The following is a 72,089-nucleotide window of genomic DNA, read 5'->3' on the forward strand; positions in this document are numbered from 1 at the left end:
TAGTCTATCAACTATGTAACATCTCTCTGTGTGTCTGTTTATCCATTTATGTATGCACCAACCTATCATCTCTCTACTATTCATTATCCTATCTATTTACACACACATACACACACACACACACACACACACACACACACACACACACACGAATAACTGCACTAATGCAACCTACTGCATTCATTTAGTTTTGCTCATACATCTGTTTTTAAGTCAGAACATCTTTTATTGGCTAAAGCATATGTTGCTGGAGAAAATTGCTTCTCTCCTTCCCTCTCTTCCTCCCTCCCCCCTCTTTCTTTCTCTCATTAACCATTAATTGGCTCTTTCCCCTATTCATATAAAGTGATGCCTCATCAAATTTCTCCCATCCACATTGACATGTCAACTAAGCCTAACTTTATTAAGGTCTTTTTAGGCAGGCTTATAGCTGAGATTCCATTGCCTACACTTCCCTCTCCTATGAAGATGAAACTTCAGATCAGGTATACTGGTCATCTGTCTCTTATGATCTTTCCATTCTCTATCGTGTGATATTTCCAAACATTAGATGTAGGGATTGTGTTGTAGACATATTATTTGTTATGGGAAACTCATGGGCATTTGTATTTACGCCTTTAGATACACAACACAACAGATAAATTTATGTATGTAGGTATGTATGTAACAATAACAATTAAAGAAGAAGCAATGCTTTTGAAGGGGAGTAGGGAGACAACGGAGTGACTGAAGTAGCTCGTGGATGGGAATTATATAAATAGAATATTCAGATATGAAATTTCCATTAAGTATATCATAAGTCCAGTTAGACAGCTGTTGATTTCATGAAAACAATAAGTGGTATCATTGCACCTTCAGGATTTTTTTTTTTTTTTTGCTATTGTGATCACTGGGGTGCCCTATTAGTGTTACAGCTGGGTAGGGCTATTGATTGTTTTTCACACTTGAACACTTGCATAGCTCCTTAGGATACTCTGTAAGACAGTCCTTAGGGAAGAAGCTTCTGGGTTAGTTACACCTTAATGCCAACAAGTTTGTGTACACTATGTTCACAGCAAGAGTTTCACCTTTAGGTTAGGATTCAGGTTGTAGCTCTTGCTACTGCTCCAGCTCCAAGGCTTCTGCCATGTTCCTTGGCACAATGATAATATACTAAATCTGTAAAACTGTAAGCAACACCCCCAGCTAAGAAAACACTTTCCCTTGTAATAGTTGTGTTGGTCATGGTGTCTCTTCACAGCAATAGAACCCTGACTAAGACAGCAGGTGAATATCAAAAGATAACTAAGAACCAGTTTAAAAACTCATCACAATAAATTGAGTAATCTATGACTTATTTGCAAATTAACACAGTTGTCAATGTCCTTCTATATTTAAGGGGGTTTACATATTTCTTTTAATTTTCCTAAAGCTGTATCATGTGTCTTGGTATATCCAACCTCAGTTTCAACTTTCCAAATAGCTCCCATTTTTGTCTCAACTGTATGCTTTTGTTATGTTTCTTTCTCACCCATTAAAACCAATTACTGTTTCTCATATATGTGCATCCATGGGCTTATCCACCTGGTTCTAGGTAAACTATACTAATTGCTGTTGCCCACATTGAAAAGTTAGCCTGCAACCCTCCCTCAATAATGTTGAACTGCAGCCATGTAATAGAACTAATTTTCTCAATAAACATTTGGCATTTCAATTAAATCCACAGAGCCAACCAGGATATAGAAGTGTAAACAATATAGTCTCCTGACTGTGGTCCTAGTTAGGGCTTCTAAGCAGGAGGCATGTAAGCTCAAACAATAAGTATATGCTTTCAGCTCTCATCTATTCTTCCCCTGACTCAGTCTTCCTGGTCCAAGAGAACCTTAATAGGAGAAGCCAGTATAGGTTTAAAGAGAAATCTGGCACTAGGGAAATGTCCAGAGATCTACAAGAATGTAAGCAATAGTGGAGAGGCTACTTTAAATGCCCTTCCCCTATAATGAGATTGATGACTACCTTATGTACCATCCTAGAGCCTTCATCCAGTAGATAATGGAAGCAGAAGCAGAGACCCACAGCTAAGCACTGAGTTAACTCCTAAAATCCAATTGTAGATAGGGAGGACTGATGAACAAAGGGGTCATGACCAGGCTGAAGAAATCCACAGAAACAGATGACCTGAAAAGGGGGAACTTGTGGACACTAGACTGACAGTTGGGAAACCAGCATTGGACCAAACCAAGCCCCCTGACCATGGGTGTCTGGAGGCCTGGGTAATTTATAGAGCCTCTGGTAGTGGAACAGTATTTATACTTAATTTATGAATGTTCTTTGGGAGCCTATTCCCTATACAGGGATACTCTCTCAGCCTCCATACATGGAGGAGGGCCTAGGCCCTGCCCCAAATGATGTAACAGACTTTGATAATTCCCCCTTGGAAGGACTCACCCTCCTTGGGGGGCAGAAGAGGGATGGAATGGGGGGCATGGAAGGATGGGAGGGAGAGGAAACTGGGATTGACATGTAAAATAAGATTGTTTCTAATTTAAATTTCAGAAAGAATCTGTGTTCAGCTATTGTTCTCAGCCTGGTTTCTACTGATGTGGATTTGTCTGGTTTGTCACTCACATTTCAACTTCTGTTTTTCCCCCTTTGAATTTGATTCAAGCTATAGAAGACTTAACAGACCATAGTGAGAAACTGGTATTTTCAAAGTATGAAAGAGAATTGACTCATCTCTTCCCAAAATGGCAATCTGGATTATTATTTTCTTCCCTAGAATTTAGGGAGTAGAGCCATGTGTTCTCTTGAATGGAAGTTTTGTGTTCTCTACTGGCTAAACTAGATGCAATATCTAGGGCAGGTTCTGATGAAGGAAAGGAAAGGTGATTGCCTTTAAATTTTCTGAGAAATTTGTTCCTTTCATACAAGAATTCTCATTGTAGTCAAACAAAAGGAAAAGGTTAACGTGAGAGGACTCTAAACACAGACATGAACTTGAAAGATCAATATTAAATTGGGAATTTCATACATGGTAGGATTCTTAGAGCTGAACTCACATATTTAGGCACATCAACACCATACAGATGCCTGAATATTTGAAAGTCTTTATGATCACTAGATTGCTACCTCGAGATTTTTTCCATCGGTAATCCCACATTTTTGACTTCTGGAACTTTCTAGCATCTAAATTTCAGCTTAATTCACTTTAACAAATTCCTCTAACCAGCAAACAACAAAACAAGCTTCCGTTTTGTACATTTTAGATTTTTTTTTAATTCTAAGGCAAAAGCAGTTATGGTACAATTCTTAGTCAGTGTTCTATTGCTGTATAGAAAGACCATGACAAGACACCACTCATAAGTGGAAGTATTGATATGGGGCTTTCTTAGAGTTTCAGAGGTTGGGTCATTTTTATCAGCATGGTGGATAGTATGTCCACTTGCAGGCATAGTGCTGGAGAAGGAGTGGAGAGTTCTGCATATTGATGTTCCAGTTGTAGATAGAAACAATGAGCCTGGCTTGAGCATTTGAAATGATGAATCACACTTCCAGTGACACACTTCCTCCAACAAGTCTACATGTACTCCTACAAGGCCACCCGCTAATCCCTTTCCAATACCATCACACCCTAATGATCAAGAAGTCAAATATATGAGCCTATGGGAGCTATTTCTATTCAAACCACTAAAATACTATTAATTATGTTATATATCTGTGTATATTTTTATCAATATATAAATATCAAACTATACTTAAATATATTGTATATTTAAGTGAATGAAAACAGCCATTAAATATATTAGTTATACAAATATAAATGTATTATATAAAATATATGATACAATAAATATGTGCATTGACTTTACATGAATATATGTAACATATTCAAACATAGTTACATCCTTGGTTATAAAACTCTCCTCTTTCCAACCACTTATTTACTGCTTACTCCTTTTCACATTCACAAAATTCTTTAATTATTATTGTTACATATATAAATATATATGTCATGTAAATGTATAACAGATACATGCTGAATCCATTTTGTGTTATTTGGGTGTATAAGACTTCAGAGATGACAACCTGATATTGGATAACCAATGAGAGATCACATCCCTAAGCCAGACAATTCTTCCACTCTCAGGGGTCTTATTTAACTATAATTCTTTGTATATATAATATCGTTTTAAATCAGTACCACACAACATAAAATTCTTGCAGTGTGAATGTTAATTATTAAACCCACCAATGAATGGCATAGGAGTAAGGACAATATATTCATGAGAACAGGTGAGGTGATCCCATGAGATGCATGCACTCATCTAACCACACACTTTCATGTTACCATGCCTAATGCTGTTATCATTTGCTCAAAGCATTGTACATGCCTCCTCTATAAGCGGCATCACGTGTTTACTGATGAATCCTAACTCCTTTATGTGTGTGTTTTAAATCATGGGTGCTGTTTGCATGGAGATACGTGGATCTGTAAGCATTCAAGTGTGTAAAGCCATCCATCACCCTGCACTCCAACATTGATAAAGGATCTGCCTGAACCTAACTGCAAGTTGGGATCTGAGATGTTGCTATGGTTACAAGTATAGTCTCCACCCTTCTCTATCTTGTGCTGGGATTGATGATACACAACTGATGCTTAAAGCCAATTTTGTGAGTGGTGACAATTGATTTTTATGTCTTGATATTCAATGTTGTAATACAATTATATCATTTTTCTTCCTCTAAATCCTCCCATATGTCCCCTATTGCTCTTTTTGAATTATCTGGTACAACATGTGTTATGTTATATTCATGAGCACAATTTTTAAATAATTCAACACTTAAATTTTATATAAACAACATTTTCAAAACTTGCTGTGCATATATATATATATATATATATATATATATATATATATTCAATTCCACTTTGTGAAACAATTCTACTATGATTTGTAATTAAGCCTGTTCAGTTGTCCAAATATGTGAATTTGCCATCTTGGGGACTCTGTATACTGTGTGTTCATTAGTATATTTTTTGGAATTTTATGAAAATAATCACACTGAAAAAAATACCTGTCATTCCTGGCAACTTTATAATTTTCAAGATGATAAATTTCAAAGTTCACAAACTATTCTCGTTCATGATGGAGTGATGAAGCAGCCCATTTCAGACCTACAAGAATCCTTTGCATGATGCACATTAGGTATTTTATTGAAAACATTTTTCAATGTGTGTGTAATTCATTTAATCAGACATGAAGCCAATAATTATTTTTCAGTAACAGGAAGTTGTACAGAAGTTCCAAAGAGACAACTATGAATACTTTGTGTTTGCATGCTTGAATCAACCTCAAAACTATATTCTGATGAGTCAATAATATAGAATAATTCCGTGTTTCTACTCCCAGTATCACTGCTCCAATTTAGGGCATGAATCTGTGAGGAATAACATGAAAGGAGAAAATTTTTAAATATTATTGGAATTTATTCATATTTTCTGTAAGGATTTTACATTGGTGAGATGATAAGAAGAATCTTTGTGATTTACCCTAATTTCAGATCAGTTTACAGAAACTGGCTTACCTGCCTCATACACATTTATAATATTTTCAGTAGGGATGTTGAGCTGGCGTGTCAGCTTTACATATTCCTCCCACATTTGTTCAGTAATATTTGTTCCCCTTGCTGCATTTCATGAAGGAAAAGTCAGAGTAAATGTTCATTATAGTCATACCTAAATGTCTGAATTCATCATATTATCATCCTGCTGCTTGATCCCACCCCCCTAATGATGATGCCAGTCAGACAAGTCATTCAGAAAAGTATTATCTGTACAATCTAACTTGAATTTCACACAATTATGACTTTTTCTTAAAAAAAAAAAAAACTATGAGTGAACACCTTCTTACACCAGTCATGGAATGAAATGCTGGTAAACATTTATGTTGCAATTAACAAACAGAAAAAGAAGGTTTTGCCTTTATGAATTTTTACATACCCAGTGCTGCTGTCAGCTTCTGGCTGTATCCCAAATCGTTAGTAAACGTGGCTTCAAATAGGATGGTGGTGTTTGAGGCCAAATGTATCACAATGTAAACATTACTTGGGACTGGGAAGAATTAATTTTTCCTTCATTAGTACATGATGCAGACTCTCAAGTATTCTCCTAGTTTCCTATTTACTTATTTGTTGTTTATTTTGAAAATTTAATGTTGTTACAAAAATTTTGCCACTTCTCTTTCTGCCAAGTAGTCATAGTGTATGACCCTCCACATATTCCTTTCAATCATTTCCCTTTTCCACTGATTACGTTTGCATGCTTATACTCATTTTATAAGTATATATTATATACAAATTATTAACTGTAAATTATATTATGTATTATATTATTAAAATAATAATGACTAATAAGATAAATGTAATATATACATTTATTCATAAACATAAATCTTTGAGTCCATTTAATGTTACTTATATGTATCTGATATTTATTTTTAATTTTAGCATTTTTTTAAAAAATTGGAAAAAAATTCTTTAATAAAAATCCCAATATTTCTTGGAAAATACAAAATGTAATACCATTTTTGCATTAAATTTTTGAGTGTGGGAAACTTTCCTTAACTCCTAGTATAAAATGCAAAAGTCACACATGTGTCTGTACTTGTCTAATTTAGCAAGACCTGTATTTATTTATTTCTTTATTTGTCATCTTGCGTATTTGGTAATTTATTTTTTAAGCACTTTGCAAGTTTCATATGTGCATTATTTACTCCAACTTCATGAAATGCAAATCATAGAGATTTTACTCACTCCTTGATGAGCCTCCATGTGGCCTTGGGTAATAATAGATTCTCGAGAAATGGCGATAGGAGTCATGAAGCATCCAGGTACCTAGAATGTTCTCAGTACCATTCATTTGGGGGCATATTACATTATTAAAATTATATGATATGGCTCTGTGGTGCAATGGATATTGCGTTCGACTTGTAGTGAGGAAATTTTCTAAAACTGGAGACAAAATGGACCAATTATATGCTAAATATTCTTATCATAAAGATTAGATTAGCGAGTCTGGGCTTTCCTCTGGCCCAAACTCCCCCCATCACCTACTCCTCACATATTCCTGGGCCTGCTCCTCCCATAGAGTGGACCCGCCCAGTCAGGGAGAACCACCCTGAGCCAGAAACACCTCACTCTTTGTTTCCCTGCTTTGGGAGAGTCTAGGCTTTCCTTTAGCCCCAACTCCCACATCACCTCTTCCTTTCTTCTTCCTGGGGCTGCCCCTAGAGTGGAGTGGATCCACCCAGACAGGAAGGCCCACCCTGAGTCTGAGTACACCTCACCCTTGACCCCCTCTGCCATCTGCCCACTGCTTGAGGTGAGTCTGGGTGCTGTCCCCCATCAACCACACCCTGGATCTTCCTGGGCCAACCCCTCAAGTAGAGTGGACATGCCCAGGGAGGGAGGTCCACCATGAGTCTGAAACACCTCACTCTTGGTTCAGCTTCTGTCCTCCACCCATTGCTTGAGGAGACTAGAGGAGAGGGAGAGATAAGCTGCGCCAACTGGTTGAAGAGATGGGAAGACAACAGAATAAGAACACACTCAACAACAGAAAGACTAATATGCTACCACCAGAATCTAGGGACTCTACACCAACAAGAAGTGAAAATCCCAATGCAGAGGAAGAAGAAGAGATGGACCTTACAAACTATCTTGTGAAGATAATAAAGATGCTTAAAGAGGAAACAAGAAAATCTCTTACAGAAATAGGAGGAAAAAAATACATGAAATTGAGGAAAGGACAAACCAAAAAATTCAAGAAATAAACAAATCTCTTAAAGAATCTAAAGAAAGCTAAGAAAAAACAACCAAAGGAAGGAAACAATTCAAACAGTTCAAGGCTTGAATGCTGAAATACAAACAATAAAGAAAACACAGAATTAGGGGAGGGGATGCTTGAAACAGAAAAGCTGATTAAAAGATCAGGAACCACAGATGCAAGTATAACCAATAAAATATAAGAGATAAAAAAGAGAGTCTCGGGTCAACCAAAGAAAGTCTCAGGTCTAAAAAATGCCTAACACAAATATCAAGGAAATATGAAAAGACAAAACATAAGAATAATAGGTATAGAAGAAGATGAAGAAATTCAGCTCAAAGGCACAGAAAATATATTCAACAAAATCATAGAAGAAAACTTACCGAACCTAAAGAAGGATATACCTATGAAAAAACAAGAAACTTACAGAACACCAAATAGACTGGACCACAAAAAGAATTTTCCTCGCCACATAATAATCAAAACACCAAACTTACAGAATAAAGAAAATATTAAAAGCAGAAAAAGAAAGGCCAAGTAACATAAAAAGGTAGACCTATCAGAATTACAACCGAATTCTCAATGGAAACTTTGAAAGCCAGAAGATTCTGGATAGATGGTCTAAAACACTAAGGGAACATGGATACCAGCCCAGACTACTGTATCCAGCAAAGCTTTCAATCACTATAGATGAAGAACAGAAGTTATTCCATGACAAAACCAGATTTGAGCAATACATATCCATAAATCAGCCCTCCAAAATGCACTGGAAGGAAATATCCAACCCAATGAAGATAACTACACTAAAAACCATAGGCAATAGATAATCCCACTTTACCAAACACCAAAATAAAAAGAATGGATATCCTCACATAATAACACCAACAACAACAAATATAAAACAAACAAGAATCAACCACCAATGGTCATTAATATCCCTCAATGTCAATGGTCTTAACTTGCCTATAAAAAGATACAGGCTAACAGAATGGAGAGGAAGACAGAATCCATCCATCTGATGCATACAAGAAACACATCTCCATGTCACAGACAGATGCTACCTCATAGTAAAGGGATGGGAAAATTTTTCCAATCAAATGGATCCAAGAAACAAGCTGGAGTTCCAACCCTAATATCTAACACAATAGACTTCAAACTAAAATCAGTCAAAAGAGATGAAGAAGGGTATTTCATATTCATCACAGGAAAAGTCCATAAAGATGAAGTATCAATTCTGAACATTTATGCCACAAATAAAATGTGCCCACATTCGTAAAAGAAATATTACTAAAGCTCAAATGACATATAAAACCTCACACACATACAGTAGAAGACTTCAACACCCCGCTCTCAAGGCTAGTCAGGAGCACCAGAGAGAAACTTAACAAAGAAACAAAGAACTAACAGAAGTCATGACCCATTTGGGATTAACAGACATCTATAGATCATTCCATGCAAACACACAAAAAAATATACCTTCTTTTTAGTACCACATGGAACATTCTCTAAATTCAACCACATACTCAACAACAAAGCAACCTCCACAGTAACAAAAAAAAATTGGAATAACCTCCTGCATCTTATCAGACCACCATGCACTGAAGTTAGAATTCAACAACACAAATTTCAGAAAAACTACAAACTCATGGAAATTGAATTATGCACAATTGCACCATTCCTGTGTCAACAAAGAAATAAAAAAAGGAAATTAAAGATTTCCTAGAATTTATTTAGAATGAAGACACAGCATACCCAAACTTATGGGACACTTTGAAAGCAGTGATAAGAGGAAAGTTTATAACACTAAGAGCACACATGAAGAAACTGGAGAATAATCACACTAGAGAATTAACAGTGCAAATGGAACCTCTAGAACAAAAAAGGAATCAAACTGACCCCAGAGGAGTAGTCGTCAGGAAATAATCAAACAGGAGGATGAAAACAATAAAGTAGAAACTAGGAAAACAAAACAAAGAATCAATGAAACACAAAGTTGGTTTTTTGAGAAAATCAACAGGATAGACAAACCTCTATCCAAACCAACCAAGAGGCAGAGAGAGAGAGAGAGCATGCTAATTAAAAAATCAGAAATGAAAAGAGGGACATAACAACAGACACTAAGGAAATCTAGAGAATCTTCAGGGCATACTTTGAAAACATGTACACCACAAAATTCTAAATCTAAAGGAAAAGGACAATTTTATTCATAGACAATACTTACCAAAATTACATCAAGACCAGATAAGCAATTTAAATAGACCTTTAAGACCTAATGAAATAGAAGCCATCATCAAGATTCTCCCAACCAAAAGAATCCCAGAGCCACGTGATTTCAGTGCAGAATTCTACCAGAAATTCAAGAAGAGTTAATACCAGTACTCCTAAAATTGTTCCACAAAATAACAGCAGGGACATTGCCAATTTCTTTTTACAATGCTACAATTAATTTGTTAGCCAAGCCATACAAAGACACAACTAAGAAATCGAGTTACAGACCAATATCCCTCATGAACATCAATGCAAAAATATTCAACAAAATACTGGCAAAACAAACCCAAGAACACATCAGAGAAATCATCCACCATGATCAAGGCTTCATCCCAGGGATGCAGGGATGGGTCAACATATGAAAATCCATCAATGCAATCCACCATATAAACAAACTGTAAAAGAAAAACTACATGATCATCTCACTAGATGCTGAAAAAGCATTTGACAATATACAGCAAACCAACAGCCAACATCAAACTAAATGGAGAGAAACTCAAGGCAATTCCTCGAAAATCAGGAACCAGACAAGGCTGTCTACTCTTCCATATCTCTTCAATGTTGTACTTGAATTTCTAGCTAAAGCAACAAGACAACAAAAGGATATCAATGGGATACAAATTGGAAATGAAGAAGTCAAACTTTCACTATTGGCAGATGGTATGTAGTTTACATTAGCGACCAGAAAAACTCTACCAGGGAACTCCTACAACTGATAGATACCTTCAGCAGAGTGGCAGGATACAACATTAACTCAAAAAATCAGTAGAACTACTATATACAGATGATAAATGCACTGAGAAAGAAGTTAGAGAAACATCACTCTTCACAATAGCAACTAACAACATAAAATATATTGGGGTAAGACTAATGAAACACAAAAAAGACCTGTATAGTAAGAACTTTGAGTCTTTAAAGAAAGAAATTAAAGAAGATACCAGAAAATGAAATATCCCCCATGATCTTGGATAGGTAGCATCAATATAGCAAAAATGGCAATCTTGCCAAAAGCAATCTACAGATTCAACAGAATTCCCATCAAATCCAAACACAATTCTTCAAAGACCTTGAAAGAACAGTACTCAAATTCATATGGAAAAAAACAGCATAGTCAAAACATCCCTGTTCAATAAACCAACTTATGGAGGCATTACCATCCCTGACTTCAAAATCTACTACAAAGCCATAGTCGTGAAAACAGCTTGATATTGGCACAAAGGTAGATAGGTTGACCAATGGAATTGAACTGAAAACACTGATATTAACCCACATACCCATGAACACCTGATTTTTGACAAAGAAGCTAAAGTTATACAATGAAAAAAAGAAAGCATCTTCGACAAATAGTGCTGGTATAACTGAATTCGGACATGTAGAAGACTTCAGATAGAACCATAACTATCACCATGAACAAAATTTAAATCCAAAAGGATGAAAGACCTCAACATTAAATTCAGCCACACTGAACCTCCTAGAAGAGAAGGTACATGGTACCCTCGAAGGAATTGGTACAGGAGATAGCTTCCTGAACATAATACCAATAGCACAGACACTGAGATCAACAATTAATAAATGGGACCTCCTTAAACTGAGAAGCTTCTGTTAGGCAAAGGACATAGTTGGTAAGACAAAACGACAGCCCACAAAATAGGAAAAGATCGTCACCAACCCCACATCTGACAGAGGGCTGATTTCCAAAATATACAATGAAATCAAGAAGCTAGCCACCAAAACACCAACTAATCCAATTAAAAAGTGGAGTGCAGAACTAAGTAGAGAATTCTCAACAGAGGAATATAAAATGGCTGAAAGACACTTAAGAAAGTACTCAAAATCCTTAGCCATCAGGGAAATGCAACTCAAAACAACTCTGAGTTGTTTTACTCCTGTCAGAATGGCTAATGTCAAAAACACCAATGACAGTCTATGCTGGAGAAGATGTGGAGAAAGAGGATATCTCCTCCCTTTCTGGTGGGAGTGCAAACTTGCACAGCCACTTTGGAAATCAATATGGCATTTTCTCAGGGAAAAATGAATCAATCAGTCTACCTCATGATCTGACAACTCCTCTCGTGGGCATATACCCAAAGAATGTACATGCATACAATAAGGACATCTGTTCAACTATGTTCATAGGAGCATTATTTGTAATAGTCCAAACCTAGAAGCAACCTAGTTGCCCTAACTGAAGAATGGATAGAGAAAATGTGGTACATTTACACAAGGGAGTACTACTCAGCAGAAAAAAAGCAATGGAATCTTGAAATTTGCAGGCAAATGGATGGAACTAAAAGAAACCATCCTGAGTGAGGTAACTCAGTCACCAAAAGACAATCATGGAATGTACTCACTCATATATGATTTTTAGACATAGAGCAAAAGATTACCAGCCTACAATCCACACTGTCAGAGTAGCTAGGAAACAAGGAGGACCCCAAGAGAATATTTCAAGTCCCTCCAAGAAGGGGAGGGGGATAAGAACCCCTGAGCAAATTGGAAGCATTATGGGGGGAAAGAAGGAGGTGTGAAGAGGAAAGGGGCATGGGGGAAGAGAACAAGAGGACTGAGATGGGAGGAATAGATGAGGGCAAGAAAGGAGATGCCTTGATACAGGGAGACAGTACAGGTTTGGAGAGAGATCTGGCACAGGGTTTATGTTAGGGGATCCACAGGGATGAACCCAAATAAGAATCTAGGCAGTGGTTGAGAGGCTACCTTTGATGCCCTTCCCCTATAATGAGACTGAAGACTACCTTTGCTACTATCCCTAGAGCCTTCATCCAGTAACTGATCAAAACACAAACAGGTACCTACAGCTAAGCACTGAATAGTTCTCCTGGAATCTAGTTGCAGAGAGGGAGGAGGGATGAACCACAGAGCTAATGCTATGCTGGAGAAACCCACAGAAACACTTGCCCTGACCTAGTGACAACATAGAGAGTCTAGTTGTAAAGCTGGGGAATCACCATTGGACCAAACCAAGCCCTCTGAATGTGGGTGCCAGCTAGGAGGTCAAGACAGCCTGTGGGACCTCTAACAGTGGACCCAATGTTTATCCCTAGAGCACAAGTGAACTTTGGGAGCCCATTTCCTATGGAGAAATTCTATTGCAGCCCAGATACAGTAAGAAGGACCTAGGCCCTCCTCCCAGTGATATGACAGGCTTTGATGGTCCCCTATGGAGGGCCTCACTATCCCTAGGGAATGAGGTGGGGGAATGGGTTGGTGGGGTTGGGAGGAAACATGGGGGGATGGGAAGGCCAAGGAATGAGGGGAGATTTATTTAAATATGAGAGCCTCTAAAATAAAAAAGATTAGATTAGTTACAGAAAATATAAATAACTCCACCAATTCTCTACCAGAGATACTCACATTCATTATAGCAATCAAAAAACTGAAATTTTTCAGCCCAAACCTTGTGTACTTGGCATTTCCCATTTGTCCTAAACACAATATAACAAATAATAATCACTCTTTATTTAAAGAATCATCCCATGTATGTTTCTGACACAGTAGAATAAACTTGTTAAAAGTGATGCATGTTTACTGTCATGTGCCTGTTTTCTGTCATGGTATTCCATGGTTTTTAAATATTTTCATTGGGTGTGAACCAACTTTCTGTGCACACTGGGATGTGTGGATGAAAATGGGCCTTAGACCGGTAATTGAAAGGATTTCCCACATCACAAAAGTGACACCAGTAATCTTATTGATGCAATGGTAGATATGCAAATATCAGGATAGTTTTCAAGAAGAGGATCATTTTACATGGTCAAGTTATAAGCATGGCTTTTATAATACTTACTATCTCAAATTTTCCTTTACTTATATTTACATTTATTAATATGTTACTTAAGCAAACATTGTTTACTTTCCATGATGTGTTCTTTATTCCCCGAGTTCATATTTTTGATATTTTAATAGAAGGAAAAATTAAAATATCAACATGAATACTAAAGTTTTATGATATTTAGACACAGTGACACTGAATTCCAGATACCCTTGAATTACATCCACATTATCTTCCCATTTCTGAAATACATGGGGAATGCCAGGCACTGGTGGCACACACCCTTAATCCCAGCACTCAGGAGGCAGAGGCAGGTAGATCTAAGTGAGTTCAAGACCAGCCTAGTCTACAAGAGCTAGTTCCAGGACAGCCTTCAAAGCCACAGAGAAATCCTGTCTTGAAAAACCATCCTTCGAATCCCATTTCAAAAACTATTATTTACTTCTACTCGAATAAAATTTTCTTACCTAACATAGTATGTCATGCTCATGGATGTGTAATTCTGAAAATAATTCACTTCACGCATCAGCATCCTAAATTCACTATTTTCATCTGTCACACTCCCAAGTTTGGGTGCTAGGTATATGGTATTAAATTTCCCTGAAAGCTAAAAAAGAATATAAATTAGAATCAATCAGAGGATATGGGTTCAAGTCCCAGCACCCCATATTGGCTCACAATATGCTTAGGAATATTCATGACATTTGTGGGTGCTGCATATACAAAATACAATATGTAGACCAAACACCCAAACACATAAAATAAAAAATTACAATTAGCAAAATCTTGAAGGTAAAAAAATACAAAAAATAGTTAAGGTATAGATTTTCAACTTAAAAAAGACAGTATTTTTGTATTGTCATATAAAAACTTATAACAAATATATTGTAATAACATTAATATATATTTCTCTTCATTAAAATGCCTGACATATTATTTGAAAACATATATACATTTACTTAATAAAGGATAATAGTTTTATATCACACAAAACATGAATAAGGAAAGTGAATAAATTATAGATTATAGGTTCCTATTATAAAGTAACTTCAAAGCACAGAAATAATCTAAAAGGAAACATAATAAAATCCCCATACAAATTGCTTCTCATGCATGTATGGAAAATAAAACATCTTTGTATGCCAAGATATGAGTACCAAGTTTCCACAGAGAAATCACTCTGATCAGAGAAAGAAGGAGTTAAAACTGGCCCTGTTAAAATAACTTAGGCTCTGGTTTCTACATCTTCACTGCAATGTTTGGGAACCCATGATCAAGGACACACATTAACTCAAACACACACATACACACCACATGGAAACATCAAAAAATCAACTATTTATATTGAAAACATAAATGGATTATAATTCATATCAATATTTATCCCACACATTGACCACAGTAGGATGACCCTAAAACATGGAGAGATCCATGTCTCAAATACATCTTACACAATTTGTTTGTCAGGCAGCCATTCGATTGTTTTAAATTTTCTGTTATGTTTAACACAAATCATCCCTGATTTCCTGTAGCACAGTAAATTATTTTATGAAATGGTGCTCTAATTTTTAAATATGAACATATGGTCAATTAAGATAAAGTAGATAGAAAATTAAGAAAAGGAAACATGACAATTTTCTGTTTTATGAGACAGGGTTTCTCTGTGTAGCTTTGGCTGTCCTGGAACTCACTCTGTAGATGGGGCTGGCCTCAAACCCACAAGATCTGCCTACCTCTACCTTCCTAAGTGTTGCAATTAAAGCTTGTGCCATCACCGCCTGTCAGAAAAAATGCTATTAGGCAATTTAAGAAGCTCAAAAGATTATAACCTTAATACTAAAACAAATGATTTTTGAGGCGTGGGACTATACTACATTATACAAAGTGAGGGGACCAGTATTTTCATAGAATCACATTGATTGTCAAGTCAAAAATTATCAAATTAACCACAGTCATTTTTGCCCCTGCATAACATCCTGAAAGCCCATCCTCTTACCGGTAAGGGTTTCTTGGTGGCAGACACCCAACAGGCTAAAGCAGAGAGAAGAAGAACCTTCATTTTCTAGAATTTTCTCTTTCTTCAGGAGTGGAAATCCAGAGTTTCTCAACAGTCAGTGAAGTGATGAACTGAAGATGCATTCAAAGCATTTCAGTTAGCAAGATGTGGGGTGAGCCCCCTTTTAATGAACCTTTTATTTAATTGTTTGTTTTGGATTGTCAGAACAGTCTGCTGGTCAGTATTTGCATGTTTTCTGTATTGCTTCATTTAAATCCATGGCATAACAGGTCAGTGGAATATAATGTTCCTGAATATGAAAAGGAAAACAATTCAGTAACGTCCTGCTCCACTAAACTCCAATCCTATGATCTTTGCCAACTTTTTGGTAACATTATACACATGAAAGAACACAGTTGGCATTAAATGTCTCAAGAGTGGCAACACTGACTGATCAATATCCTGATTTATAAATGACAAAGATAAAGGAGCTACCTGTTAATTCCAAGTTTAATATGAATAATTGAATATATTGATATGAGCAAAATTATATTCCAACTCCAAAAGACATTCTTGATTATAAGAAGTTTAATTTGAATATCAATAGCTAAGATTAAGGTTAAAAATGAGTCCCACAAATGCATTTGTATGCATTTTATTGTGAACACTAAAACCCTCAGATATGGAGACAATTTATTGAGTTCTTGCCAGAGGATAATTTCTCTCACATTTTTTGAGACAGGGTTTCTCCGTATTGCCTTGGAGGTTGTCCTGTAACTCACTCTGTAGAACAAGGTAGCCTCAAATTCATGGATATCCACCTCACTCTGCCTCACATGTGCTGTGATTAAAGGCGTGAAATCACACCAGGTAATTTCTCTCACCTTGTATATCAGTATTGTATTTCTAGTGCACCTAGAAAAGTGTACCAGAACTCAAGATATATACTAGTGAACCACCATGTGGCTGCTGGAAATTGAACTCAACACATTTAGAAAGTTGGTAATTAATAAATGGGACCTCATGAAACTGAGAAGCTTTGGTATGGCAAAGGACACAGTCAACAAAACAAAGTAGCAGCCCACAGAATGGAAAAAGATCTTCAGTAACCCTGAATCTGACAGAGGGCTGAATTCCAAAATATACAAAGAACTCAAAAAACTAATCACCAAAATACCAAATAATACAATTTAAAAATAGGGTACAGAACTACAGATTTCTCAGTGGAGGAATCTAAAATATCTGAAAGACACTTACAAAAGTGATAGACATCCTTAACCATCAGAGAAATGCAAAACAAATCAACTAAGAGATACCATCTTTTTTTGTCCAGAATTTTTTATAATTTTAAATTTTTATTTAAATTAGAAACAATCTTATTTTACATATCAATGCCAGTTCCATCTCCTCCCATTCTCCCATGGCCCCCACTGATCCCCCCATCACATCCCCAATCCACTCCCCCACTCCCCAGGCAGGGTGAGACCTTCCATGGGAGATCATCAAAGTCTGTCAAGTCATTTGGGGCAGGGCCTATGCCCTCCCCTTCAAATCTCCCCCCCCCGGCGTGTATCTTGGATAAGAGAGTATACTTTCATGGGGAATGGACTCCTGAAATCTGTTCCTGCATTAGGGATACATCCTGGTTCCACTGCCAGAGGCCCCATAGACTGCCCCGTAATCTTAGTTGACACCTACACTCAGGGGGGCTGGTTTGATCCTATGTTGGTTCCCCAACTGTCAGAGTGAGGTCCATGAGTTCCCACTTGCTCAGGTCAGCTGTTTCTTTGGGTTTTCCCAGCATGGTCTTGACCCCTTTGTTAGTCACTCCTCTCTCTGTCTACAACTGGATTTCAGGAGTTTGGCTCAGTGCTTAGCTCTAGGTCTCTGCTTCTGCTTCCTTAAACTACTGGATGAAGGCTCTAGGATGGCATTTAAGGTAGTCAACATTCTCATTATAGGGGAGGGCATTTAACATAGCCTCTGCACTATTGCTTAGAATCCTAGTTGGTGTCATCTTTGTAGATCTCTGTACAATTCCCTAGTGACAGATTTATCTTTAAACCTATAATCACTCCCTCTATTGGTGTCTCTTTTCTTGCACTCCTCTATTCATCCCCCAACTCAATCTTCAGGATCCCTCATGTCCCCCTCCTTCCCTCCTTTGTTCCCTCCCTCCTCTACTCCACCCATGCTCCCAATTTGTTCAGCAGCTTATGTCCCTTTCCTCTTCACCATATGACCATGTATCTCTCTCTTAGTGTTCTCCTTATTTCCTAGCTTTTATGGAGATGTGGATTGTAGACTGATTTTTGATCTATGTCTTATATCCATATATGAGTGAGTACATATGATGTTTGTTTTATGTGATGGGGTTACCTCACTTAGGATAGTTTCTTCTAGTTCCATCCATGTGCCTTAGAGCTTCAAAATTTCATTGGTTTGTTTTTGTTTTGTTTTTTTTTTCTTTTTTCCACTGAGTAGTACTCCATGTGTAAAAGTACAATGTTTTCTCTATCCCTTCCTCAGATGAGGGCCATCTAGGCTGCTTCCAGATTCTGGCTATTGCAAATAATTCTGCTATAAACATCGTTGAACAGATGTCCTTGTTGTGTGAATGTGCTTCCTTAGTGTGGATCCTAATTGTGGATTCTGAGGTAGACTGATTCCCGTTTTCCTGAGAAACCTCCAAACTGTTACCAAAGTGGCTAAACAAGTCTCCACTTTTAGAGAAGGGTCCATGTGTCACTGAGAAGAAGGTATATTCTTTTGTGTTTGGATGTAATGTTCTATAGATGTCTGTTAATCCTAATTGGGTCATAATTTCTGTTAGTTCTTTTCTTTGTTAAGTTTCTGTCTGGTGGCCCTATCTATTGGTGAGGGTGGGGTGATGAAGTTTCACACTATAACTGTGTGAGATTTTATGTGTGTTTTGAGCTTTAGTAATGTTTCTTTTATGAATGTGGGTGCCTTCATATTTGGGACATAGATATTCAGAATTGAGACTTCATCTTGATGGATTTTTCCTGTGATGAATATGAAATGCTCTTATTCATCTCTTTTGATTGATTTTAGTTTGAAGTCTAATTTTTTAGATATTAGGATTGCTACCCCAACTTGTTTCTTGGATCCATTTGATTGGAAAATCTTATCCCAACACTTTACTTTGAGGTAACATCTGTGTTTGACTTTGTGATTTGTTTCTTTTATGCAGCAGAATAATGGATTCTGTTTTCATATCCATTGTTTTAGCCTTTGTCTTTTATAGGCAAGTCAAGACCATTGACGTTGAGGAATATTAATGACCGTTGATTTTTGATTCTTGTTTGTTTTGGATTTGTTGGTGGTGGTGAATTAGTTGTGTGAGGATTTCCCTCCATTTTTTCATTTGGTGTGGTAAAGTGTGATTATCTTTTGCCTATGTTTTGTGTGTGTGTGTGTGTGTGTGTGTGTGTGTGTGTGTGTGTGTGTGTGTGTAGTTATCCTTGTTGGTTTGGAGTTTTCCTTCCAGTACTTTCTGTAATGCTGGAATAGTGCATATGTATTGTTTAAATCTGTTTTTGTCATGGAATACCTTGTTTTCTCCATCTATAGTGACTGAAAGCTTTGCTGGGTAGAGTAGTCTGGCTGGCATCCATGTTCCTTTAGCATTTGTAGAACAGCTATCCAGGACCTTCTGGCTTTCAACGTTTCCATTGAGAAGTCGGGTGTAATTCAGGTAGATCTGCCTTTATATGTTACTTGGCCTTTTTCTTTTGCTGCTCATAGTATTTTTTCTTTAGTCTGTAAGTTTGGTGTTTTGATGATTATGTGGCAAGGGGACTTCTCTTTGTGGTGCAGTCTATTTGGTGTTCTGTAAGCTTCTTGTACTTTCATAGACATATCCTTCTGTAAGTTGGGGAAGTTTTCTTCTATGACTTTATTGAATATGTTTTCTGTGCCTTTGAGCTGAATTTCTTCACCTTCTTCTATACCTATTATTCTTAGGTTTGGCCTTTTCAAGGTGTTCCACATTCCTGGATATTTGGTACTAGGGAATTTTTGGACTTGAGATTTTCTTTGGTTTATGACTGTATTTTCTCTAGTGAGTTTTCAACACCTAAGATTTTCTCTTCAATCTCTTGTGTTCTATTGGTTATAATTTTTTGGAGGCTGTCCTGGAACTAGCTTTTGTAGACCAGGGTGGTCTCGAACTCACAGAGATCTGCCTGCTTTTGCCTCCGGAGTGCTGGAATTAAAGGTATGCACCACCAATGCCCGGTTCTATTTGTTATACTTACATCTGTAGTTCCTGATTGTTTACCCAGCTTTTCTATTTCCAGCATCCCCTCATTCTGTTTTTTCTTTATTGTTTCTATTTGAGCATTCAAGCCTTGAACTGTTTGAATGTTTCCTTCCTTTGTTTGGTTGTTTTTTCTTGGCTTTCTTTTTTTCCATTCATTTATTTAGCTCATAAATAAAGTCATGCACAATTATGATACACAATACAGTATGTTCACAATAGCATGGCTAAATTTAACCAATTAACATGTTATATCACACATATTCATCATTTTTGTTTTGAGAACACTTAAAGTATACTATCTCACAACTTTTAAAACATAGCATATTGTTATCAACCATATTTATCATGCTCTCAGTAGACCTCAAGACTTCAGAGAGTCCATGCCTCTTGTCCAACTGCAGTTTTATATCCTTAAACCAATTGTTTCCCCATTGTTAAAAGATCCACATTGAAGCCTAATAGCCACAATTCTGCTCTCTGTTCCAATAAGTTCATCATTTCTAGGTTACACATAAAATTGAAATTGTGTGACATTTGTCTTCCAGTGTGTCACTTTTTTTGGCAAGCATATAACATTACTACTTACTAAAGATGAAATCAAATTTGCATGCACAGGTGAGCACTCACTGAAAAACCTTGGATTCATCACATATTTGAGTTTCAATTAGCATATATATGTATGTGTATATATTTATATAAAGAGAGCAATAATGGCAATATGTTATGCATCAATAGCAGCAACAGCTTTTCTAGGTTCTGCAGTCATTTGAACAAAATTGTAGAGACATCCATTACACTCCATTTTTAAAAAAGCAAAGAAAAAAACAAAAACAAAATAAAAAACAAACAACAACAACAAAGTAAAAACAAAATCCCAGAAAACAGCACAGTTCTGTTACTCTTGTGGTTCTTGGCACCTTTTTTTTTTTTAATTAGCTTCTCAATCATCATCTGGAAGGAAACCATTCTGAGCAACATCATTAAAAACAGCTCTGATAAAGCAAAAATACCAATGACAGTTTATGCTGGAGAGGATGCGGAGAAAGAGGAACACTCCTCCACTGCTGGTGGGAGTGCCAACTTGTACAGCCACTGTGGAAATCAGTATGGCGACTCCTCAAGAAAATGGGAATGAGTCTACCACAAGATCCAGCAATTCCACTCCTAGGCATATACCCAAAAGAATCACATTCATAGAACAAGGACATCTGTTCAACCATGTTCATAGCAGCATTATTTGTAATAGCCAGAAACTGGAAGCAGCCTAGATGCCCCTCAACCGAAGAATGGATAGAGAAATTGTGGTACATTTACACAATGGAGTACTACTCAGCAGAAAAAAACAATGGAATCTTGAAATTTGCAGGAAAATGGATGGAACTCGAAGAAACTATTCTGAGCGAGGTAACCCAATCACAAAAGACAAACATGATATGTACTCACTCATATGTGGACCTGCTTTATGATACATAGTAGTGACCATGTTTTCTTGGCTTTCTTTAGGTTCTTTAAGAGATTTGTTTATTTCTTGAATTTTTTGGTTTATCTTTTCCTCCATTTTGTGTACTTTTTGCTGGGTTTTTTCTTTTATTTCTTTAAGGGATTTTCTCAGTTGCTCTTTAAGGATCTCTATCATCTTCATAAAATAGTTTTAAGGGCTTTCTGCTCTGCTTCATCAGCATTGGGCTCTTCAGGTCTTGCTGGAGTCCCTAGATTCTGGTGGTGTCATACTGGTCTTTCTACTGGTGAGTGTGTTGTATTCCTATCCCTTATTTGAGTGGGTACAATATGGGGTCTCTCCCTCTCCTGCAGTCTGCTGGTAGTGTAGGGGGGCCAAGACTCAAGTGGAGGGTAGGAAGGCAGAGGGTGGATGGTGGAGGGTGAATGGAGGCCAAGAGTGAAGTTTGGACAGAATCAAGCTGGTCTGTCTTGCTGGGGCGTGTCCACTCTATACATGGAGCAGGCCCAAGGTGGAGGGGATGGCAGGAGTTGGGCCCCAAGCAGAGCCCACATTCACCTTAAGCAGACAGTAGAGGGCAGAGGGTGGGCCAAGACTAAGGTGTGGCCAAATTCAGGGTGGTCTATCCTGCCAGGGCAGGTCCACTCTGGACCTGCATGGAGCAAGCCCAGGTAGATCCAAGCAGGATGGGGTAGTGTTAGTTAGGACCCAAGTAGAGCCCATACTTAACTCAAGCCTGAATGCATTCTTATACTTTACATATCTCTTCCTCTAGTGAGTTCAGGTGAGGTCTCTCTTCCTCCAATTAGTATAGTTGAGTCCTTTTGCTTAAGTAGTTGTTCTTTCTCTCCCAGTGGGGGTGGGGCCAAGGCTCCAATGGTGGAAGATACAGTGCTAGATAGTTTTTGGTGTGGGGAGGCTTCCCCCAAGTCTCTTGGGCTTTAGGAGGCAGGGTTGGGGACTACCCTGCCCAGAATGATTTCGTCCTAGAGATTAGGGGCCTCCATCCAGAAACCCAGGCATTCACCTCTCCAAGTGGGGGAGGGATCAATGCTCCAATGGCAACAGATGCAGGAAGGGATGGTTTGGGGTATGGTGAGACTGGCCCTTCAATGAGCAGGGGTGGGCAGCGTAATGTGCCCCAGACAATTGGGGCCTAGAGGATCAGTTCCCCAAATTTTAACTTCATTAAATATATTGTCTTCACTTTACAAATATTAGGTTGAGTATAATGTAGCTGGTGGGGCTGAGGGAGAATCAAATTGGGTATTTCTAAGGGTCATCACGATTCGACACATCCTAACTGGATCCATGCTCAGTCTCTCATTATCTTAACAGCCACCTCTTCTGCCTTTTGTTCTATGCACTGAAGGGAACATAGAGAGCCTGATCAAAGAAACATGGGCTTAAGAAAATGAACAAGGAACTCAATGTTCCAAAGAAGAATGGTCAGCACTTGGTGTCCACAGGTAATGCCATTGTGCATCACACAACAAACAAATGCATATGAAAATATTCAAAATAATCATTGACTGAGTCTGTTATTATTATTCAAAATCACTGGAAATATTAAAGAATTCAAATGAGATTTTTGTTTGTGTTTATTTCTCCCTCTCTTAAAACTCTCTTTCAGGGAAACCTGTGATCAATAAAGACCATATGATTGAGTGCAAACAGGGCTAGAAAGCCTACTCACGTTTTAATTTGCTAAAACTTTTTTTTTAGTCTATTAACGTTATTTGTTTAAAGGAAGAATTCTATTTATAATTCTACTCATATATATAATTAAAGCTATCAAATCTATGATTGATGTTAACCTTAATCTTTATAACATTGGGCAAAGTAGAGATTTCTTTTATCTTGGATGAAATGGGAATGAATTTTGTGAAACTATTGACAGTTAAAAATGAGTAATCTTTGTGGAAGTACAGAGTGTATCTTTCATTTGGAAGTGATGTAATGTAGTTAAACTTTCAAAAAGTCTTCCACACTACAACCTTTCACATTCTTCATTTTTGTGGTAGATAATCTGTATATGTTCCTGTAGGCAGAGACCCTGGATACCTGTACCACTGACCAAGCCCATTTGGGCGGGGTCACGGGTTCTTAGAAAGGTAGGATAAAGAGGCAGGAGAGGAGGCACTCCTTCTCTCTTGCAGTTCAGGCCAAGTCTGGGAGGCATCTGGGTCTGGAATTCTCAGAATGCCAAATCCAGTTATTGGCTCCTCATGTAATCAACCTTTCTTAATAAACTACCAGTTAATAACCTATCCTGTGTTTGATCTTGTTCCCTTTCAGCTAGTGTCAAAGTGAGGATTCACCCCCATGCGCCACACCCGTTTCCCCCATCAGAGCTGCTCCTCTGGTCCAGCCGACCCATCCTGCCCTTCTTCCACCGCCGCTTTGTAGCCACCCTGCTTGAGCCACTCGCTGCTGCTGCAAAAGACTCTTCCAGGAAGGAGAGCTGGCTTCAGCTACACACGGTCTCAAGGTCTTCCCTATCTGGCTACAGCCTCCCACCACCGCGTATCCGAGCGAAGCTGCAGCGCCACCTTCCTACGCGAACTGCGCACCCACTACCAAACGTGGCAGGCTCCAGCCACAGGCAGTATCAAAGTATCCAAAGTATCACAGTCTCAGGGTGGCAGCTGCACAACTCCTCTGCCTCCGTTCAGCCCGCCCAGCAGACAGCCAGTCCCTGGAGACGGTTGTCTCAATCCACCCAGCGACTGCAGCTCCCTTAGCCGACTGGTGCCCTGCTGGTTTCCAACCCCGTTTTAACAAAATCCCATCCCTTCCATCTATTCTAACTCGGTCTGAAAGTCATTCAGAATATTTTTCAGATTGTTTTGCGAAAAGAATCAACCATCTGGAGCTGACTCTGTTTTGCGGTACACCTCTACCACCTGCTGGCCACACTACAGCTGGGAGTCCTGGGAAATCAATATAGGTAAGCCTTGTACACTAGCAGACAGTCTTACGATGCAGACCATTAGAAATTTTTTTGCTTCCTGTGTGAATGGGACATTAGAGGAGGTTTATAATTATATATATATATATATATATATATATATATATATATATATATATATATGATATTAACGATCAGCTTTATGGTCAATGTAATATTCCTAAGGAGAGGATTTAAAAATAAAGCAAAGAACAAGGAACTTGTGCACTTGTGCAGACTAGTGATAACTTAGGAAGGGTAACTCAGGATATGAGGGACAACCAGGAGGTGAAGATCTTTAAAATGGAAGACAAAGAATGCTTACAAATAAAGGTTGAGGATATTGAATCTGGCCATGCTACATTAGCGACACAAATGGAACAGAATCATGGCCAAATAGAAAACAGAATTTGTTCTAGGTCTGCGGCTTTAATGACCAAAATAGGGAAAAATCAAGACAACATTAACAGAGTAGCAGAGACAACTAGTTCCATGTCTGATGTCTCTAATAGTATAAACCAAAAGCTGGAGTCTCAAATTGGGTTCCTGGAAGGCGATTTACATGCCATTCAGATACTATCTAAGGATGAGGATATTAAATGTTTAGAAACATTCGTAAATGAACAACACAAAAAATTACCGATTCTATGAAATCCTTAGAGATTTTTATGATCCAGGAAGTTCAAACGCTCAGGGAAACAATGGCAAACAGATTACAGGCCTTAGACAACCTTCAATCTGATACTTTGGAATCTGATAATCCTCAAATAAATATAACAGGCCATTAAAGAGGGTTAAAATCACCCACACCAATTAGACTTTGGGAAGACCTTCCTAAGGTTGTTATGCCCACTCCAATGTTTCTCCCAGCAACTATGTCCGAAAAACCGCCATCAAAGAAGCACCCAAATGGCTATGTCACATATCAGTGGGGACCGATACAGCTAAAACACCTAAAAAGAGAATCTCATACTCAAAGAAATAGGTTTGATAGATTTTGTGTCCATAATAGATGTAGTATTGTACAGGTTTCTGATTCACACCACTGTCAGATTTGTGGATCAACTGGGATCCCTTTGAAGATTTTTAAGAGATATTTTTTTCTATATTGTCATTTATCTTCTCCGTGTGTGCTTTCAGAATCTTCTTGGAATTGAAATATATGTGAATGTTATTGTTTTAATATAATTAATCAGTTATGAATTTTATGTGTATAGGTATCTGTTCTGTATATAAACATGTGAACCATGTGTATGTGCTTCAAGCCCTTAGAGAACAAAAGAGTGCATAAATAATCTTGGTATCAGATTTCCAGGTATTTGTGCATCATCATATTTTGTGCTGGGAATTGAACCCAGGTAACAATATCACACTGACAGTTTGTTTTTTTTTTTACCTCAAACTTTTCTGGAGATGATGATCTAATTACCATTTTAATATAGGATCCTCATTGTGGAGTAATGCACTGAAGAAAGGATCTTACATAATGCTCTGTGGTGATTTGAATAAGAATGGCTCCCATATGCTCATATATTTAAATGCTTAGGCACAATGCTTAATCACTATTGAAAGGATTAGAAGTATTGCTTGTTGAAGAATGTATGACACTGGGGTGGGCTTTAAGTTTTCAGAAGCCCATGTGAAGTTCAGCGTCTCTGTCTGTATCATTCTGTCTCTGCCTGTATCATTATGTCTCTCTCTCTCTCTCTCTCTCTCTCTCTCTCTCTCTCTCTCTCTCTCTCTCTCACTCTGCCTGAAAATCCAGATGTAGAATATTAAGCAACTTCTCTAGCACCAGGTCTGCTAGTGAGCTACCATGTTTCTCACCAAGATGAAAATGAACTAAATCTTTGAAACCGTAATAAAGCCACCAATTAAATGCTTTATTTTATGAGAATTTCCATGGGTATGGTGTCTCTTCACAGCAACAAAACAGTAACTAAAACTCTTTCCCAGGCTGTTTTGTTGAATTTATATTCCCCATATCTCCATTTTCAGAGCCACCTAAATACCTTCATCACACTGCTTACCCACTCTGTAAGTTTATTCAGAAATTCTTAAGAGCATCGAATTCATTCTGGGCATTCACAAACTGGATATAAATGAGGACACTAGGGCATTTTATTTTAGGAAGCAAGCAACACAGTGAAGTATTTAACAAAGATATTTGGAGAACACTGCACTCTTCAATCTCCATTTCACTAATTGGAGCAGGAAAATTAAAAAAGTTTCCTGAAAAACACAATGGAGGTTTGTTAATTGTACTGACTATAAATGTCAATTTCAGTTCACTTGTTCTTCAAACTGATCTCATCTGTAAATATCACAGTTCTAACAGCAATAATTCACTGCCAATAAAGATATGTGGAAAAGTTCAATCATGGTCCTGTGGTGCACAATGGCTTTATTATTTTCATGGCAAGTAATAGCAAGAAAAAAAAATAGAAAAGAAAGTGTTACCAATATGGACTTGGCTTTTTGGCCTAACACACACACACACACACACACACACACACACACACACACACACACACACACACACTGATGAAAGTGCAGCCAGTAGTGCAAAGTATAAATGAACTTAAAAACCCTGAGCATCCATGAAGACCATCCTCTCTATGCAGCATATTTCACAATGTCCAGTGCAATATGGAATTCAAGGAACAGGCATTAATGGTCTTACATTCTTGAAACCATGCAGTTCTAACAATTTTTTTAATTATCTGTGTCTGGGGAGCAATACTTTTGAGTATTGGTATCTTTATATTACATCTTCATGTACACTGAATTATTACATCATAATATGGGTGAGGTCAAAATATTAGGTGTTTACACAACTTAATAATAAATGACTGTCTTCCATGAGCTGTTTGAAGGGCATGGAATGTGTGTTTCCCATGTTATAAATGGGAAATATTTCATGCACTTTGACCTCAATGGTTTTTATCTTTGACTTAAGGAATTTAATCATGATGGGAGCCATGTTGTGGACAGGATAGCCTTGTTGAAGAAAAGTTTGAAAATACCATATGACAAATAAATCATTTCATATAGTACAGGAATTAATTAATTCCTAATTTTGAACAATTTCTTTTCAACATGTAGAGATATCCGAGGATGTCAAAATTCCATGCTCATTTTATATCTGTAAGAATCCAAAATATGATTAATTTGACTATTTGATAGTAATAGTACTTTCTCTGTTTACACAATCACTTACATATTAATGCCATTTATTTTTAACATTAATAAGAGTATATAATTGTTTTATTTGAGCAGATAAATGAAGTATAGAAATATATTCATATATGTTTCACATTTAATGACCTCTCATATCAACCATCAATCAAGAAAATGCCCCACAGTCTCTCCCATAGGCCAATGTGATGGAGAATTCTAATTTGAAGTTCCCACTTCTCAGATGACTTCAATTAGACATAAACCAGGATGTGCATCATTGGATAAGTTTTGCTACTAATGTCATTTTTGTAGCTCACAAGGTTCACAGCTTGAAAAACTCATGGGAAAAATATGAGACATCCATATTTTAAGAGTTTAAATGGAATTATTTTCTGTAGGACAACAACACCCCCAATGGAAACTACATGTCAACAAATTTAAAACTGAGTGACAGGAGTGATAGGCTTTGTTCTCAGTGGACAAAGTCTGTTCGTAATAATTAAGACACTCCCAAAGGCCAGTTCCATGTACATAACACTTCAGTGGGACTCTATTTACAAACAATTCTGGGTTGGTACAAGTTGACAGTTAAAACTAACTATAATTTGTCTGTATGTATGTCTGTCTGTCTATATGTCAACGATCAGTCAATCATCTATGGAACATCTTTCTGTGTGTCTAGCTATTTGTCTATCTATCCATCTATCCCTTTTTCTATTCCATACCTATCATCTATCTGTCATCTCTTGTTCTATCTATCTATCTACCTGCACACACACACACACATGCACACGTGCACACACAAAAAATAAATAAATTCATAAATGCCACCTACTGAGTCCATTTAGTGTTGCTCATATATCTCTTTTTAAGACTCACCACATTTTATTAAATTAACAGTGATGGGAGTCATTGCTGGGGAACAGTAATTTTCTCTTTCTCTTTCTCTATCCTTCATCAAACACTAATTGGTGATCTCACTTCTTTATTTAATGTAAAGTCTTATGAAATTCCCCCCATCCAAATTGACATGTCAACTAGGCCTGACATTATGAAAGTCTTGTTTAGGTAACCATGTTGTTGAGACTTCATTGGTGCAACTTCTCTGTCATATGAAAAAAAATGCATCCTCTGAGCAGGTGTCCTGGTCATTTCTCTCCTATGATCATTCTCCTCTCTATTCTGTGGGATTTCTTATGCCTTAGATGCAGTGATTGTGTTGTAAACATATTGTTTGGGATAAGACTCCTATGGTCACTTGTATTTATACATTTAGTCATACACACACACACACAGACACACACACACACAGACACACACACTAATATATATTTCTGCATGAATGTATGAGAGAATTACAATTATAGAAGAGGTTATGAACTTGAGGGGGAGTAGGGAGATTGAGGAGGAACTGAAGTGGGTTGTGGATGGGAATCATGTAAATAGATTACTCACTTATAAAATTCCCATTAAATAGATTATAAATCCAGTTGGACAGCTGTTGGTTTCCCAAAATATAAATGGTAGTATTGTACAGTTAAGTTTTATTTTTTGCCATTGTGATCATTGTGGTATCTCATTAACTTTAGAGCTGGGTGGGACTCAATTTTTTTTGTCTCACTTGAAGAATTTCATAGTACCTTAGGATACTAGGTGAGCCAGTCCTTAGGGAAGAAGCTTCTGGGTTGGTTCTGTGTAAAATGTGTTCTCAGCAAGAGGTTTACCTTTAAGTTCATAACCTAGGAATGGGAATGTAGCTCTTGGATACTGTAGGTAGAAGTTTCTGTCCTGCCCAGTCCCTCAGCCATTTAGTCCCAAATAAACACAGGGAAGCTTATATAAATTATAAACTGTTTTGCCAGTGGTTCAGGCTTCTTATTGGCTAGCTCTCTCTTCATTATTAGCCCATGTCTACTAAACTATGTATTGCCTTGAGGCTGTGCCTTACACATAATGGTCTGGCACATTTCTCCTTCTATGGCAGCATGGTGCCTCTCTGACATCACCTTTGCTTTCCTCTTCCCAGAATTCTCCCAGTCTGGTAGCCTTGCCTATACTACCTGCCTGGCTACATCCTGGCTATCCATTAGTTGAAACAGCTTTATTCATCAACCAATAAGAGAAACCTATATATACAGCATACAAAAGAACATTCCCCATCATCTCCTCTATTCTGTCTAAATAAAAGGGAAGGTTTAACTTTAACATAGTAAAATTATATATAACAAAATAGTTATCAAGCAAGAACTATCACTAACAATATTTAGTCCATAAACATTTGGTAAAATTTAAGGAAAATATTTTATCATCTAATCTTATCTTTGTGAGTCTAAAGTTTTATTTGTAACTTATCTTTTGTCATAACTTACGAAAAACATAACTATCTGTCTTCAATTCCATCAAAAACCTCACAAGCACAATATACAAACTCTATAATTGACAGAGACATCTCACTGCCTGGTCAGTCACCCAAAGTTTCTCTATAACATTGGGGACTCCTTCTTCAGTCATAGTGTCTGGCAAAGTTTTTAATGAAGTAAGAAATTTGAAAATTGGTTCTTTTTTGTAATGACAATGTTTGTCAGTTGCTTACTTCTGTAAAGAAGGGACCCTGAAGAACCTTGCTGTCCCTTGGCAAGTTAAGCAGTCACTTTCTTTTGTAACCTGCTTGTCCTGTTTAGACAGTGTGATTATTGTCAGCATTTGAGGTAGGGGCAGTTATTTGTCCAATGGGCCAGTTTTGCCACATTGAAGGCACACTACATAATGAGTTTATTCAATGCCATCTTCCTCTCTGATGTAATTGGTGTTCCCAGGAGCAGTTGTGTCTCATTGTCATGAAAAACCCTATTAAGCCATTTTAAATGTCATATTCTGTAAATTTATGGAAGGTTTTGAAGAATACCTATGTATTTGAAATATATCTCTGTACATCTAGAAAAAACCTAAGTTTTAACTATAATATTTAATTTAACTATTATATTATATTAACTAACATAATTTTTAAATTATACATTATATTTTTAAATGAGGTACATGAACAGAATACCTAAACAAGAGTAGAAATATACATATTACAAAACTAACCTTAAATTTGTATCAATAAACTCAAATCCATACCAAATCAAAGTAATTATTTCTATATCATATTCCCTTTTTTCTTTAGAAAGAGATTGACTGTAATCACTAAACATTTGTAATCAACTCCATTTAAATGAAAAGAAACATTGATAAACAATATTTGGAAATGTGGGCATAGTTCTATACAAACTGCTTCCTGATATTTGTGAGCACTGTCAATCCCATGGGAATTCTGATACATCCTAGAAACCTGTGTAAATACAGTTGGCAGTCCTGGAACTCACTCTGTTCACCAGTCTGGCCATGAAATCATAGAGATCTGCTGGCCTATGCCTCTGGGGTGCTGAGATTAAAGGTATGGGCTACCATATCCAGCTACTCTATTTCTTTTCTATGGACTTTCTCTACCCTTTGTTTTTTCTCTCCCAAGCCTACATATATTTTTAAACACACTGTAAAACATTTAGAGGTTTTTTTTTAATATTTCTTTAATGTATATATCTTTTTCTGACCTCATGTATCTTTAACAATATATCATGGCTAGTAGTAAAGTGGAGGTTGGCTGCGGTGTTCAGGACCTTTTTTAAGCTTTTGTAAGGTTTTACTGGAAATTCTTGACAAACATTTGGGCACCATTTGTGGACAGAAGTTTCTGTCCCACCTGGTCCATCAGCCATTTAGTCCCAAATAAACACAGAGAGGCTTATATAAATTATAAACTATTTGGCCAATGGATCAGGCTTCTTATTGGCTAGCTCTCTCTTAATTATTAACCCATTTCTATTCAACTATGTATTGCCAAAAGGCTATGGCTTACCCATAATTCATGTAAACCTTTGACGGCTGCATGGTGTCTCTATGGCAATAAATCTCTGTTTTCCTCTTCCCAGAATTTTCCTAGTCTGGTAGTTCTGCCTATACTTCCTGCCTAGCTACATCCCCCCCTTTGCATTGGCTGAAACAGCTTTATTCATCTATCAATAAGAAGCATATATTCACAGCACAAAGAAGGACATCCCCCAACAGGCTCCAGCTCCTGGCATGTAGCCATGCTCCCGCCATCATGATAGCTGACTAAACTCTAAAACTGTAAACATACCTCCAATTAAATACTTTCTCTTATAGTAGTTGCCTTGGTCATTGTGTCTCTTAACAGAAATACAGCAGTGACAAACAAGTGAACATAAAAAGATAATTAAGAACCAGTTAGAAAATCTCATTACAATAAATTGAGGAATCTATGAGGAATTTGCAAACTTCTACAGAGTTAGCAATGTCTTTTATAAAAGGGAGACTAGATATCTATATTTATGTAGATAGATAGACAGACAGACAGACAGACAGATAGATAGATAGATAGATTCAATTTTCATGAAGCTATATAGTCTGTCTTGGTCATGTCCACCCTAACCCTCTCCTTCCAGCTTTCCAAATATCTCCAATCTTCATCTCAACTTCGTGTTTTGTTTTGTTTTGTTCTCACCCACTAAATCCACTTAGTATGTGTCATATATGTGCATATGTAGGGTCATCATCCACCTGGCTATAGGCAACCTATAGCAATGGCTGTTGGCCTCAATGAAAAGTTAACCGCATCCCTCTTCCCCTCATTAATTTTGAACTAGAGATATGTCATAATACTAATCTCCTCAGTAAACATTTGCCAAGGCAACCTTAAGCCAAAGAGCCAGCCAGGATACAGGAGTGTAAACAATGGAGCCTCCTGAATGTTGAGCTAGTCAGGGCTTCCAAGCAGGAGGAATAGCAAGTCCAAGCAATGAGAAGATTCTGCTTTCAGCTGATGTTTATAGTGATGTGGGTTTGTCACTCAAATTAGAGCTGCCAAGGTTCTGTTCTGGTCTAATGTGATGGAAGACAAATACTGCACCTGTGATGTGGTGAGAAATTCTGCACATTCATTTATATTGCTTACTTCTGAATAAATTAAATGCAGAACTACATTTAATTTTAATCAGGAATATCTACATATGCCCATGTCTACCCAATAATAACCCAATTTCATCTCTGTCTTGTCTTTCCTTCAGATTTGATTCAAGGTATAAAAAGAGTTAACAGATCATAGTGAGAAACTGGGATTTTTCAAAGTACTAAAGGATATTAACTCATCTGTTTCCAAAATATAAATCTGGGTTATTTCCTTTTGTGATATTTAGAGAATAGAGCCATTTGTTGCTTATGAATAGGAGATTTGTTTTCTCTACTGGCCAAACTATCTACAGTGTTATAGGGCCAGTGTCGCTGAAGAAAAGGAAAGGTGATTGCATTTACTTTTTCTGAGAAATTTGTTTCATTCATAAGCAAAGAGAAGGGAAACAGTGAGGTAAGAGGACAAAAACATAGCCACAGACTTTCATGGTGAATATTAAATTAGGGGTTTTATATATAAAAGGAAGGATTCTTAGAGCTACACTCAGATATTTAGGCACATCCATACACTACAGCTATCTGGACATTTTAATGCCTTCAAGGTCACAAGATTGCTACCTCAAAAATTGTTTCACTTGTGATACACATTTTTGATTTCTTGAATTTTGGAGACTCTCCATTTCAGCTTAATTCACTTTGACAACTTCCTCTAACTAACAAACTATAAAAACCCTTTCCTCCTTTTGTTTTATTAGCATCTTTTAATTCTAAGGAGAAACACTTGTGGCACATGTTTTATTCAATGTTTTATTGCTGTGAAGACCATGACCATACCAAATCTCATAAAGTAAAGCATTTAATTGGGACTTGCTTGCAGTTTCAGAGGTTTAGTCTATTATCAGCATGGTGGGAAGCATGGTCACTTGCAGGCATATTGCTGGAGCAAGAGCTGAGAATTGTACATCCTGTTAATCAGGCAGCAACTAGAGACACAGCATGGCTTGCACATTTGGAACCCCAAAACACCCCCTCAGTGACATACTTCCTCCAACAAGGTCACATGTACCAACTTTCTAATCCCTCTCATGCAGCATCAATCCCTAATTCATGAGCCTTTTGAGGGCCATTCCTAATCAAACCACCACAGTACCATTATATGTCATATATACATATATAACATATTTAATATATTTGTTAACATATAAATATCAAACTATAAATATACTATATATTTTACATAAATAATAATCTGTTATTTAGACAAATATAAATGTATTGTGTAAAATATAAGATGTAACATAAAATACATATATAAAATATAAGTATGCTTTATAAAATTATATAATATATTCAAATAGTTACATCATTGTACACCACGCTCTTCTCTTTCTAACCTCTCATACTCTCCTAAACACCTTTTTCAAATTCACATACTTCTTTAATTATTACTGCTACATATATAATCATATGTCTGTTTAAAAATATAAAACATACATGCTGAGTTTGTTTCATGTTATTTGTGTATATATGATTTCAGGTCTGATCTTCTGGTACCAGGTAACCACTGAGAGATCTCATCCCTTATGCCTTCCACTCTCAGGGCTCTTTATTTGCCTGAAGTATCTTGTATATTGAAATACTATTTTAAATCAAAACCAGTATGGAAAAAATCTTGAAGTGTCAGTGCACATTATTACTTCATGAATGAGTGACACAGGAGTAGGGATGATGCTTCTATTCCTGACAATGGGTAGAGGGGACTCCATGAGATCCCCTTTCAAGCACCCATTTTCTAGTAACCACAGCTAATGCATGTTGTCATTTTCCCTCAACAAAAATAATGTGTTTCTAATAACAACTCAAAACAACAAAGCACTGTGGTGTATGGGTTTTTTATTTATTTATTAAAACATTAATTTGTATTCTAATGAGAAAGAAACAAAAAGTGTGTGAATTTGGGTAGGTGGAGAGGTGGGAAGGATCTGGGAAGAGTTTTGGGAGGGGACACTGTAAAAAGAATATATTTCATTTAAAAAAAACCTATTTGCAATGACATTTTTCAAAAAAGTGATGAAATTGTCAGAATTTCCTCATAGCGATGGGTATGCCTCCTCCGTAAACAGCATCACCTATGTAGTGATGACACCCTGACTCCGGTATGTGTGTGCATTAAACCATGTCTGTTGTTTGCATGCATATATATGTATCTGCAAACATTTAAGTGGGTTAGAGGTTGATTCTTTCATGACCCTACACCCTATTCATAAGACACAATCTCCCTGCACCTGATGGTGACTCTGAGCTGTGGGCTCTGAGCTGTGGTCTCTGAGCCATGGCCATGGTTACAAGCATGGTCGCCACCATTCTCTATCTAGTGACAGGATGGATGTCAGACAACTGAAGCTTCAAGCCTTTATAGTGAGTGTGGACAATAGTTTTTTCTTTTATTTTCAATAGTATAATATAATTATATTGTTTTCCCTCCCCCCACATCCCCCCACATGTCCTGCTCTTTTTCAATTGATTGGTGTGCATGCATTTATGTGTGAGCATATTTTGTGAAACAATTTCTCAATTTAGTAATAAAAATATTATTTTCAATAAAAACTGTTATATGAATATATATATATATATATCAATGTATATGCTTGATTGCCTTTTGTAAAACAACTCTACCATGATTTGTAATAAAGTCACTTCAGACTTATACATATGAGAGTCCATCATCTCAGGGACACTGTATATCGTGGACTCATTTCACATACCTTTGGAAATTTTCTGAAAAATAAATAACACAAAAAATACCTGATATCCCTGGGAATTTATAAATTTCTGGCTGCTACATTTTGAAATTCACAAACTATTCCCGCTCATGATGGAGTGATGAAGGCAGACACTATTTCAGCTCTTGGTAGAATCCACTGCATGATGCACATTAGGTACTTTATTGAAAACAATCTTGAAATATGTGAAATCAATGCATTCGATTATACATGAAGTCAGTAATGATTTTTGATAACAGAAGCTCCTGAGTGACAGCTACAAATTGTGTTTACATAACTGAATCAACCTCAAAATTATATTTCAATGAGTCAAGAATACCGTATAATACCATGTTTCTACTCACGGGATCAATGTTCCCATTTAGGGCATGCATCTGTGAGGTGCAACAGAAAAGGACAAAATTTAAAAATATTATTGGATGTCCTTCATGTTTTCCGAAATGATTTTTACATTGCTGAGATGAAAAGAAGAATCTTTGTGATTTGTTCTAATTTCATATCTGCTTACAGAAACTGGCTTACCTGCTTCATATACATTTATAATATTTTCAATAGGGATGTTGAGCTGACGCATCAGCTTTACATAGTCTTTCCACATTTTTTCAATGATATTTGTTCCCCTTGCTGCGTTTCATAGAGGAAACAAGAGGAGAGGTGTTCATTATAATCATACTTAAAATCTGAATTCAACAAATTGTCATCAGTTGGTAAACCCTGCTACCTCACCCCACCCTCCATAATGATGATGCCAGTCAGACAAATAACTCTGAAGTCAGGTCAAACATTCTTTATGTGGAAAAGTAAATAAATAAATTTCCATCCCATTATATATAAGATTATGTTTTAAAAATCAAGAATATTAAATTATTTTCCTGTACAATTCAACAAATTCAACAAAATTTCACAAAACACATAAGTGAACACCTTCCTACATCCATGAATCATGCCACAAAATGCAGGGATGCAAATATGTTGCAAGTAAAAAACAGAAAAAAAGTTTTCTTCCATGTGAGATTTACATACCCAGCGCTGCAGTCAGCCTCTGCATGTTCCCCAAATCATTAAGAAAGTAGGCTATAAGTAGGTTGGTGGTATTCGAGAAAAAAGGTATTGAAATATAAAATTCACTTGGGCCTGGGAAGAAATAATTTATCCTTCATTAGTACATGATAGATTCCCCGATTTACTTTTTTATTGTTTATTTTGGGATTATAATATAGTTATATCATTTCACCAATTCCCTTTCCTCTTTACAATTGTAGTGTATAACTCTCAACAACCTCTTTCAAAGTCATGCCTTTTTTTCACTGATTGTCATCATATGCTTATTTATATTCATTATATAATTATATAAATAAATTGTATCATGTATTATATGCAATAATAACTCATAAGATAAATTTAATATATATTTATTCAAAAGTATAACTCTTAGACTCTGTATGTTACTTTATGTAGCTGTTATTTATTTTTAATTCTATTATTTCTAAAACATGATTATCAAACAATTCTTTCATAATAATCCAACTATTGTTAGGAAACTGCAAATACATTGCCATTTTTGTATTAAAATATTGAGTCAGGGAACCATCCCCTTAACTTTCATCATAAAATAAAAATTCATAAACATGCCTATACTTGACCAATTTTAATGAGTAAAACGAATATTCATTTATTTGGGTTTTTGTTTGTTTTCAAACCACATAATAACATTCATCAGTGCATTTTTTTCTTCATGGTATAGAATGTTGATAATGAAAATTTTACTCACGTCTTCTTCTGCCCCCCTCTGGCTGAGGGTAATAGTATATTTGCGGGAAAACACGATTGGCATCACGCAACAGCCAGGTTCCAATGATGTTCTTAGAGCCCCTATTTTTGCAATCTACAACAGTGAAATTCCCTATAACATGGGCCACAATGGAACAGTTATACACAAAAGATGCTCCTGATAACGATTGAATTGGTTATAGAAAACATAAATAACCTCATGAGTACTCAGAGATACTCACATTTTCTAAAGCAAATCTTATATCTGGGTTTATCTGCCCAAACTGTGTGTAGCTGGCACTTCCCATTTTTCCTAAGCACAACATAGAAAAATATCACTCATTATTTAACATTTATCATCCCATGTGTTTTTCTACCTCTAGAAGAATAAACTTGCTGAAAGTGAGAAATGGTCATGGTCATGTCCCTGTCTTCTGTCTTGCTATTCTAGGATTTATAAATATTTTCCTTAGTAGAGTTTTTAATTGGTGATTCCCTTTGAGTGTGGACCAATTTTCTGTACATATGGGATGTGTACATGAAATGGGCTTCAGGCCCGTAATTGCCAGGACTTCCCACTACACAAAAGTGAAGCCAGTGAATACACCGATGCTATCTGGATGGTTATCAAAAGGCTTTTTTCATGGTGAAGGTATGAACACTGTTTTTTTTTTTAATATATACTATCTCAGATTTTCCTTTACTTTTATTCACCTTTATTTGAGTCAGACATGCTGCTGTTGCACCACAAGGCTAGCCCATATCACATTTATCAATATTTTACTTTCAGTAAATATTGATTTCTTTCCACAGCGTATTTTTTTACTCCCTGAGTTTGTATTTTCACTATTTTAATAGAAAGAAAAATTAAAGCATCAAGCTATGAATGCCAAATTTTAATAGTTTTAGATGCAGTCACTCTCAAATCCAGCCTTCCTTGAATTATTAGTATAGCCACATTATCTGCACATTTCTGAAATATATTCGAAACGCTTTGAGTCCCATTTCAATAAATCATTTCTTCTACTTGAATGAACTTTTGTTACCTAATATAGAAGGTCAAGCTCATGAGCGTGTAATCCTTAAAATACTTTACTTCACGCATCAATATCCTCTTGTCACTGTTTTCTTCCACCACACTCACATATTTGGATGCTAGACAGATGGTGTTAAAATACCCTGAAAACTAAAAATTAATATGAATAAATTTATTAGCCAGAGGACCTGGTTTTGGGACCCAGCACTCACATGTTGGCACACAACCTCCTGTAACTTCATTTCAGAGGGATATCTTATGGCCTTTATGAGTGCTGCAAATACATAATGCAACATGAAGACCAAACACCCACACACATAAAGTGACAAAATTAGTAAAATTTTAAGATAGAACAATGGTTAGAAAAACTAAGTAAATTATAGATTTTCAATTAAAGAAATAGAATTTTTATATTGTGATATAAAATTTTATCACGTATACAATGTGATAACAGCATTGTGTATTTCTACTTCTACATTAAAAGTGTGAGACATATTATTTGAAAACATATATACATTTACTTAATAAAAGATAGTAGTTTCATATCATGGGAAATATGATTGAGGAAAAAGTATTAAACATAGACTACAGGTTCTATTATAAAGCAACTTCAATGCAAATAAAGAATCTAAAAGAAAACAATAAAATCTACATACAAAATGCATCCAATGCTTTTAGAGATGATAAAATGTCTTTGCATGACAAAGCAATAGGATTGATTTTCCATGGAGAAATCGCTGTTATCCAAGGAGGAAGGAGTTAAAATTAAAACTATGCCTTTGAGTGGATTTGCTTCTGATTTGGACACATATGATAGAGTTTGTGAACCCGGGATCATGGACACTAACACACACACACACACACACACACACACACACACACACACACACACACGCATGCATATTTCAAAAAATAATCAAGTATTTTTGTGGAATACATAACTGGATTATAATTCATGTCAATATTTTCCACATTATCCATAGCAGGATGACTATAAAATATACAGAGATCCATGCCTCAAATACATCGTATGCAATGTTTTCCATGTAGGTATTAGACTGTTTTATATTTTCTGTTATAGTTATCAAAATTCATCCCTGAATTCTTATAGGACAGTAAAATATTTTATTCAACCATGTATTAAGTTGAAACTGTGAACATATGTTTAATTTTGCTAATGTGTATATAAAAATTAAGAAAAAGCATGTCATTTTTTAAAAGGTGATTTTTCACACCGTTTACACATGAAAAATGAAATCAGGCAATATAGGAAGGGCAAATGAGGTAATTATAACCTTAAAACTAAAACAAATAATTTTGAAGACATGAGACTATATTAAATACAAAAAAGTGGGGGGGGGGAAGCACCAATACTTTCATAGAATCACATTGACTGTCAAGTCAAAAAGTGACAAATTCACCACAGCCACTTTTGCCCCTGCATAACCCCATGAAAGTCCATCCTTGTACCAGTAAGGGTTCCTCGGTGGCAGACACCAAACAGGCTAGAGCAGTGAGCAGAAGAACCTTCATCTTCTAGAAGATACTGTTTCTTCTGGAGCAAAGACCAGAGTTTTTCGCTTGTCAGTGAAATGATGAACTGAAGATGAGTGCAAAGGCTTTTAGATTGCACAATGTGTAAAAGCCCGCTTTCACTCAGTGTTTTATTTAGTTCTTTGTTTGTTTTTAATTTTCAGAAGTCTGATTGCCAAAATTTGCATGTGTCTAGCAGTGCTTTGTTTAAACACATGGGGTAAGAATTCAATGGAGAATAATGTTCCTGAGTATGTCAAGGAGAACAACACAGGAACTTTATTCTCCACTGACTTCTAATCCTGTGATTATAACAAGCTAGTTTGGTGACATTGTATGCATGAAAGAACACAGACAGCATGAAATTTCTCAAGAACAGCAAGGACAACTGGTCATATTTCCTGATTTATACATGACCAAGATCTAAGATATGTTAATTCCCATTTTAATATTAAAAAATTCAATAAATAGGTCTCACTAAAATTATTTTCCAGGTCCAAAAAAATTTCTTGCTTATAAAAAGTATAAATTGAGTATTAATATATCAGATTCAGGTTTAATGAGTCCCACAGATGACTCTGTATTCACCTCGTTATGAGCACTGGAATGTTCAGATATGGACATGATTTTTTTAATTCTTGTCAGCAGATAATTTCTCCTACTTTGTATATAAGTAATCCTCAGACACATGGCTTTACTCATTTAAACCTCTGTGTGTAAGCAATTTTGTTTTACTCTACTCACCTTCCAAATAAATATTTTAAAAATATGTCAGACATAAAGGGTGTGTGTGTATTTGAGATTATATTGTTCCTGATGTATGATACTTATGTAGTTAATTGAGCTCAATGTCATATTTTGTTATATTGCATGAAAACCCTCAAGTACTGCTGTGTTGCATATTCCATGGAGGAAGTTTATACACACTGATAATAAAATATAGTTTATGCATCATGATGATGCTTGAAAACATATGAGTGAGTATATCTCTGTACCAGTGCAACTCATGCAAATAATGGTGAAAACGCTATTCTTCTATGAAACATAGAAAAATTTTTCTCATATAAAATTGAATATACAGAGTATTAAGAAACCCTGCTTAAAATAAGATTGTGTTTTTGATGCAGAATAAATTATAGTATCAACAAGGAAGAAACCATTTTTCCTTGAATCAACTGAAGTATGGATTCTAATATCGGAGATTTCTCATTTTTAGCACACTACTTCAAACAAATGATAATAGCCAATAAATTGCTATTGAACCTGGCAACATATTGTTATTTTTTTATAAAGTTAACACTTAGAGAACATCTTCTTCTATCTGATATAAAATATATGTGTGATGTATCTTCCCACATTTGCCAGACCACAACAAAACTTTTGTAGAGACTCCTTTAAAATATACAATGAGTCAATATTTATGTGAACATGAAATGGGGAAAGCTCCCTAGAAATTACATTGATTTGGGAAACTGAACAATTTCTTTTAATATTCACAATAGCAAAAGTTTAATATTTAATTTTAATATAATATTTGATAATCTGTTAAATATTTTATTTAATAATGATAAATGTATTTTAATATATTACATTAAAAGATGAATCACAGTTTTCATTTCCAGGAACATGTACATTGAATAGGATTAAACATATTTAATATAAAATTATTTCAGATCTTGCTTATTAACTCTCAAGGATAATACTGATGGAAATCACAGTAGAAGTTTTGGTATTAGAAGACACAGTATTAATTCACCATATAATTGCTGTATGATTTTAATGAAATTCCTACTGTAACATTTCAAATAATTCAAATTTCAGGACAACACTTGACAAAAGTGCATTCTTTTTTTTATTTTATTTGAGTTACAAACACGATTGAATTACATGACAATCCCAGTTCCCTTCTCTCTCCCCTTCTCCCCTACCATCCCCCCCAACTAAAACCCTACCTATCACATATCCTTTCTTCTAATCTACACCTGGCTCAACCTTTCTGCTCCCTCATGACCTCTGCATCCTTCCTTTTCTTCCCTTCTCATTCTTGTAGCTCCCTCTGCCCTCTTCCCATGCTCTCAATTTGCTCAGGGGATCGTGTCCCTTTCCCCTTCTCCAGGGGACAAAGTTTGACACTTTTAGGGTTCTCCTTGTTTACTAGTTTCTCTGGGAGCGTGTATTGTAGGCTGGTAATCCTTTACTCTATGTTTAAAATCCACATATGAGTGAGTGAATCTTGAAATTTGCAGGAAAATGGATGGAACTCAAAGAAACCATTCTGAGGGAGGTAACCCAATCACAAAAAGCTCATTCTTTATATTTGGTAAGTTATAACATACACAACCTAGATGTCACTCAACAAAAGAATGCACTTTTGTTCTTAAAAAATTTTTATTTTATATTATGTAGGACAAAATTTACAGTGAATTATGAATAGTATTTAGAATTGTGGTATTATTTTATTCAGTCTCCAACATTATAGGTTAGTTTTATCAGATATGCCCAGTTTTTTCTTTTTTTCATCATCTTTATTTAAATTAGAAACTAGATTGTTTTACATGTCAATCCCAGTTCCCTCTCCCTCCCCTCATTCCCTGCCCCACCCCCAACTAACACCCTACCTATCCCATACCCTTTCTGCTCCCCAGAGAGGGTGAGGCCTTCCATGGGGCATCTTCAGAGTCTGGCATATCCTTTAGAATAGGGCCTAGGCCCTCCCCCATGTATCTAGGCTCAGGGAGTATCCCTCTATGGGGCTCCTTGTAGTAGATCAGTACTTATCCCTAGCATAGGAATGCCCAGTTTTGTATGATGTAATTATTTGTGTTTTATATGCACTGGTGTTTTACCTGCACATATTTCCATGTGAGGGTGTTGGAGACAGAGGAACTGGAGTTATATACAGTGGTAAACTGTTATATGAATGCTGAGACTTGCGTCCTCTGGCAGAGCAGCTACTTTTTTTGCTTTTTTTTTTTTTTCCGAGACAGGGTTTCTCTGTGTAGCTTTGGAGCCTATCCTGGCACTCGCTCTGGAGACCAGGCTGGCCTCGAACTCACAGAGATCCGCCTGCCTCTGCCTCCAGAGTGCCGGGATTAAAGGCGTGCGTGCGCCACCAACGCCCGGCTTGCTTTTCTTAACTATTAAGCTATCTTTCCATCCCTTAGTTCCAGTTTTTTTTTTCCTTCAGGAATTGGCATTTATTATCAAAGTCATATTGGATGTCAACAAGGTGCTACAACTACAAAAATAAATGCACGTGTTGCAATCTCAATATAGTTCAATGGAGTCCTACTCATTAAAAAATAATTCAAATTACCCCCAAAAAACAACTATATATTTTAAAAATCTTTGTACATGCATCCAACAAGTTAAAATGGTTAACTAGAAAAAAATACAAATTCAGAGATCTGGTATTGACATTTAAAATGGGTAACCACTTAAGCATTTCTATCGATTCAAACATCAGTCTCTCAGTCAGTCAGCTTCATACCAATTGCCATTTGGCATGCTCTATCAGCCACTTCTGGAGACCCAAACTTAACCACACCCCACCACTTGGACTTTCTATTCTCCATCTTGATGCTGGCATACACCACATGACCACATTCTTTGAATTTGTCCTTTATCATCTTCCATGTAAAATCAAATGGGAGATTTCTTACAAATATCTAGCAGGCCTTCCTGGCTACTCCAGGTGCAAGGCCTCTAGTTCTGCCAAAGGAACCCGTGAAGCTTCCTTAAGTTGCCCTGCTCCATCTCAGTGGCTCTGTCAAAGCTAGCACCTCCAGCGCCACCCATGGCCAGGCTGATTCTCTCAATGCCAGCGCCTAAAGTGGAATGTAATGGAGTCAGAACTAGATTGACCACAGATAGTTTATTAAGAAAATACTCACAGGTGACAGAGCCAGTCCTGTTCAGCCAGGCCGGAGAGTGAAAAGAGGGCCACATGCACTCGTCCCTGATATTTAAAGCCTTCCTATGTCTTTCTGACCACGCCATCTTGGTGTGGTCAGCATTTCTCCCTACAAGCGCCCAATGACATGCCCATAACAGGGCCTATACACTCCAGACTGTTGGAGCCCAATTGTTGCAAGTCGACAGGCTCCATACTATTGGCTTCTAGGTCTTCCAGGCTGGTGCCTGTATGATCTATCACAGGCCCTATGTGCTCCAGACTGGCACCCATGCCAGTTTATGCTCTAATAAAGCCACCAGATATCAATTTGCAAAGCCAGACACACTAGATAGCTATAGAAAATAGATATTTGTGGCATATGTTTTTAATCCCAGGACTCAGGAGAAAAGGAGATGAATGTTTGATTCCAAAACCACCCTGGGTTACTGGAGAGTAAATCAGAACTCATACCTTTGATGCCAGGATTTGAGAGGTATAAAAGGTAGAGGCATTCAGTCCAAGAGTTAGTCTCAAACCACACTGAGGAGAGAGCATGGCAGTCTGAGTGAATCTGAGGAGCAGTTAGGTTGGGAGCAGTCTTAGGATTGCCCTTTTGGTCTGAGCATTGGTAGAGTTAAGAGCAAGTGGCTGCCTGTTTTGCTTTTCTGATCTTCAGCTTGAAGCTTGAACCCCAATTATCTGTCTCTGGGTCATTTATTAATTGTGTTATAATTAATGTGTTATAACCCATATGCCCAATAGTATGTGCTCTCTACACCAGAGTCCATGTGCTTAATATTTTGGCCCATTCAGTCAGTGGGTGCAGCCACGCTGGCACCCAAGTGCTCCATGCCAGAGCCAATTCACTACATGGTCTGATTCATGCTCAATACTGGAGACCATGTGCTCAAGACATACTTGGTAGATATGCTCAACTGAGCCCATGCAGTCCATGGCCAGGCCCATATGCTCAATCTCAGAGTCTACTTGATCCATGCACAGCCTAGGCTTGCACTCATGTGCTTCATGCCAGCACCACCAATGAGGTCAATACCAGGGTCCATCCTCTCAATCCCTGGGACACTGCCTCCAGCTCCACCTCCTCCCTGCTTTGAAATGATCTCATCTCATCAGTGCATTACTGAGGATTTCATTTATTTGGTCCATGTTCATCCCAGACCCAAATTGCCTCATGTTTCCTAGACTACCTTCCATGCCTCCGATTTTATTTATTCCAAATCCTATGCCTTCCATTCCCATTCCTGAAGGCCCTAGGTTTCCCATTCCAATGCCTTTGTTCAGGTGGTTGACATCAATAGGCTTCCTTCCAGGTCGAAACCCATGCCAATACCAACATTCTATGCTATGGTCATTCAGGATGGAAAACTCTCCATTTGGTAAGGCCCTCTCCTCCATTTTGATGTGCATTGGTCTATCAAACAACAGATAGTTATTAAACACAGATATACTTTGCACAGCTTCAGTTGATTGTGCAAAAGTCACAGTGCCTATTCCATGACATTTCCCATCTTTGTCATTCAGAATTTCATCTCAGAGCACCACACCAGCTATACTAAATACTTCCTCAGTTTCCTAAAGCCAACTTTACAATCCAGATGGACTACAAATACCATGCTTCCAAGTCTTCCAGCCTGTAATGCATGGATTTATATGTGGCTCAAAGAGATTGCTTCCTCTTCTTATGTTTTTCTCCTTCCTCTTCTCATTCTGAATAGGTTGTTCTCCTTCACCTTTTGGACCTAGAGCTCCATTGCTGCATGGCACACAGGACACACAGCTCTCTTCCTCCATTTTGGGCTCTGTCACTGCCATTTGGGCCACCACCTCAATCCCTGCCTCCATCAACTGAACTGACAAATCAGAAAGGGTCTTCCTGAACTGAGGAAATTCTGACAGCCTGAGCTATTTTTAAGAGTATGAGTAGGGGGAATGTTGACCATCATTGTTATGAAGTCATTGCCCCAAACTGTTCTCATTTGATCTAACGTGCTTATGTGATTCTATTCAGGATGTTTTGGGTACAGGGTCCATTAGTGTCTCTCTTTGTGTGCATAGTAGGACTTTTGACTGTTGAACTGGCCTCTAACCAGTAATAGCAAAGGGTTCTCACTTTTAACAGTTACACCAATGGCTTCTTTAACACAGGAATAGTTGAAGGTGCAGTTTGAAAGAAGTAACACTCTTTACAGGGAGGTCTTGAACACCATTTATTTGATATTTAAAATCTCATATTTTGCTTATTCTGGCTTAACTATTTCTCAGCATGTGTTATGACTACTTCTAAGAAATATAAATATAAGGTATTCAGCTACAGGTGGGCTGGAAGGGCAGTGTGACCTCTTGTATTTCCTCAGATATTAGGTATATACACTCTCACTCAATTTTCCTCATTTCGGAGACTGTTTCTCTACCTACTCTGTACCTACTAGAACATTGAATACTTATTTTTTCCCATTTTCCTCTTGACAATAGATACCTTTTCATATTTTGTAAGGTGTCACATTGTACTATCAAGGTTCAAATATCAGTGGATGCTCAATGTTAATAGACAGTCCCAAGCTATATGCAACATTACTTTGGATTGCATCTCTTGTGTATCAGAATTATATCATGGTCACAATTTGCTTACCAGCATTTTCGTTACACATAGAGAATTACATTCTATGAATTTCTGGATTCACATTAATAAACAAAACTATTTTTTAAATTAGTAATTGACTTTCCTTTGCAATATAAGCCTATCTTAAAATGCAAATTTCCCATGGAGTATATATGTATATATACATGCAATAAGTGTGTAACAGCAATTAATATAAAAGGGACTGAAATTGAAAGTGCACAAAGAGGATATATGGGAGGGTTTGACAAAGGAAAGGGAAAAGGAAATCATGTGATCATGTTATAATTTCAAGAAATAAGACAAATAATTAGAACAGAAACAAAGAAAATCTGCTTTCCATTTTGTTTTTCATAATTTATTCTCATGTGTCAGATCCTCTGGAGCTAGAGTTACAGATGATTATGCACTAACCAGTGGGAGCTGGGATTTGAACCAAGGTCCTCTGCAAGAGCAGCAAGTGCTCTTAAACTCTAAGTCATCTCTCCAGCCCCTTTTCTAGTTAATATTTTTATCTTTCACAATTTTTATTTGGTTTCCAGGTCTGTGTTCTGAAATTTCCTTCATGCGCATGACATACTGGAGAGAAGGTCTTTCTCGATCATGTATTTCTTAATAAATTTATAATATTGCACAAAAATTTCTATTTCTATCTGACTTGGGCCATAGAATAATAGCCCTCAAGCAACATAAAACTAAAAATCCCAGTGCAACATTGTAAATTTATTAAGAAAAAAATATCTGCAGCATTTCAGTGCTGTTAGAAGAACCACAAAGATAAATATATTTCTATAAATACATATATATAATCTATTTATTAATGAGGGATGCTATGGGGAAACGGCCTCATGCTTCTGGGACTAATGAAGCTGGGAACCAAACACATGCCTCCTGACCCACTTTTTACAGTCCAAAAGAGTGTGACCTCTGTCCCTCTCCTTTTAAGAAATCATGTCCATAGATAAGGAGCCACACCTTAAGATCAGTACCCCAAAGCTATTGCACAATGAATTTCCACACACTCCCCTTTTTCTTTAATTAGAAAGGACGATTTATGTTTAAAATAGCAAAATTACATATAAAAAACTTATCAAGAAATAATATATATATATATATATATATATATATATATATATATATATGTAGAGAGAGAGAGAATGTAACTAACCCAAACAAGAACTGGGAAAGAATTACTACAAGACATTTCTGTTATGTAATTACATTGCAAACATTCACAGCTTATGGAACCAAATGAATTAGATTAAATGAAAAAATAAAATAAAATTAAGGATATTTAATTTTTATTTTTTCAAATTTGATAAAATTTATTGCAATTTTATTAAAGACTTTCAGCTTAGTTGTCTATCTCTCCTCATCTTGACCTGGGGTTAATATGTCATTTGAGTCAAGTAAAGAATATGTAGGAGAGATGGTATTTCAACAAACAGTAAAATGGACAAATGAACAGTCTGCCTACATAAAAGTTAAATTTATGTATCTTGATATACTTAAATCATGTAAAAACTAAAAATGGTATGTACATTTCCATTGTTTTACTTGGGGCTTATTAGTGAACCTAAATGTAGTGAACAAAGTGTTAGGAATATCCGAAGGCTGCTTCTTGGGAGTTACGTTAAAAAATTCTAGTGAATAATTACCACCAATGAAACTCACCAAAGCTGCCTCCAAATATAACATTGTAGTTTTCAAGGAAATTTATTTCTTTTGTCTGCGACTATTAAAGATGCATTAACTGCCTCATTAAAAAAGCCCATATACAATACAAAAATACAAAACAAACACCCTGCAATACATAAATCTAAGAGTATATGTTATGATACTTCATAATGAAACTGCTTGAAGAAGCATTTTCAGTCATATCTCAGTCATTAAAGTGTGATTTTGAAATCGCTTGTCAGCTTGTATATACTTAAAATAAGCATAGAGATGTACAAATAAATCTGTGAATTCAATTCTAATCAGATCTAATATGTGAGTAACTTAAAAGTCACAGAGTGCACTGCCTTATCTGTTAGACTTTCTTTGGCATTTAAACAAATTAAAAATAAAAACCAGCCAAATACTTAAAAAAAAAAACTTATCAAGTAAGAATTATAGTTATAATATTTAGTTCATTTGTATTTGAAAAATTGAAGAAAATATTATATAGCCTACCTTTGTAAGTATAAAGTTATATATATAATTTATCTTTTATTATAACTAAGGAAAATACAATTATATCTGTCTTCAACTCCATCGAAGACCCCAGAAGGATATAATATTTACTAAGTAAATGTAAAGAAGTGTATTGTAAGCAACCTGCAAAACTCTAGAAATGATAGAGATACCCAGCTGTCTGGACAGTTACCCAAAGTTCTTTTGTTACATTAAAGCATTCATCTTCTGCCTATATGTCTACAGTATCTGGCAGATTTCCCAGTGAATCAGGCAATTTGAAGGACTGTCCCACATAGTTTGGCAAAATTTGTTAGTCAATTTCATCTGTGGGTTGCAGACTATGTGGCAGACTCTTTCATAAAACAGAAACTGTGAAGAACTGTCCCACCTTCCTTTGGCAAGTTCAGCAGTCATTTTTCTGTGAATCCTGCATGTCGAGTTTATATAGCATACTGTCAAGCAGTCCAGGCAAGAGAAGTTTCTTGCCCAAATAGCTAGCAAATTGCATAAAGAGTTTCTTAGGATGTCCATCATCCTCCTGAAGTAATTGGTGATGCCAGCAGCAGACATGTCTTACAGTCAAGAAAAGAGATCTGGCACTAGGGTGATTTCCAGAGATCTACAAGGATGACACAAACTGGCAATCTAAGCAATAGTGGAGAGGCTACCTTAAATGCCCTTCTCCGATAATGAGATTGATGAATACCTTATATGCCATCCTAGAGCCTTCATCCAGTAACTGATGGAAGCAGAAGCAGATACCCACAGCTAAACACTGAGATAAACTCTGGAATCCAGTTGCAGAGAAGGAGGAGTGATGAGCAAAGGGGTCAAGATCAGGCTAGAGAAACCCAGAGAAACAGCTTACCTGAACAATGGGGAACTTGATAGCTGGGAAACCAGCATAGGACTGATCCAGAACCCATGAATGAGGATGCCAGTTTGGAGGTCTGGGCAATCTATGGAGCCTTTGGTAGTGGGTAAGTATTTATTCCTTGTATATGAATGGACTTTTTGAGCCCACTCCACATAGAGGGATGCTCTCTCAGCCTAGACACATGGAAGAGGGTCTAGGCCCTGCTCCAAATGATGCGATGGACTTTGAGGATCCCCCATGGAGGGCCTCACCCTCCTTGGGGAGCAGAGGAGGGTTGGGACAGGGGCCAGTGGAGGTAAGGGGAGAGGGAGAGGGAACTGGGATTGACATGTAAAAGAAGCTTGTTTCTAATTTAAAGTTGGTCTAATTGCAATTATAAAAATGAAAAAAAAAAAGATGTGCCATTAGAAGAGAGATACACAAAAGGAAAGCCCATGGAAGATACAAAGCAAAGATGGTCACCTAAGATTTAGGGCAAGAGACCTCAGGATGAAGCCAACTCTACTGACACCATGAGTTTAGATATTTATCTTCCAGAACTATGAAGAAGTTGATTCTCTTTTTTTAATTCACCCAGTAAAGTGAAGAACCATTGTAGGGACCCACATTCTGTGCCTGCAGCTGGGTAGCTGCAGGATGCTGAGGCAACAGTATCAACACAAGTTGGAGGTCAGCCTGACCTACACAGTGAGTGTGTGGGTTGCAGGTTAGACCTTGTTTCCAAAAAAAACTTATAGAAAGATCTTTGTCTTCTGATTATCCCATATATTTTGTTGTGTTTCTTTCTTTAAAAAATTCACTCTTCTTTTGTCTTTCCTGCTTTCATTTGGCTCTATTGATTAGATTTTACTATTCTCTCTCTCTCTCTCTCTCTCTCTCTCTCTCTCTCATCTCTCATTTTCCCTCTCAGTTCTAATTCTGTCCTATGTTTTTGTAATTGTTCTATGGGCCTTTAATTTTTCACAGCCTACACAGAATTGGCATTATATTCTTCAAATAATATTTAAGATTCTTAAAACAGTATAAATATATTTTCTATTCTTATCATAGTTCCCTCATGTACTATAAAGATTATAATACAGTATTGTTATTGTTTATAACAGTTGTATCTGTTACTTTCATGTCACAGGACAAAATATCTGATAGAAACCCATTTCAAGGGTATAAGTTTAATTTTGACTCATGGTCTTTGAGGCTTCATCCATTGTGAAGGACTGACTGGACATGAATAATTAATGGTGGTTGGTGAAGCATATGGAGGAGGCTCCTTAGATATTGGAACCAAAATTTGAGTGAAGTACCAGGGACCAAGCTGTATCATTCAAATGCCTGTTCTTAGTGACTCACTTCTCTCAGCCAAGCCCTTCCTCTAAGAGTTCCTTTTACAATCTCCCAAAACAGGAACATGTGGAGAACATCCCAGATTCAAACCATAACAACAGTCAATAGTCTTAAGATACAAAGAAAGCAGACCATTTTAGCCTCGCACCTAAAACTTTATGAAATTTTTTCTTTCTTTTTTTCTTCTTTAGATTTGATGTTGTGTGGAACATTTGTTTTTAACCCAAAGAACTTCCTGTAGTGCTTCTTAAAATAAAATTCTGATTGCCAATTTTTTCTTAGTTTTTACTACCAGGTTAAATTATAAGTTTTCAAACAGTGTCCCTTAGAAATGGGTGCACAAACAAGACCTGAACAGTGGCAACATCAGTGGACAAGCTGATATAGAAGGGAGAAAAATCTAACTGGGTCCCACCCTTGGGCAAGGAACTATAGGCAACTAATGACTGCTGAGAGAAGGAGACTTAACCTCTGCCAGGGATGAGCCCTATAATTAATTGTCCAAAACTTAATGGTCAACCCTGAAACTATATATACACAATCAATGAAAATAAACTCAGTATGTTGTATTTATATAGCTGTCTTCACATGTGTGTGCATGTAACAATAATAATCAGGAAGAGGAAACAAACACAATACCTTAAACAAGAGTAGAATTATACACGTAGTGTAACAAAATTGATATTACATTTGTGTCAGTAAACCAAAATCAATACCAATGTAAAGTATTTATTTCTAAATCATATCACTTTTTCTTTAGAAAGATTAGCCATGACCATAAACCATTTATAATCAATACCCTTCAAGTGAAAAAAATCATTTATAAAAAAATATTTGGGAATTTGGACATACTTTTCTTTTTTAATTAAATTAGAAACAATTTTATATTGCATGTCAATCCCAGTTCCCTCTCCCTCCACTCCTTCCCTGCCCCCACCATCCCCCTATCCCATCCTTTCTGCTCTCTAGGGAGGGTGAGGTCTGCCATGGGGGGGTCTTCAAAGTCTGTCACACCATTTGGAGGAGGGCCTAGCCATCCAGCTTGTGTCTAGGCTGAGAGAGTATCCCTCTATGTGGAATGGGTTTTCAAAGTCCATTTGTATACTAGGGATAACTACTGATCCACTGCCAGAGGCCCCATAGATTTCCCAGGCCTCCTAACTGACACCCACATTCAGGGTACCTGGATCAGTCCTATGCTGGTTTCCCAGATATCAGTCTGGGGTCCATGAGCTCCCCCTTGTTTAGGTCAGCTATTTCTGTGTGTTTTTCCAGCCTGGTCTTGACCCCTTTGCTCATCACTTCTCTCTCTCTGCAATGGGATGCCAGGAGTTCAGTTCGGTGTTTAGCTGTGGGTATCTGCTTCTGCTTCCATCAGCTACTAGATGAAGGCTTTAAGATAGTATATAAGATAGTCATCAATTTCACTATGCGGGAAAGGCATTTAAGGTAACCCCTACACTGTTGCTTAGATTGTTAGTTGATGTCATCCTTGTGGATCTCTAAACATTTCCCTAGTGCCTGATTTCTCTTTAAACCTATAATGGCTCCCTCTATTATGGTATCTCTTTATCTTGCTCTCCTCTATTCTTCCCCCGACTCAATTTTCCTACTCCCTCATGTATTCCTCTCCCCTTCTTTTTTTCCCTTCTCTTTCTCCTAACTCCCTCTCCCCTCCCCACATGCTCCCAATTATCTCAGGAGATTTTGTCCCTTTCCCCTTCTCTGGAAGACCATGTATGTCTCTCTTAGCATCCTCCTTGTTTCCTAGCTTCTCTGGCGGTGAGGATTGTAGGCTGGTAATCTTTTGTTCTAAGTCTAAAATCCATATATAAGTGAGTACATACCATGTTTGTCTTTTTGTGACTGGGTTACCTCACTCAGGATGGTTTCTTCCAGTTCCATCCATTTGCCTGTAAATTTCAAGAATCTACTGGTTTTTTTTTTTTTTCTGCTGAGTAGTACTTTATTCTGTAAATGCACAATATTTTTTATTCAATCTTCAGTTGAGGGGCATCTAGTTTGCTTCCAGGTTCTGGCTATTACAAATAATGCTGCTGGAAACAGTTTTCTATACTATTTCCTGCTGATTGAGGATTCTGGTAATCTTATGAGCATCCTGAGACAATTTATAATTATGGTTAATTACTGACTGGGCTATATTGTATGGTTGGTCCATCTCAGCCAGCAGTCCTGAAGCTGTGTTGGATGTTGGATCACTTGGGCCATCATTTCTGGGTATCTTGCTTGATCAAACCATGTTAGCCTGGAAGGAATTAACAGGTTTTTTTTTCTTTTTCCTATGGAAACAAATACAGAACCTCAATAGAAGATGACAGCCATAGATTAAAAAAAATTTATGGACACTAAACAAAGGTCCTTAAAGGAGAAATAGAATAACACAACATTAGAGCTGTCTGTGTAAGGATAGCAAATATACAGAATAACTAAATTATGTATATAATTTTTTCCTTAATCTTTTTGATTGTTAACTAACTACAGAGAGACACTTTATTGAGTGGGCAGTCAAGCTAAATCAAGATATATTTTTAAAGGTATCTTAAATTTAAAATTTGGGTCTAGGATATGTTGCTGTGGAAAATATGTTCTGTTTTGTTTACAGAAGAAAAAAATCCTTTCTATAGTGGTCCTTTCTAATTAGGCAAAATGGTAAGTGTTATAGAATGTCCTTCTGTATGCTGTGAATATGTGTTGCCTTTTTTGGTTGATGAGTAAAGCTGATTCATCTATCAATGTGAATGTAGTATGATAAAATAGTACATTCGTTGGTTATAGTAAATGAATTGGCAAAGTTAACATTTAATGCATAAGTGACTTATAACTGTTCAAAGTTCTAAGAATGATCAAATATGGGTGCTCAGACAAAGATGCCAGTAAACATGTGTAACAATAAGTCTTTCTGCCAAGTCACAGGAGCCCTTCTGCCACATGGGTACTTTCTGCCAGGCGACCCAAGTTCTGCCTGCTGCCACGTTAAGGTCCCAAGTAACAGACAGAGACTTATATTTGTAACAATATTACAAATGTTGCTTACCCAATGACTAGGATATCTTCTCTCCTAGATCAGCCTTAATTATCATAAATCTATGTATTTTATGAGACTTATCTTATCGAGGACACCTTCCACTGGCACCCTCTCTTGCCGGTATATCATATGGTGACTCCAAAGCAGAAAGCAGAAGGGAGAGCAAGAGGAAAGGAACCAATTCCTGTTTGTCCCTGCTTATATATGAGTCTGCCTGCTATGTCACTTACTTCCTGTATCACAAGACTTCTTATCACAAGACTTTTACATTTCCCAGAATCCTCCTAGATTCCTAGTCCCACCTAACATGCTGCCTCATTGGCCAAACAGTATTTTATTCAACAATCAATAAGATGAACATACACAAAAGGACCTCCCCATCATCTCCTCTTTTCTGTCTAAATAAAAACAAGGGTAACATCTTTAATGATAACTAAAGAAAAGTATAACTGTGACTATCTTTCTTGAACTCCATCAAAGACCACAGAAGGATAATATATAAACTCTAGAATTGACAGAGACATCTTGCTACCTGCACAGTCACCCACAGTTCCTCCATAATGTTGGGGCATCCATCTTCAGCACATAGGCCACAGTGTGTCTGCCAGACCTCTCCATGAAGCAGGAACCCTTCAGGACTGTTCATCTTGATTAAGTTCATCAGTCAATTTCTTGTGGGTCCTGCATGTCCAGTTTATACAGCAACAAACAGTCCAGGCAAGAGCAGTTTCTTGCCCAAATGGCTAATCTTTCCATGTTGAAGGCAAAGTCCATAACTAGTTTCTTCAATGCCCATCCTCCTTTCTGACATAATTGGTGTGCCAGGAACAGTTGTGTCTCACTGTCAAGAAAATCCCCAAACCATTTAAATGCCATTTATTCTGTAGGTCTTTGAAAGGTTTGAAGAATATCTATCCATCTTAAATACTTCTCTGTGTATCTAGAAAATCTACTAAACTAATTATAAATTCTGACTATTATATATAACTCATATCATATCCCATATGGGTCTTCCAGGCCCACTAGTACAAGACAATGATAAGATTGATCATTTATTAATAGGAAGCATGCTAGAAGCATCAGAATTTCATAAGAAACATCATGTAAATAGCAAAGGTTTGAAAAAGAACTTCTCCATCACTTGGCAACAAGCCAAGGAGATAATGAGAAACTGCCCTACCTGTTCCTTTTATAATCAAGCTCCATTGCCAGCAGGCTGTAATCCTAAGGGCATTTGGAGAAATGAGGTTTGGCAGATGGATGTCTTTCACTTTCCAGAATTTGGAAATTTAAAATATGTGCATGATACTATAGATACATTTTCAGGGTTTCAATGGCCTACTGCTCTTAGCTCTGAAAAGGCCAATTCTGTTATAACACATCTGTTAGAGGTGATGACCATTTTGGGTATACCTGCACAAATAAAACCTGACCATGCTCCAGCATATGCACAGGACTGACTGTCATGTGAGTACTCTTCTATTAAAACATCTATTAGTCAAACTTGTTCTGACTCCTTAGCGATCTGCACTTTATTGCATCTCACTTTAAACAGGCCTATAGTAAACATCCCCACATCCTCCAAAGCTCATTGAACATTCTAGAAACTTTAAAAAGCAGAGAATAGAGATGAGTGTTGTGATATATGGCCTCTGGTCATGACATGGCAAGCATTCATAAGCCCTAAGTGCTTTCTGTTATGTAGACAAGGTCAAACCATTCAAATATACCAATATGGGTGGGGTAGAAATCATGAGGCCTACTCCTACATCAGAAGTTATAGGAGATTAACAGCTGTTGCAAGCACATGACTAAGCCACTTACCCAACTCCATGATTTTTTTTATTAAAATTCTCCTGTTAGACAAAAACACTAATCATTTTAATGGCTGTTCATTGTTAAATATTTCTAAGCATTGAATGTTTTAAGAGCATGTTTCCAAGCAATGTATATTTATATGGTAACAATTTAATTAGGAAGCAAGGAACATCACATAGGGAATACATGCAGATGACAAAGAAAGCAAAGACTCAGGGATTATGTCTTCATAGAATGGGGAAAACACAATTAGGAAAAAACATAATATTTCACCTTTATGCAGATGAGTCAATTCCCAAGGAGAAGTTACTATTGCAAATATTCATGATCTGGTCTTTTTCTGTGGAGTCAAAAAAGAAAAAAGTTCAGGTTTCTTGGGCTGTTCCTAACAGTATCATGTTATTTTCAAATGAAGGAAGATCTGAACTGCATTAGATTAGTCACTATTCCCTAGTGGAGTAGATGGGGATAATGGGGCACCAGGACATCCGAGGGTTTATAGACAATAAAAGTTTCTGGGCATTTGGAGACATTCACGCACCAAGTCCCACCTATTCACAAGAATCTATAAGCAGTTAATGGTTGGGAGGAGAGATGATTTTCAGTGGTGTGATTGCTGATATGGTACCTAGGTTCTTGTAAATAATTCTGCACACGTGCTTATAGAAACAATCCTAATTAAACATATAGGGTCACTGGAATATATATATATATATATATATATATATATATATATATATAGTGTGTGTATGTATATTTGTATATATATGTATATATGTATGTAATATACATAATACTAAAACTCTATATTACTACAATTATGTACACTTTATACATATGTAGGAATGACTGGAGGTTATTTTGAAATTATCAAGGTAAACTATATTAATTTTGTGAAATTTCTTGAAAAAACTGAATTTATATATTTCCAAAGCAAACACTGAGGTCTGTACCACAGAGAAAAGGACATAGATAAATAAATCCCTAAAGCTGCAAAATATTTGGTACTTAAAATTTACCCTAAAATTCAGTATTTCATAGTTCAAGGATTCCTTTGTCTCCAAAGTTAAAATTTTTCACTGTTGATATTGAGATCTCAAGTGAGTGAAACATGTAAAAAAAAGTTAGTATGAAGGTTAACAGGCAAGAACTCAGTGGGTAAGAGTTATTCCTGCTTTTTCACAGTACCTGAATCTCATAGCATTATGTGACTCTGTGTCAGCTGGTGCCATCTTCTGTCTGCCAAGGATATTGCACCTATACCATACTTGCACCCACACATTTATATGCCAATTTTTGTAACTTTTAAGCTCAGGTTGATATTTTTATAAAAATAAAATATGTTTTTATAAATCCAAGATCTTGATGTCTTCATTTATGACAAATATCCACAAAATAGGGGACAAAACAAACATTTAAGAACATACATTCTTTAGTGTTTTTCACTAGGTGTAAGGATTTTAACTTTGAAAAATAGTTTGTGAATAGTAAATTTGAATCAAATAAAATATTGCTGTCTAATCTTTCTTTAAGTTATTTCTTTTTTATTTTATGTGCAATAGTGTTTTGCCATGGGTGTCAGGCTCCAAGAAACAGGGTTACAGACAAATATGACGTGTGGTGCAATTGCTGGAAATTGTACCTGCATCCTCTTGAAGAGCACCCATGCTCTTAACTGCTGAGCCATCACTCCAACACCTGCTTTATTACTTTTCATTTCATATAAATTCTCATGGGACAGCTAGTGCCCTCTCTATGACCATTTCCTTTCCTTTCTTAAGTACATATCTTATCCCTTATTTTGGAATGATCACACAACTCTGTAAACTTCTGTTGTTTGTTTCCATTCATACTGTCTTGTCTTCCTTCATTGTGTGGGGAAAAATAAGAAAAGCCTGCGGAATATTCTGCACCATGGAACACATCACTCATGCTGTTCTATTGTGTATCCCACCTTGCCCACAGTACCAGCTGTGCTTGAAAATTTATCTCAGATACGATGGTGAGTTCTATGCAGGGAGGAAGTAAAACCCCCGAGCTTCAAGGCATAAAGAAAGGTTATGAAGCTAACCAAGAAAAGATTATTGGTGAGTATCTTTATGCTAACCCACAGGTTCAGGCTGAATATGATGATCATATATTGTCCTTATGAAGGACAGCAGTCTTGAATGCCTGGAACAAGATTAATGAACCAGGAGAAAGAGTGGAGACCTATACTAAGACAGAAGAGGGACTCACAGAACAGTTCACTGACTTTTTACAAAGGCTATCCAGGGCATTAGAGTTACAGGCAGCAAATCCAGAACCTAGGAAAATGATCATATACTCTCTGGCTTATGAAAATGCAAATCCAACATAAAAAAGAATACTTTTGCCTTTAAAGATCATATCAGAATTGTTGGAAGAATGGGCTTATTTCGACTATAATGTTCAAATTACAGGAGCTTGGATAGGAGAGGCAATCTCAAAAGGTTTAAAAAGGTTTAAAATGTTCTAAAGGTGATGACCCAGAAGCTTGGGAAGAAGAAGCAACTTCCAGAGGTCAAAAAGGCACCAAGAGGGCAGATGCTATCACTGTAATGGAACAGTAACTTAGGTAGGAAGAGCAATCCCCAAAGGGCCGAGAAGGCGCCAGGAACCTAAATGCCTCAACTGTGGCAGAATAGAACATATTAGGAGAAATTGTAGGCAAGGAAATTCCAACAATGCCTCATATAAAAGGCCCCCACTTTCTAGATTATGTAGGAGATTATGTAGGATTATGTGTTAAGGGTAGGCACTGGGCCAATGAATATAGATCGACCACAGACATACAAGGAAACACATTATAATTGGGAAACTCCTTGAGGGGGCCTCTCAAAGTGCCCCCACGTTGAGAAAGATCCGGTCATTCCCAGTCACTGTGGAGGACAATCTCTCACAAGACAAATAGATAGTACATTGCCTATTGTAAAGAATGATACTACTCTAGATGGTAGTTTGGCTAGTGATGAAGAATCAAACATGACTGGAGGAAACAAATAATGCATATTTTGGCAAATTTCTATAAATGATCAGAGGCCTCAATTCAAAGTAAGAATAAATAATAAAGTTATTACTGGTTTGGTGGACACTGGGGAACACGTGCATATTATAACCCAAAAGTACTGACCTCAGAGATGGCCTCTAAAAGAGGTGAATGTTCAATTTTTAGGGATTGGAACTCTATCTAGAGTATGGCAGAGTGTTAGGTGGGTTGTCTGCATTGGACCGGAAGGACAGAGAGGAAGGTTGAAACCATATGTAGCAGACATAACAATAAATCTCTGGGGTCATGATCTTTTAAAGCAATGGAATACCCAGATTAACATTCCACCAGTATCAGATGCAAATCATATACAACCTCTAGATAGTAGACAAAATATAGTAAGGCACTATGGAAAACAGATACCAACCATCCAGCCTGTACATAAACAAAATACTAATATTAAACCTTCAGAGGAACCAAAAGCTCTATCTTTAGAATGGCTTACAGATGAACCTGTCTGGGTTGGACAATGGCCTATGACCTCTGAGAAGCTAGAGGCTTTAGAAAAGCTAGTATAAGGAGAGCTATATGCTGTGCATATAGAAGTATCTACCAGCCCTTGGAATTCTCCTGTATTTGTTATGAAAAAGAAGTCAGGCAAGTGAAAAATGCTGACAGACTTGAGAGCCATCAATAAAATAATTCAGCCTATGGGCTCTCTACAGCCTGGATTGCCTTTGCCTTCCTTAATTCCTAAAGAATGGCCTATAATAGTCATTGATCTGAAAGATTGTTTCTTCACTATACTGTTAACAAGGAAATTATAGGAGAAAAATATGTTTACTGTAACAACTCTTAATAATTCACAGTCAGTAAAGAAATTTCAGTGTTTTGCCACAAAGAATATTAAATAGTCCTACCTTTTACCAGCACTTTGTACAAAAACCTTTGGAGATAATTCATAAGAAATTTCCATAATCCATACTTTATCATTATATGGATGATATTTTATTGTCATCTTCTAAGTAGGAAACATTAGAACAGATGTTTGAAACAGTGCAGGAATTTCTAACTCATTGGTGATTACAGATTGCCCCAGACAAGATGCAGAGAGGAGATTCTATTAATTATTTAGGTTACAAAATAGACTTACAAAAAATCAGTCCTCAAAAACGTACAAAGTAGAAGAGATTGCTATCAAAAACTTAATAGTCTTCAGAATTGCTAGGGGAAATTTTTCAACTACAGACAATAATTGGAGTGGAAGGAAATGACTTAATGCATTTAAAAATGGTCCTTAAAGGGTCCATTTTTAAATGGTCCACAAATATTATCTAATGAATCATAAAAAGAATTGCAATGGGTGGAAAGCAGAATATTGGATGCACATGTAGACCATGTGTACCCTAATTTAGACTGTATTCTGGTTATTTTACCATCCAGAGAATACTCTTCAGGGATTCTGATGCAGAGGGAAGACATTATATTGGATTGGTTATTTCTGTTACATAAACAGAATAAAAAGCTAAAGACAAACATAGAAAAGATTTCTGATTTGATTTTAAAGGGCAAATTAAGACTTTGTCAACTGACGGGAAAAGACCCAGCAGAAATTATAGTACCTTTAACTAATGAGGGAATTTCTTCCTTATGGAAGGACAATGAATACTGGCAGATAGCTTTTACTGAGTTTTGTGCAACAATTAGCAACAATTATCCCAAAACTTATCGAATTAAATTCATAAAAAAGACAATCTGTATCCTTCCACTTATTGTAAGTAAAAGTCCTATTTCTGGAGTCCTCACCTTCTACACTGATAAGAACAAATCAGGTAAGGCAGGATATAAGTCAGGAGAGATAAGTAAAGTAGTTCAAAGTCCATATAACTTTGTACAGAAGGCAGAATTATATGCAATTCTTATGGTACTTAATAAGAAGCTAATAAGAGAAAAATTGGGGACTGTTATTTGTCTTTTCTTGGCTCTTTCTCTCAAAGTATACATTTCCTCATAATTGTTATTTTCCCATTGTTGCCTTTCCTGGTATGCATACATAGAAAAGTCAAAATTTCTCTGCTAGCAGTTATGTTTGAGTTGCACACAGCCAATGAAGAACCGCCTAATAGCAATCTTTGAACTCTCCAGAGAACTCAAGTGGGCCACACTTCCTTGAGTCCACTGGATCCAATTTGATTCATTTGAACTGACACTCTGGCCAGAACTTCAGGTACTGGCTCCAATCAATACTAGTACTTCAATCAAGATAAGGACTTCAACCTAGATCTTCAATCAAGCATCTTCCACCAAACACGGACTGGATATAATCTACTCAAGACATTCACTACACTAACATTTTCTTCCTAAAGAACTCATGAGGCTATTGTTGTGCTATCTCAGCAGGAAGTAACTTGGAGAATACAACCCCCTTCCCCACTGTTGTCACTAAGGACAATGTACACCTAGTTAGGGCTAGTTTCCTATGTTTTAGGGTTGGGATTGGAAGGAGGTGTTCAGGCTTGGACATCTCTTTCAGATGACTTTAGAATTTAGTTGGAATAGACATATTTAGGATGTGATATTAGTAGATTATTATATCTTCTTGTAATTCACCTTTATGATTGTTAATTATAAATAATTTACACTGTTAAGTTTTAATTCTCTTTAGACTAAAAGGGGATTTTTAGGGAGAAAGCATGATTAGAGGTACCGCTGACCTTGGCAGCTTGGGTGTGGTCAGAGTGACACAGGAAAAGTTTAAGTAGTTAGAGGTGCTCACACAGGACCCCTTCTCTCACTCCCTGCCACCTGGCTAAGCAGACTTTCGTGAGTACATTTCTTAATAAACTACCTGTTATTCAATCTAGATCTGACTCCACATTGTGCTCGGCAATAGAGGCTGGTAGATCTTTGAGACTGAGGCCAGTCTGGCCTATGAAGCAAGTTTCAGGATAACCAACCTTAGGCACTGATGGAAATAAAACAAACTACTGGGTTGCTATAACAGCTGTGATATGAATGTTTGTGTCCAGTCTTATTGTATCTTCTTAGGAGTTGTGTGATAGATAACCCTGAAAGATCCCTGAAAGGCCTGCTCTTTTTGCTTGGGGTAACAGAGAATGAGTTGACTGTTGCAGGATATTTGATCACACTGTGAGAAAGGCACCTTCTAATTGGTTTAATAACATGTTGAATGGCCAGTAGAGAGAGGCAGGAGATAGGAACTCTGGGAGAAATCTGAGACACAGGGATTTACCAGTCAGGCATGGAAGAAGTGGGGTGCATTGTACTGAGAAGAGGCAATGAGCAACATGGCAGAGTGTAAATTAATATAAATGGGTTAATTTAAGTTTTAAGAACTAGTTGGGAACTATGCTAAGGTCAAACTTTCGTAAATAATAAGGCTCCATGTCATTATTTTGTGGCGAGCAGTCTAAAAATTTTCAGGTATGGGAGCAAGGAAGTGGTGGGAGGGACTGGGAGGAGTGGAAGGAGAGGAAATGTGGACAGGATGAACGGATGAGAGAAGAATAAAATGTTTAAAAAAGAAGAAAGAAGAATTCTGTCGAGAGAAAAACTTTCTGCATTCTTGTTTTAATCAAGGAGAATGTTGAACCCTCTATGTGGACACATGCATGAGTCCATTATTTAAATAATGAATGTGCATGTTTTTCCTTAATGAATAGCACACATGGTGTAGCTATGTTCTGTCCTGTAGGAAAAGACATACAAAGGGCTGGAAAGATGATTTCCTGTTAAGAGTATTGGCCATTCTTTAGAGTACCTGTGTTCAATTCCCAGCATCCACAAGTCAACCTGGGGTAACTCCTTCTGAGTCAGGAAAAAGTATCATGGGCAATCCCGGAGCCTTGCAGAGTTGGGGGGTTGAGTACTATTATGGTGAGCTAATGTATGGTATGGGAGAGAGAGAGGCAGAGTGACTCAGATCCTGTAGAGAGAGGCATATCTGAAGAATCATGTATTGTAAGTTCCAGGATGACATGAGAAACCTGCTTGCCTCCTGGGGCAATGTTCATGTCTGGGCCTAGTCTGTTGCCAAGAGCCTTGGCTGGGTCTGTAACACTGTCACAGCCACAGTCTGCATTGATAACCATGGCACCTTTTACTACTGAGGACCATGAAGATGCCTGGGGTCTGGGTTGAAATTGGAGCCTTGTCAGTGTCCAATAGCCACCTTGTATCTAGGGTAATGCTGAACTGAGTGGCCTTCACCACCACCCATAGTCATGGTGACATCCAGGCCTAGCTGCTACCAAGGACCAGGTCTGTGCCTCTAGTCCCTCAACAGCCAGGGTTTGTTTGGATGTCCAAAATCTTTGCTGCCACCAAAAGCTACAAGGATGCCCAGGTTCTAGGCCACCACCTGCAGTCATGTTGCTGTTTGATAGACATTCAGCAGTCTGGGCCATTTCAATCCTAGTAGCCTGTAAATCTATCCAGGGCCTGGGTTTGCCTGGCCCAAGTTGCCTCTGAGGGTCATATCTGGGTCTGTAGCCATATTGGCAACCAGGGTCTGTATCGATGCCTGTACCTCTGGTTACCACCAAAGGCTGTGCAGATGTCAGAAGTCTGTGCTGACACCTGGGGTCATGTTTGTGCCCAAGGGTCATGCTTCCACTGGAGTCACACAGATCTGAGTGTCCTGTGCTGCCACCCAGGTCCATGGTGTCATCCAGGCCTGAGTTACTGCCTAGAGACATGTCTGAGTCTATAGTCCTACTGTAGCTGAGACCTGTGTTGATGTCAATGGCCTGTGTTCCTAACAAAGGCCACAAGGATGCTTGGTTCTAGCCCATCACATTAGCGATGATGGGGTCCAAGGGATTTGGCATTATGGGTCCATTCCAATCTGGATGGTCTATGCTACCAGCCTTAGTCATGGTGTCATCTGGACCCATGTTACTGCAAAGAGAAGAAATGATATATTACAGTATAATCTCAAAAATAAAAGAAATGTTTAAAAAAAGATATGTTTGTTCACCTGCTGTTCATTGACCTGTGTGGGTAAAGGAAACCATGGGCCTCCCCAGTCCCAGTAGCATCAGGCAGATGAAGGACACCCACAAAACTACCTGGTGCTGCTTGGCCTGGACAGGTAGAAGAAACCATGGGCCTGCCCAGTACCATAATCTAATCCACCTGGAAGTTGGGCACCATTACGGTGAGGAGATATATGGTGAGATGGGATACAGAGAGAGGTAGAACTGTTTATGTCCAGTGGAAGAGGCAGATCTGAAAAGGCATAGGAGCTGATGAATGGGCTACTGTGGGTATTCTGCTGACCACTCCTTTGGGCCATGGTGACATGTGGCTGGGGCTTCTGCCAAAGGCCATGTCTGGGTCCATGGCACTGCTGTAACTACTGAAAGCTGTGTCTTAGTGGTGTTTCTATTTCTGTGAAGAGACACCATGACCATGGTAACTCTTATAAAATAAAACATTTAATTGAAGTGGCAGCTTATACTTTCAGAGGTCTCAGTACATTATCATCATGGCAGGGAGCATGGCAGCATGTAGACAGACATGGTGCTGGAGGAGGTGTAAAGTCGTACATCTTGCAAGCAACAGGAAGCTGATTGAGACACTGGGCAGTATCCAGAGCATAAAACATCAAAACCAGACCCCACAATAACACACTTTCTCCAACAAAGCCATATCCACTGCAACAAAGCCATACCTCCTAATAGTGCTAATCTCTATGATATTACGGAGGCCAATCACATTCAAACTAGCATAGGCCATGATGATGCCTGGGGTGTGGGCCACCACCTGTGTCCATGTTGGTGCCCGAAGCCCATGCCACTAAAGGGGTCATCACAATCTGAGTGGACTGTGCTGCCACTCAGGCCATTGGAGATGTTTGGGCCCCAAGCTGTGGGCTGGGGCTGTGTCTGGGAACATGGCCCTACAACAGCCAAGTCTGTATTGATGTCCATGACTTTTATTACCACCAAAGGCTGTATGGATGTCTGGAGTCTGAGCTGACACCTAAGAGCATGATTGTATCCGAGGATCATGATACCACCAAGGTCATACAGATCTGAGTGTCCTGTACTGTCACCCAGGACCAAAGTAAAAGCCAGGCCCAGGCTGCTCCCAAGGACGGAGTCTAGGTCTGTGGCCCCATTGCAACTGAGTTCTATGTCAATGTCCATGACCCATGTTGCCACCAAGGGCCACATAGATGTCTAGGTTCTAGGCTGCCAACTGAAGCCAGATGGAGGACCACAGGATGTGCTAATTCTGGGTCCATTCAGATCTGAGTGTCCTGCACTGCCACCTAGAGCCATAGTTTCATCCAGACCCAAAGTGCTGATGGCCATGTCTGGAACCATGGTACAGATGCATCTGGGGTCTGTATTGATTTACATTGCCTGGGCTACCACAGGAACCCACTTTAGTCATATGTTTAGCCATGTGTTGAAGTAGCAGGGCTGTGCTGAGCTGGCCCTACCCATCACTGGTACAGGGAAAGACATCACCCCTTACCAGAGAGATGAGCCTGACCCTCATTGGTCCTGCCCTTCACACTTGGGAAAGCTATTTCCACCCCTATCACCCCGGACCTGGAAAAGCTGGCTCCACCCACCTCCTGAAAGTGATGGTACCAGCAGCCCAAACTGAACAACTCGGCTCCCTATCAGGTACAAATCCAGGGTTTTTTTAGTTGGCACTCCCGAATGTCTACCCAGTCTATGACCTGCTAGAGCATGTGAAGGGCTGGCCTTGCAGATTCATAGGCTCAGGATCTCCAGGAATCAGGACAACAGCAGGATAGCCAAGAGGAGACATAGTGGGAATACAGTATTGATGATGTACCATACGCCAGAGGTCTTGAACTTGAGCAACAACACATTACACAATGAACAATTGCAAGTAAAGCCATAATGATACATTCTTCATGATTTATTAAAGTTTGACTGAGGATTCAAAAAAAGTCAGCCACAAGCCATAGAAGGCAGGCACACACCTTTAACCCCAGTAGCCAGAAGCTAAGAGGTGGAAATACACACCTTTAATCCTAGCACACAGAGATAAATGGATCTCTGTGAGTCCAAGGCCACCCAGATCTACACAAGAGTAAATCAGTCTAAAAGAGAATTATAGCTCATACCTTTAATACCAACATTAGGGAAGTATACAATACAGAAGCAAGGTCTCAGAGAGGCATTTGTTCTCCAGCCACGCTGAGGAAAGGTTGCAGTCTGAGACTTGGTAAAGAGCTCTTGTGTGAATCAGACCTTTCAGCCTGAGCTAGAGGCGAGAAGTACTGGCCAGATGCTTTGTTTTTCTGATATTCAGCTTGAAACTTGATGCCCAATATCAGTCTCTTCATCATTAATTAATTCCTGTTATGTAAAGCTGTTTGGACAAAAGTATATAATGCCTGAAACACAGAAGCATCCTATGCCACTAAGATTAAAGAAATGAAGGATAGGTGGGAAAGAGGGGGAAATGAAGTGGATTTTTTTTAATTATTTTGTTTTGTTTTGTTGTTTTTGTTTTTTATTTTTATTTGTTTTTAAATTAATATTATTATTAGCATATTTAATTTTTATTTTATTTTTGTTATTTCTTTTCAAGTTGTCCTTGGGGGGACACCACAAGCAAGACAGACAGACACAGAGGAAATAGGAAGTGCATGGGAATAGCATACTTGATGGGAAACTACCAAAGAATGGAAAAAAATGTAAAGCACATTAACATTTTTGAAATAGTTCACTTCATTTTATCAGATTTAATTCAAGAACCACACAGTTATGTCCTCTTCCTTTATCAATATCAATGATTGCTTAACTCTCAGCATGACAGATTAGAAAAATTTGTCAATCACATTTAAGGTAAAAATAGACATTTCTCCAGGTGGGATGAGAATAATATATTGTATATTTTCTGCACAAAATTAATAAATTGAGTATCTGGTTACTTCATTCTATAGACTGATGATTGCAAATGAAAACCTATAACTTTGTTCTCATTGGAATTGATATTTAAGTGAAGAATATTTTAGCATTCATATTTTGTTTTGTTTTTTCAGTGCTTTTTTCTATTTTTTAATTTAAATTAGAAATAAGCTTCTTTTACATATCAATCCCTGTTCTCTCTCCCTCCCCTCCTCACCTGCCCCCCCCACCAACTCCCTATTCCTTCCCCTTTCTGCTCCACAGGGAGGGTGAGCAATTCCATGGGGGATCTTCAAAGTCTGTCATATCATTTCGAGAAGGGCCTAGGCCCTCCCCCATGTGTCTAGGATGAGAGAGTATCCCTCTATGTGGAATGGGATCCCAAAGTCCATTCATATGCTAGGGATAAATACTGATCTATTACCAGAGGCCCCATAGATTGCCGAGGCCTCCTCACTGACACCCACATTCAGGGGGTCTGGAAGAGTCCTATGCTGGTTTCCCAGCTATCAGTCTGGGGACTATGAGCTCCCCCTTGCTCAGGTCAGCTGTTTCTGAGGTTTTCACCAGACTGGTTTTGACCCCTTTGCTCATCATTCCTCCATCTCTACAAATGGATTCCAGGAGTTAACTTCAGTGTTTAGCTGTAGGTGTCTGCTTCTGCTTCCATCAGAGACTAGATGAAGGTTCTAGGATGGCATCAAAGGTAGTCATCAATCTCGTTATTGGGGAAGGGATTTAAAAAAGCCTCTTCACTATTGCTTAGATCGCTAGATGGTGCCATCCTTGTAGATCTCTGGACATTTCCCTAGTGTCAGATTCCTCTTTAAACCTATAATCTCCCTCTATTATAGTATCTCTTATTTTGCTCTCTTCTACTCTTCACCTGAATCAACCTTCCTGCTCCCTCCTGTCCTTCTCACCCCTCCTCTTCTCCCCTTCTCTTTCACCTAACTCCCTCTCCCCTCCCTCTGCAAGTTCCCACTTTACTCAGGAGATCTTGTCCCTTTTCCCCTCTCTGGGAGACCATGTATGTCACTCTTAGTGTCCTCCTTGTTTCCCAGCTTCTCTGGTGGTGTTACTGTACACTGGTAATCCTTTGCTCTATGTCTAGAATCCATATATGTGTGAGTACATACTATGTTTGTCTTTTTGTGACTAGGTTACCTCACTCACGATGGTTTCTTCTGGTTCCATCCATTTGCCCATGAATTTCAAGATTCTATTGGTTTTTGTGTTGTTGTTTTGTTTTATGCTGAACAGTACTCCATTGTGTAAATGTACCACATTTTCTGTATCTATTCTTCAGTTGAGGGGCATCTAGGTTGCTTCCAAATTCTGGCTATTACAAATAATGCTGCTATGAACATAGTTAAACACATATCCTTGTTGTATGAATGTGCTTCTTTTGGGTATATTCCTAGGAGTGGAATTGCTGGATCTTGTGGTAGACTCATTCCCATTTTCCTGAGTAGTCTCCATACTGATTTCCAAAGTGGCTGTATGAGTTGGCACTCCCACCAGCAATGGAAGAGTGTTCCCCTTTCTCCACATCTGCTCCAGGATAAACTGTCATTGGTGTTTTTGATTTTAGCCATTCTGACAGGAGTAAGATGGTATCTCAGAGTTGTTTTGAGTTGCATTTCTCTGATGGCTAAGGATGTTGAGCACTTTCTCAAGTGTCTATTAGCCAGTTTAGACTCTTCTTTTGAGAATTCTCTATTTAATTCTGTACCCCACTTTCTAATTGGATTGTTTGGTGGTCTTGGAGACTAGCTTCTTGAGTTCTTTAAAATTTTGGAGATCAGCCCTCTGTCAGATGTGAGGTTGGTGAATCTTTTCCCATTCTGTGGGCTAGCATTTTATCTTGTTGATTGTGTCCTTTGCCTTACAGAAACTTCTCAGTTTCATAGAGTCACATTTATTAATTGTCAATCTCAGTGTCTGGCTACTGGTGTTATGTTCAGGAAGCAGTCTCCTTTACTAATTCCTTCAAGGGTACTTCCCAGTTTCTCTTCTAAGATCTTCAGTGTGGCGGGATTTATATTGAGGTCTTTGATCCATTTGGATTTAAGTTTTGTGCATGGTGAAAGATATGTATCTATCTGCAGTCTTCTATATGTCAGCATCCAGTTATGCCAGCAACTTTTGTTGAAGATGCTTTCTATTTTCCATTGTATAATTTTAGAGTCTTTGTCAAAAATCAGGTGTTCATAGGTGTGTGTGTTCAATTCTATTCCATTGGGCTACCTGTCTATTTTTGTACCAATACCAACCTGTTTTTCAGGACTATAGTTTTATAATAGAGCTTGAAGTCAGGGATGGTGATGCCTCTGTAATTTCCTTTATTGTACAGGGTTGTTTTGGCTATCCTGGATTTATTGTTTTTCCATATAAAGTTGAGAATTGTCCTTTCAAGTTCTGTGAAGAATTGTGTTGGGATTTTGATGGGGATTGCATTGAATCTATAGATTGCTTTTGGCAAGATTGCCATTTGTACTAGGTTGATCTTACCTATACAAGAGCATGAGAGATCTTTCCGTTCTCTGGTATCTTCTTTAATTTCTTTCTTTAAGGACTCAAATTTCTTGCTATACAGGTATTTCACTTGTTTAATTAGCATCATCCCCAAGATATTTTATGTTGTTTGTGGATATTGTGAATGGTGATTTTTCTCTGATTTCTTTCTCAGACCATATATCTTCTGTATATAGTAGGGCTACTGATTTTTTGAGTTAATTGTGTATCCCTCCACTTTGCTGAAAGTGTTTATCAACTGTGAGAGTTCCCTGGTATAGTTTTTCGAGTCACTTGTATAAACTATAATATCATTTGCAAATAGTGAAAGTCTGACTTCTTCCTTTCTAATTTGTATCCTCTTGATCTTTTTTTGTTGTCTTATTGCTCTAGCTAGAACTTCAAGTACAATATTGAAGAGATATGGAGAGAGTGGGCAGCCTTGTCTTGTTTCTGATTTTATAGGAATCACCTTGAGTTTCTCTCCATTTAGTTTGATGTTGGCTCTTGGTTCACTGTATATTGATTGTTACTATGTTTAATTAGGTTCCTATTATCCCTGATATCTCCAAGACCTTTATCATGATAGTGTATTGAATTTTGTCAAAGTTTTTTCAGCATCTAGTAAGATGATAATGTGATTTTTCTTTTATAGTTTGTTTATATGGTGGATTACATTGATGGATTTTCATATGTTGAACCATACCTGCATCCCTGGGATGAAGCCTCCTTGATCATGGTGGATGATTTTTCTGATGTGTCTTGGATTTGATTTGCCAGTATTTTATTAAGTATTTTTGCATCAATGTCCATGAGGGATATTGGTCTGTAGTTCTCTTTCTTAATTGTGTGTTTGTGTAATATCACTATCTTAATCTCTTATTTTAATCACTGTCATCCTCATTTGGGGGGGGGGCGGATTTCACCTAACCAGAATATACTCACTAAATTCTTAATTAAATGTCCTTTTAAACACTTGAATATTATATCAATATTGATTTTATTTTCATGTGCATGTGTGTTTTTATCCATGTGATGGAGTGCTCTCAGAGTACAGAAGAAATCATTGGATCCCCTGGAGCTGGAGTTACAGATGGTTGTGCACTGTCAGATGTAGGTTCTGTAGTCAGGGTTGGAATCTTCTGGAATGCAATGAACTCTCTTAACAGCTGATCCTCTTTCCTGCCCCTTTTTTTAGTTGACAAACCTGACTATTTGCTGAATAGTCAAAATAATATTTACAATGTAAACAAGATTTAAATTATTCTCTGGAATATATATATATATATATATATATATATATATATTTAAATGTGAACATCCCACAATGAGACCTGACTTGTTTTACAATTTAATGTAACATGTGTGATGATATCATGTGACTTCTTCAAAGACCAGGTGTAAGTCCTGATGGAAAACTGGAAGAAATTCTTCCAGGCTCAAGTTATGTGATGAATCTAGCACTAAGGAATTTACTTCATGCTCTAGTTTAGGTGATAAAATCTTCCAGAAAGGTCACATATGTTCATAGATAAAAGAAAAAGTAGTTCGATATTTATTTGCACTTTGACTTTAACTTTTCACATTATTATCCACCCTAAAAGACACAGGAAGATACATCATGTGTCTCTCATTGGTCCTGTGTAAGCTGAATAAAACCATGATGCTCATCTTCACTTTCAGTTCACCTTACACTGGCACACTGTTGCCATAGAAACCAAGATTTCCTTTTCACTGAGGGTGAATCACAACCCACTGGTTCAGAAAAAGTTGTCAACAGACTTTGCCTTTTAGATTCCTACGGTAAAATAAAAATTCTTAATCTATTCATTTGATATGGATAAACTTCTTGAACTCTATTTACTTATTTGATAGTTCCTCTCCTACAAATACTTCTGTTTCTAGAGACAATAAATTCATCATTGTTTAACTCATACTTTGACTTCTGCTAATTATGCTTGAATTCACTCAGCAAGGAAATTAATATAGACATCAATGATGGCAGACTTGAATGGATGTACATACCTGTGTGGTGGACATGTGGATGGAAATTTCTGGCCCATTGGCCAAAATATCTTTATGCACCAATAAGAGAAACATATATTTACAGCATACAGAAAGACATTACCCAACATCTCCTCTTATCTGTCTAAATAAAAAGGAAGGAATTAACTTTAACATAGTAAAATTACATATAAGAAAACAGTTAGCAAGCAAGAACTCTAATTAAGAATGTTTAGTCCAGTCCTGTGTTGGGTACCTGAGCTTCAGGAGAGTCTGGGTGCTGCACTTCCTCCAAACCTCCCCCATCAAACCCCTGCTTGCTTCTGCCTGAGCCCACCTGGACAAGAGTGGACATACCCAGACCACAAAGCCCACCCTTAGTCTGGACACACCACACCCTTGTCCATCCACCGCCCTCTGCCATCCAGCTCCCACAAGAGCCTGAGCCCTCTGCCTGCCACCTGAGAGGGAGAGACCCCACCTGCACCCACTGGAAGAAGGGATGGAAGAAGACAGAGTAAGAACACACTCAACAACAGAAATACCAATATGACACAACCAGAATCTAGGGACTCCATACCAGCAAGAACTGAAAAGCCCAATGCAGAGGATGAAAAAGAGATAGACCTTAAAAATTATCTTATGGAGATGATAGAGACCATTAAAGAAGAAAAAAGAAAACCCATTAAAGAAATAGAGGAAAAAACAAGCAAAAAATTACATGAAATGGAGGAAAATACAAACCAAAAAATTCAAGAAATAAACAAATCCCTTAAAGAATCTAAAGAAAACCAAGAAAAAAACAACCAAACAATGAAGGAAACAATTCAAACAGTTCACAGTTTGAAAGCACAAGTAGAATCAATAAAGAAAACACAGAATGAGGGGATTCTGGAAATAGAAAAGCTGGGTAAATGATCAGGAACCACTGATGTAAGCATAACCAATAGAATACAAGAGATGGAAGAGAGAATCTCAGGTGTTGAAGACTCATTAGAGGATATACAGTCATCAACCAAAGAAA

At 37.4% G+C, this 72,089-nt stretch overlaps 1 pseudogene; it reads right to left on the bottom strand.

Annotated features, from left to right (window-relative positions):
• Nucleotides 1-43,259: 43,259 nt before the first annotated feature.
• LOC100769714 lies at nt 43,260-45,381 on the bottom strand (annotated as a pseudogene).
• Nucleotides 45,382-72,089: the final 26,708 nt, after the last annotated feature.

This window comes from Cricetulus griseus, chromosome 8 (genome assembly GCF_003668045.3).
Source record: "Cricetulus griseus strain 17A/GY chromosome 8, alternate assembly CriGri-PICRH-1.0, whole genome shotgun sequence".
Lineage (NCBI taxonomy): Eukaryota > Metazoa > Chordata > Mammalia > Rodentia > Cricetidae > Cricetulus > Cricetulus griseus.